The sequence below is a fragment of the Salmo trutta genome, chromosome 1, assembly GCF_901001165.1.
Source record: "Salmo trutta chromosome 1, fSalTru1.1, whole genome shotgun sequence".
Taxonomy (NCBI): domain Eukaryota; kingdom Metazoa; phylum Chordata; class Actinopteri; order Salmoniformes; family Salmonidae; genus Salmo; species Salmo trutta.
The window spans coordinates 42,486,067-42,556,327 of record NC_042957.1 but is presented as its reverse complement, the minus strand read 5'-3'; the positions used below and the strand labels follow the sequence as shown (position 1 = coordinate 42,556,327).

Below are 70,261 nucleotides of genomic sequence, written 5' to 3'. Positions count from 1 at the left end.
CTCCCTCTGCCATATGGATGCACTGTATGATACACCCACTGAGCTATAATGGATACACCGAGGGCAACTGGCAACAAAAGAGCTGAGCGCAGAACTCTGAGATACGCAGCAGGTAACTTCGATTGTAAACTACGTCGTACATGCCTGTTCGCAAAACTATGTGGAGATATGGGATCAGAGCATGACAATGTTCTATTTCACACCGAGGCTTGGTGGTTATCGAGGGGGAGTGTTGGAAAGATTTTTTGAATTGGAGAGGGACTGTTGTTATTCGCAATGGATGTAAAACACTTTGTTGACTTTCTGTGTGAAAATGTGTCTCCTTGCCTATGGAAATAGACATATTTGGGAAACTGAACGAACTGAACGCAAGCATGAAGGGGAAATACAAAACATTTATACAGATGAGTGAACAAATCAGCAAAATCCGTTTGACTGTGACCCTGGCTCAGCTGACATGCCCTTAAGTGAAATCAAACAGCTGATCGAGCTGTCATGTGACCGAATGCAGCAGATAAGGCATTCACAGGTCACTATGGAGGAGATTTGGTTCATGACTCAAAGGGAATACTGTCCCGTCTCCCTCCGAGCATTAAAACTCATGGCACCGTAAATTCTGGACTATAAGCCGCAACTTTTTTCCCAGGCTTTGAACCTCGCGGCTTAAACAATGTGGATAATATGTGGATATTTGTCTAGCTTTTTTTTAACCTTTATTTAACTGAAATGTAAACTGAGTACAAAAAAAAGCAAACCATAGGGCCATTTTATTGAGCTATTGACGGTCGTCTTCACCATAGACAATGTGGATAATATATGGCTAATATATGGATTTTTCCCGCTTTCAATTTTTTTGGAAAAAAAAACATTCTGTGACGTGCTCAGTTTTTTGGTGGCATGAAGCTTTCGTTAGACCAATGAAATTGCCTAACGGGTTAAGATCAAACAACTTTTTTGTTTACTGTTTAGATTAAATCGAGCGCTCTCAAACTTCCCATCATTCTGATTACGGTAGTCATTTTGTTACCCTCATCATGGCAAAGACACGGAGAAATGCATATAATGCAGCTTTCAAGTTGAAGGCGATTGATCTGGCTGTTGGAAAAGGAAATAGAGCTGCTGCACAGGAGCTTGGTCTTAATGAGTCGATGATAAGACGTTGGAAACAGCAGCGTGAGGAATTGACTCAGTGCAAAAAGACAACTACCGGTAAAGCTTACTGCTAATTTTTTATTTTTTGTTACAAGCCGTATTTCGTTAAAGCCTATTTATTTTTGTTACAAGCCGTGTTTCGTTAAAGCCTATTTATTTTTGTTACAAGCCGTGTTTCGTTAAAGCCTGTGTAAAGTTCATTTGTTTCAATGTACCGGTAGGCACCTGCGGCTTATAGACATGTGCGGCTTATTTATGTTCAAAGTAATATATATTTTTTAATTCAGTGGATGCGGCTTATATTCAGGTGCGGTTAATAGTTCGGACATTACGGTACTCTGATTCAGTGCTCTCGTCTGTATTAGAAAAAAAACAATATCGATCCAGGTTGGATGTGACAGGAAAGATGAGGTGCGCATTGTCGACCACATCCCCTGACTTTGAGAAGCTCCGACGCGACATGGATCAAGTATACCCATCTATTTAGTGGTGGTGAGATAAGAGACATTGTGTCAGACTAATTTGCAATTGACTGTCATAGCCCCACATTAAAAGTATATGATGATGATTTGAGAACACAATCAGAAATACTGTTAGAATGTTTTACAATGAACTGCCATGACCCCAAATAACAAAGTAAACATTGGCTGTTAATTACATGCATTTTTTTCACATGGTTGGGGTCACAATCATTTTCAGATATTAAAATGTGGTTGTGGGCCAAAAAAGTTTGCTATAGTGGTTTAATGAATATCCACATAAATAAGATGGGGAAAAAACATAATCTGAAATATCAGAGTCTCTGCTTAGCAACTGAATTATTACGTGTCCCATTGCTGTTCCAGGACAGTAGGAAAAAGAGTGGTTTTGGAGCCAGAGAAAACATACAGTATATTTGCATAGATGGGAGCAGGGAAGGTTTAGGAATGATGAACCCGAGCATTCAACACCATAGTGCCCTCAAAGCTCATCACTAAGCTCAGGATCCTGGGACTAAACACCTCCCTCTGCAACTGGATCCTGGACTTCCTGACGGGCCGCGCCCAGGTGGTGAGGGTAGGTAGCAACACATCTGCCACTCTGATCCTCAACACTGGACACAGGGGTGCATGCTCAGTCCCCTCCTGTACTCCCTGTTCACTCATGACTGCATGGCCAGGCACGACTCCAACACCATCATTAAGTTTGCAGATGACACAATAGTGGTAGGCCTGATCACCGACAACAATGAGGAAGCCTATAGGGAGGAGGTCAGAGACCTGGCCGGGTGGTGCCAGAATAACAACCTATCCCTCAACGTAATCAAGACAAAGGAGATGATTGTGGACTACAGGAAAAAGAGGACCAATCACGCCCCCATTCTCATCGACGGGGCTGCAGCGGAGCAGGTTGAGAGCTTCAAGTTCTTTGGTGTCCACATCCCCAACAAACTAGAATGGTCCAAACACACCAAGACAGTCGTGAAGAGGGCACGACAAAACCTATTCCCCCTCAAGAGACTGAAAAGATTTGGCATGGGTCCTCAGATCCTCAAAAGGTTCTACAGCTCCAACATCGAGAGCATCCTGACTAGTTGCATTACTGCCTGGTATGGCAACTGCTCGACCTCCGACCGCAAGGCACTACAGAGGCTAGTGCGTACAGCCCAATACATCACTGGGGCTATGCTGCCTGCCATCCAGGACGTCTACACCAGGTGATGTCAGAGGAAGGCCCAAAAAATTGTCAAAGACCCCAGCAACCCCAGTCATAGACTGTTCTCTCGGCTATGGCATGGCAAGCGGTACCAGAGTGCCAAGTCTAGGACCAAAAGGCTTCTCAACAGCTTTTACCCTAAGCCATAAGACTCCAGAACAGGTAATCAAATGGCTACCCGGACTTTATGCATTGTGTCCCGCCAACCCCCCAACCCCTCTTTTACGCTGTTGCTACTGTCTGTTTATCATCTATGCATAGTCACTTTAACTATACATTCACCTACATATTACCTCAATTAGCCCGACTAACCGGTGCCCCCGCACATTGGCTACCCGGACAATTTGCATTGTGTCCCGCCACCCCCCACCCGCCAACTGCTTATTTTACGTTGCTGCTACTTTCTGTTTATCATCTATGCATAGTCACTTTAACTTTACATTCACGTACATATTACCTCAATTAGCCTGACTGGCCGGTGCCCCCGCACATTGACTCTGTACCGGTACCACCTGTATATAGCCTCGCTACTGATATTTTCACTGTCATTTTACTGTTTTATTACCTAATACCTATTTTTTACTTAAAAATTGCACTGTTGGTTAGGGCTTGTAAGTAAGCATGTCACTGTAATAAATGTTGATTTAACTTTGATTTGATTTGAGCTAGCTATGAACTATCCATGAGACAGCAACCACTGTTGTTGTCTGTAGCTTCTATTCAAACCATGACCATCATTTATAATTTTCTATGATGCCAGCCCTATAGTCTCAGACAGACAGTCCAACACAGCTGTTATACTAAGGTGCCATTTTAGATCCATAGCTCATTGCAGTGACAGAACATAGTGCCAATGGTCCAATGAAAATCCACAGAAGAAACACTAGTGTGGCTCTCATCAACAAACCAAAAGTATAGCAATGCTATAGCTTCTTCCATAATGTCCCTGAAATAAATGGCCATGATCTGCAGACATCTGAGTGATCTTGATAGTCTTTTTCTGGGATTGTCAAATCAAATCAAAGTTGATTGTCATATGCACGGGATGCAGCATAGTACTCTGTACAATGACATGCTTAATCGCTGCAAAAAATGTGAACCATTTAAATTTGTGAAGTTTGAGTGAATATCCATACAGTACAGCAAAGCTGGCCTGCAGTCCTAGACCAAGGCGATGGTAACACAAGCATGGTTAATCAAGTTTGACTTTGGCGTGTAGTAGCAGTGACATGGTACCGTCTGGGTTTAAAGCTATATGATCTGGTGGTGTGCTAGACCAGAGAACATGCTAATAAAGCCATGTGGAATGCTGCGGTAGACTAATCTGCATTAGATAAATCATGTACATTAGCATTTCGGAGCAAGCTGCCCCATACGGAAAAGTAATATGGCCATATGTGGCCTTACATACACTACATGACCAAAAGCATGTGGACACTTGCTCGTCGAACATCTCATTCTAAAATTGTGGGCATTAATATGGTCCCCCCATTGCTGCTATAACAGCCTCCACTCATCTAGGAAGGCTTTCCACTAGATGTTGGAACATTGCTGCGGGGACTTGCTTCCATTCAGCCACAAGAGCATTAGTGAGGTCGGGCACTGATGTTGGGCGATTAGGCCTGGCTCGCAGTTAGCGTTCCAATTCATCCCAAAGGTGTTCGGTGGGGTTGAGGTCAGGGTTCTGTGCAGTCATGTCAAGTTCTTCAAAACACCAATCTCAACAAACCATTTCTGTATGGACCACGCTTTGTGCACGAGGGTATTGTCATGCTGATACAGGAAAGGGCCTTCCTCAAACTGTTGCCACAAAGTTCGAAGCACAGAATTGTCTAGAATGTCATTGTATGCTGTAGCGTTAAGATTTCCCTTCACTGGAACTTAGGGGCCTAACTAAGGGGCCTATTCCTCCTCTACCAAACTTTACAGTTGGCACTATGCATTGGGTTAGGAAGCGTTTTCCTGGCATCACTCCAGAAAACGCGTGTTCTTAGGCTTGTGTGCAGCTGCTCGGCCATGGAAACCCATTTCATGAAGCTCCTGACAAACGTTATTGTGCTGATGTTGCTTCCAGAGACAGTTTGGAACTCAGTAGTGAGTGTTACAACCGAGGACAGACGTTTTAAAAGCGCTACACGCTTCAGCACTCGGCGGTTCCGTTCTGTGAGCTTGTGTGGTCTTCAACTTCACGGCTGAGCCGTGGTTGCTCCTAGACGTCCCGCTTCACAATAACAGCACTTACAGTTGACCGGTGCAGCTCTAGCAGGACAGATTTTTGACTAAATGACTTGTTGGAAAGGTGGCATTCTACGACGGTGTCACGTTGGAAGTCACTGAGCTATGAAGATTGCATGACTGTGTGCTCAATTTTATACACCTGTTACAGGTGTGGCTGAAATAGCCGAAACCATTCATTTGAAGGGGTGTCCACATGTTTTTGTGTATATAGTGTATCTTATTTTCAGTAAATGTGAGTGTCACAATCACTTTCATTATGTGGCAGTTGTTTAAATGGCACAATATTCTCTACACTATACTTTCTTGTTTTGTCACATAAACTGAAATTATGCAAACTATTAGAATTTTTGCAAACAGGAAATGGCGATTTCTGCATAGTTCATTTTTAAAGGCTCAGTGTAGTCAAAAAAGTGATTTTCCTGTTTTAATATATAAGTCCACACTATGATGTTGGAATAATACTGTGAAATTTTGTTTGTCACTCACACTCAGATATCATATTAGCATGACATAAGTCATGGCAAAATATGTAGAATTTCATGGAATTCGCTTTAAAACTGCAAAAAAATTATCCCCAGCCCATGGCAAAACGTGTAGAATTGCAAGGAATTAGCTGTAAATGTCATGCTAATATGATATCTGACTGAGAGTGACAAACAAAATCAATGGGGGCCCAGTGTTACCTGTCGATAATTTGCCCTGATTACTACAAATTTAGATAGTCTAGCCAGCTAACTAGAATCTCAAACGCACACTCCTCGTGTCCTCTTTCCTTGCCTTCTTCTCGAAACCCATTGATTGAGAAAGCCAGAGATCCCTCCCCTCTGACCTTCTCCTCCAATGGGTTTTAAAAAAGGAGGCGAGGAGAGAGGACGCAAGGAGTATACAATTGAGATTCTCCCCTAGACTAATCCAAAAATGTTTTATGACATGGTTTAGTTGAGTGACTGTCAGTGAGTGACATATAGCAAGAGGAAAAGCGCTGATGCACAACTAAGTTTTGAAATTGCACCTTGTCTATTCTACTATTCCAACTCTCAAAGGTAATTTGAGATTGAGTTCCTAAAAAACATGTTTTTAATTACGGCCATGCCACTATGGTCATGTAGAGAGGCAGCCAACTATTGAAACAAGCTGCGGCTGCTGATATGCAACTTGGCCAGCTCTCTGGTGCTGCTCTATCCTCCTCTCTGCAAGTTCTGGCGACGCCCATCAGTGAGGCATTACATTTAATGTAGCCAAATAAAAGATGCGAGACTGCTTGATACGTGCACTCTTGGCATTGTGCAGAAGCTACAGCAGAATGACAGTTAATGTGATTGATAGTAAAGCAGGCTGTAACTTACCTCTCGTAGAAGTCTCTGCAAGTCGTGTCGATCAGCCGAGGAGAGAGATGAGAGAGAGGGGAGGGGAGGAGGAGAATCCTGAGTCAGCCTCTCTCTCTCTCTCTCTCTCTCTCTCTCTCTCTCTCTCTCTAAAATTCAAATTCAATATCGCCAAAGCAAAGTGATACACATAAAAACTATGAAAACAACATCGACAACAATAAGAATAGCTAGAAATACTAAATAAAAAACTGGTAAAAAGATCTTAATTTGAGCCAGTTTCAAAGTTGATAACTCATGAAAAATGACGGGAATGCTTAAGGGCTCTGACAATACAGAACAGATGGAATGTATAGGCTATGTCTGGAGGTTCTGTTTGAACACCCATTTATTACATTCTGTTAAAGAAATGAATTAGAACACACATAGGAACGTTTTAGTAATATCCCATAACCAATCAAACAGTGGACACACACACACGCTACCCTACACTACATTACACTACATCTGCATAATAGTTGCGGGAGGCTCAAGAGAAGCCATCCCATTGCCTTTGTAAGTACTGTCTGCCATCCTTCCAGTCCAGTCCTGTATTTCTGCTGTGGTGAATTCCTTCCCCCTGCTCTTTTTTTCTGCTGCTTCACATCTGTAAAAGCTCAAGCCACAAAGGAGAGGAGGAAGCAGATGTTAGTGTGGGAGTGTGGAGGGCCTGGAGGGGAGCTAGCACTCTGAGGAGAAATCGGGCACAGGGTTTTACACATGGAGTCAGGGACAGACAGGGTGGGGTAGTGTTATTGTTGGGGTGGAGACAGAAGGTGAGGGGCGGCAGAGGGGAGAGGTAGGCTAGCTTGAGGGAAGGAAAAGATTGGGAGGGAGGACCATCGCTGGGGAGGAATTGGTGGCAGAAACCTTGGGGAAGGGACAGTAACACACACATGCCCATGTGCAGGCACACAGGCAAGCACACACACGTGCGCACACGAGATCCACTTTTAGCAGAGACAATATATGTTTTACTATTTATTGGGCCCAATAGTTTTTGTTAATTAGAATAGACACAGATTCAGCACAACCATGTTGGCACAGCCGTCTACCTGCAGCAAACGAATGAACAGGCCTATTTTTATTTACCCTCTGCAAGTTTTTGGATGAGCTCTTATTGCCATTGCTGTGAGCCGAGAGCGGAAGTTGATTTCAGATTGGTGTACACGTGTAACACAAGCACATCTGGAGCGCGTTACCGCCTAGGGGTCCAGGATTGAAGGAGACTCCACAGACTGTTATGTAATTATGTCAGGCGTGTTCTTCTTCTTCTTTCATCTCCATGACATTAACAGACACATCTGACCCATATTTTATTGACTCTACTACGTTGACACTGACTGTCCTCCCTTGAACTTCCAGTGTCAATAGTACCGGTTTGTGTATATCTATGAAGGAAGGGAGGGAGGGAGGAAATAAGGATGGAAGGAAAGGAGGGGGGAAATAAGGAAGGAAGGCTATTTTTAAAACGTTATTTGTAGCTCTATATGCTTTCATTCAGACTATTGATTCACCTTTCAACTGCAAGCTACTCAACCATTATCTCTTTCTCTGTACCTTTCTTTTCCGCCAATGTCAACACTACTCCTAATCTTAAAAGAGAAAACTGCAAAACATCCAAAAACATTCAGCTGTGAGAACATAATTGTCCCACAAATGTAATGTGTTGAAGGAAGGGGAACTGATAAATCACATATCAAACCATGTTTTAAACTACATCAATATGCATTTTGTTTCATTGACTATCCTTCAATTTGAATAAATGAATGAACATGAATAAATAATACAAAAACACCAGATGTACAATAAATTATTTATATTTGGGGATATATTAATAGTGAGATTCCAAAATGAAATTCTTCAGCATGAGCCTCCTCAATCATATTGTTGACATGAGCTCTTGACCTGTGACCTTTCCTACAAGTGGTCACATGTTTATACAGTTTGTTCTGACACACCTAGGCCTTAACCACTGACCCCAAGATGACCTCTCATTTTCTCATCTCATTAAAACCTCTATAACCCTCTCTAGACTCGCTCCTTTTCTCTATTCAACTTAATTGCCCACCAATAACCAGAAGGTAGAGAGGCTGCATCCAAAATGTAGTGCACTATATATGGAATAGGGTGCCATTTGGGACATAGTCAGTGTTCCACCAGGCAGAACTCATTCCTTTTTATGAGGTGGCAAACATTATTTGACCTTGTGTCCGTGTGTTTGTTCTTTGGAGTGTCTACTGAAACATGGACACCAATGCAGTAGTTCATATGGTTGTGGCATTCAACAAACTTGGGTAAGATTTTTGCTGAGATATAAAGATTTGTTTCTGTTTCAAATCTAGGACAATGGATTATGAATGTATGTTTACCTACCAGTGGCATTCTCTTGTCCAAGATCCCCTGATATCCCAAAGTAATAACCTGTGGCTCATCCCCTCATCAATCATAAAATGATGTGCATGCAAAAAGCAAACAGGCTGCAGAAGATCTCACTACTGCAATGGTCCATGTTACAAAGTGGCTCAGTGACTCATGTTTTCATTTAAATGTGAAAAGAAACAACAGTCAGTATGTTCTTCACAAAGAGGGCAACTAATGTTACTCAGCCAGATGTCTGTGTCAGGGGAGAAGCTCCAGGTGGTATCTGTTTTTAAGTACCTTGGCATCATACTTGATTCCAACCTCTCTTTCAAAAATCAGGTGAAAGAGCCTCCAGAATGGCGCAGTGGTCTAAGGCACTGCATCGCAGTGCTAGAGGCGTCACTACAGATCCGGCGGAAGTCGTGACAGCGGCGCACAATTTGCCCAGCGTTGTCCAGGTTAGGGGAGGGTTTGGCCGGCTGGGATGTCCTTGCCCCGCTCTAGCGACTCCTTGTGGCTGCCAGGCGCATGCACGCTGACTGCGGTCGCCAGCTGTACGGTGTTTCCTCTGACACATTGGTGCTTCTGGGTTAAGTGAGCAGTGTGTCAAGAAGCAGTGCGACTTGGCGGGGTTGTGTTTCGGAGGACGCATGGCTCTCGACCTTTGCCTCTCCCGAGTCCGTACGGGAGTTGCAGCGATGGGACCAGTCTGTTACTACCATTTGGATATCACGAAAGTACCCCAAAAAAATTAAAGCAGGTGAAAAGGGTAACTCGAATATTCAAATTGAACCTAGCTAATTTCCAATACATATGACATTGTTTGACTACAGAGACAGCAAAACAGTACTTTAATTCTATGATACTCCCCTTACTCAACATACTGCTTGACTAGATGGGCAACATTAAAACCCATTCAGTCTGTCTACAAAACAGGCTCTCAACGTACTTGATATAAAGCCCAATTGCCATCATCACTGTTACATCCTCAGAAAGCATGAGCTGTTGAGTTCAGAAAATCTTGTGCAATAAACCGATGCATGTCTGGTATTCAAGATCCTAAATGGCCTGACCCCCACCCCCCTCCCCCCACTTAGCACTTTTGTCAAAGACAAAAGCCATGGCAGCAGATCCACAAGGTCTGCCATGAGAAGTGACTGTATAATTCCCTTAATCAAGGAAAAACACCTTTATTCAAACTGCTTTCTCTGTGCAGCACCTATCTCACCTTCACAAAATACATAAAGACATGTCTAAAGGACAATCAGACTTGTGAACATCATTGTTAGCAATGTACTGCCGCTTTCCATGTTATCTGTTGTTTCTTTATATGTTTTATTTAACCTTTATTTAACTAGGCAAGTCAGTTAAGAACAAATTCGTATTTACAATGACAGCCTACAAAAATATATATATATATATTTTGTCTGTAGCTTGCTTGTTGCTTTTATATATTTTGTTCTGTTTCTTTTTGTGCTATTGCTCTGTCTGTCTGTCTGTGTGCTAAGTGTTGCTTGTCATATGTTGCTCTGCATGTTCTCACTGCTCTTTGTTTCTTTGTTTGTCTGTATTGGTATTATAGTTGTTTTTAATAACCTGCCCAGGTACTGCAGGTACTGAAAATTAGCCGGCTGGCTAAAACTGAAACGTTGATTAATGTGCATTGTCCCTGTAAAAATAATCTCAGTAAAGTAAAAGTCTGTATATAATGCCAGGCATGATGAGAAAGTATATGAGAAACATCACATTTTGTATGGCTTTTATTTGAAGTCCACCACACCATCTGGAATGAATGGGAAATAAAGTGGATTTTTGGAACACGATCCACATTTGTCCCTGGTTATCCCTATTGCCTCAAATAGAAGTGCTTCCATATGCTCCCTCCCTCTAATTTAGGCTAGTCTGTATCTTGGTTACGATTACAGTGTCGTCGACACTTTCCTCCGGGCTCTGTTTCTAATCCACACAAATAAAGAGGACAGACACACTCGACTTGGCCCTACATCCTCAGATTCCAGGGTGGACCCGTTCCAAGACAAGCTCTGATTTTGTAGAATTACTGTATGCTAGTCATGATTTTTTATTTCCCTCCCTCTCCCTCTGTCTCTCTCTGTCATTGTAGCTTCATCCCCCAACACAAGCTGAGGAGGAGGGCGACAGACAAACAGGCAGGCAGGGGATCCTCAAACAGAGACTCACACGAGACAAAATAAAGCAGGCTCCCCATACTCTGTGCAGATGGAGGTACCAGAGTCTTATACAAGTGCAATGTTAGGACTTATGGCTGAGGAAAATATGTAAATATCAATGGCGAATTCAATGGAGAATTCTTCCTGAATTCATATAGTGTACAGATGGAAAACGATACAAATTCTACAGAAAAAAAGGTAGTAAGCCAAGTTCACAGTGACCTTCTGCTTTCGAGATTCATGTGGGAGTCTTTAGTTAGACTTTCAGTAGTCTTGTATCTCTATCAATTGAATCACTTGATACCACCTCGTCTTATCATTTCTCTTTGAATACACTCATTCTTCTTAGTTATAGAGAAGTTGTAGCATAATACACAGGAGTATGAAAACTCTTTGTGAGCAGCTGAAAATGTCAGGGAATCCCACTGTGGATTTACCAGCAGTGTGAACTCTTCGAAGATGTCATACTATATAGACTCTGTGAAGTTGGCTTGTCATAACAGCCTTACTGTTATCGTTATAAAACTATAGGGCTCCTCCCATTCTAGTCTTTGGAGTTTAAAGGGGCAATCTGCAGATCAAACAATAGCAAAGCGGTACACCCTGACACTGTTTATGTAAATAGCTGAGGGATGGAGAAGTGTAACCACTATAACATTCATAGACAGAGTTATGGATGCAAGGACTGACAATCCATGAGATCAAAATTATGGTTTTAACCATGTTCTGAAGCATACTCAGTGTTTCTTTACAATTAGATTGTTTACAAACATTGGAGAAGAACAAGCTTATATTTGGGGTTTGGTGGGGTAAGACAGTTGAACTAAGCTCATAACATATTTATAAGGTATATTCTTCAAGAATCAATGGGTATATATCATTAATCTAAAAGTAAAAAAATGTATGTAACAACTGCAGATTGCCCTTTTAAGGTAAGCCAATCAGTGTTTTAGGTCTGTTATTGTTTTCTTGGCTGTACATTACAAGGTAGAGGATTTATTCTGTGGTATTTGTTCTATTGCCATCTGGTGGTAAAAAGCTGACCCCACACTAAACTGTTTAAAGGCCCAATGCAGACAAAACAACTGACGAAACGAACACTGTAAAAGTGTGAAAAAAATGTATTAGTGTTATTTCCTGATAGTTGCTGGTTGAAAATACAATCCGCACAGGGCCTTCTAATCAGCAGGTTTGATGGGTGGGAGTTTTGGCTTTCCATGGTGATATCACCATGCAGTAAATTGGTTTGTAGAACACTAACAGACAGAGTTCCAAATGTCTCTGCCAATAACAGCTAGTTGTAAGTTTTCCACCCCTTACTCAGACCACTATCAGACAATGATAGCAAAATTATTGTCAGGAAATGCAGCTCTGACTCGGGTTCTGCTGTGGGGAAGTGGTTCGACAGCCTTTCCTCTACACGGAGCCTGGTTTTCCTGTGTCTAGCCTTCTCAATGGCAAGGCTGTGCTCACTGAGCCTGTACTTTGTTTTTGTAACCGTGGTTAAATAAAATTTGATTAGGATTTGATTTGAATAGTTTGCCATGGTGTACTGTCGATTTAGGGCCAGACAGCATTTACTTTGTGCTTCTGTTTGTGTTTCCCCATAAGTAATGTAGTTTAGGTTTGTCTGTAGTTGTAATTTGGTTTATTCTGACTAATTTGATATTCGGTTCCTGAGGATTCAGTGTGTTAGTAGAACAGGTTTGTGAACTCAGCCCCATGAGGGGACTTTTCGCTTGTGAACTCAGCCCCATGAGGGGACTTTTCACTGCCGTAAAGTGCAATTGGTTCAATGACAAATACGTGGTGTCACAGTTAAATGTCAGACCACATACTAATACATAAACTCATTCACACACCTGACAGGACATGTTTACACACACAAACAGACCTAATTTCGCATCCCAGCTTTCATAAGCCACAACCACCGGTTACACAATTACATTCTCAAATCAAACCACCTGTTACACAATTACATTCTCAAATCAAAACTCACAGGCCCACACACATGCACACACAAACACACACACCAGTGGAGGCTCCTCAGAGGAGGAAGGGGAGGATAAGGGAAAGGGGAAAGGGGGATAACTAGTCAGTTGTACAACTGAATGCATTCAACTGAAAAGTGTCTTCCGAATTTAACCCAATCCCTCTGAATCAGAGAGGACCCTCCTCCTCAGTGAATTTCATTTTTTTTAAATTGGTAAAACAATTCAAAGGCAATTTTTTTTATATAAAACTATACTAAATATATTCATGTCACCAAATAATTGATTTAAACACATTGTGTTGCAATGAAGGTCTACAATAGCCTCAACAGCACTCTGTAGGGTAGCACCATGGTGTAGCTGGAGGACAGCTAGCTTCCGTCCTCCTCTGGGTAACGGTAGCTAACTCTGTTCCATACAGATTTTGCATAACGCGGCATTCAAACAAGGCTGCGATGAAAACTAATAGGACTGTAGAGACTGTGTTGGCATCAAAATACGGGGTGTAAACTACCCTTCTATTCCAGCGTTGATTGACATAGTAATAGACCAATAGTATGCGAGAAAAGTTGAAAAAAACGCTGTACAATACATTGTGACATATCACTATGCAACACATTGTGTGCCGTACAGAGTCTTTCCACCAGGGGTAGCAGGAGGGACAGGGAAAGGGGCATACCTAGTCAATTGTACAACTGAATGCATTCATTTTTCGCATCATCTCTGCACGCCATCATGATTCTTAAAAGCCGCGAGACAGCCGCAGTTTACTTGAGAAGATAACTTTAGCGCCGCCCTAAAAACCCTAAAAAAAAACACCGCCCTAAAATAATGATACATTATATAAACTCTTTATAGTGTTTTAACATTTTTTGAGAAATCGGTTGAAAAAAGCAGTTTCCCCACACGACATCTCTTCCCCTTTCACTATTACTCAGTAGCCTTCTCTTCCCCACCACAATTTTTTTAAAGGCCATTGCATTCTTCAATCATGCAGAGATGGGCAGCATGACGGTCTGAAGGCTGATTGAAGGTTGATTTTGCTGGAAAGCGTAGAAATTGTGCTTTACAATGGTATTCATATTACAGTTGACCTGGAAGTATACATTTTTGGGGGCACTAAAGTCAAGTACGGAAGTTTGTTCGTTTTCGTTACATTGACTTACAATACAAAACCTAGGAGGCTCATGGTCCTCACCCCCTTCCATAGACTTACACAGTAATTATGACAATTTCCGGAGGATGTCCTCCAACCTATCAGAGCTCTTGCAGCATGAACTGACATGTTGTCCACCCAATCAAAGGATCAGAGAATGAATTTAGTACTGAAACCATAAGCTAGCTAGCTAGCACTGCAGTGGATAAAATGTGGTGAGTAGTTGACTTGAAGAGAGAAAAAGACAATATCTGAACAGTTTTGAACAAATTAATTTATTCCAAAATGAAGGAGAAGCAAGAGAGAAATAGAGAGAGTCATTATTTTTTCACTTTCAGTTTCACTTACTTAGCTAGCAGATGCAGCTAGCTAGTTTAGCCTACTCAAACACCCTGCTCAAACAGAGGGATGCTAGCTATGACTATCCAACACAACATTTGAACACTTCCGATTCAAGGTAAGCTTTTGGTTTTACAAATGTATTGCCACCGGGGCAAGTTCTAAACTGCTTACTAACTGTACACTGTAACGTTACTGCATGATTGTAGGGTTACTAACGTGTTAGCTAGTTCTATTAGTTATTACGTTACTTTAGCTAATATGGTGACAATGATGTAGACTGTGTGTAGCGGTTATGATATTGTTTGGCTTGGAAATGTTTTTTCACATGGTCACATACAGCTAATGTCAACACAAAAAAAAGTCCAAAAATGAAGGGAAAAGGTGAGAGGAGAGTGCATGGATGCGAGAAGGAATACAGCGTGACTGCTATGAAAGTGAACTGTGTTTTCATGTGATCAAGGGTGCTATTCATTCTACCAATTCTGTTTAAATGTTTCTTAAACGTAAGCGAATGGAACGAAACTGGGATAAAAATACCCAAATTTGTACAATAGAAACTCTCATTTGCAACTGTTGTACTAATGACTACACCCTAGATCAGCTAGATGCAGACAAGAGTGTGCAAGGCGGGATTGAATGTGTCGCTGTCTATCAATGTGTCACTGTCTGTAATCTTTAACTTCTCTCGACCTGTGTGTACCTACGTTGTAAACTTTCATTCTTAGGCTAGGTTGTAACAACCTCATGATGGGTATAGGGAAAATTTGAGTATCATGTAGTAGCCTAAACCTATTGATGTTACATTGAACTGGGTGAATGGAATATGAATGACAGTCATCCAACATGCTGTAATAGAAATAACACAATGCTCATAACATTTTTTTAAATGGTCCTCCCTCATCTTAAACAGAACCAACTGCCGCTGATACACGCACGCAAACACACCAACATGCATACACAAACACACATACAGCAGGACCACTTGCCCACTCTTTGCCACTTTAACTGCCCTACCAAGCAAAAATGCAGTAACTGCTCATAGCGTGGAACTGAGAAAAATTGCTTTTATTTACCTTGGTTTCACAGTAACCTTATGCAATTACTGCTAACATGACCCCCATTTTCTCCAAAACACAATACATTAGAGGCAGGATACTTGTCCACATGATTAAGCATGTATTTAATGTAGCAAAAATGCCTAACTCATTTTCGACCAAATTAGCTGTTACTGCCTTTTTGCTTGGTACTGTAGGGCAGACTACCTAAGCCCACAAACATAGGACGTTTAAGGCTGACCCACTTCTCTTCTGCCAGAGGTTTTATTCAGGTCTTCATACAAACAAGCTGTCAGTGAGCGCATTTAAAGACAAAAACAACTAGCAGCACTAACTTTCTGAGATAAAGTAACAACGCATTGGCAAACCAGCTGCCTCAATAGTAATACAAGTAATATACAAAATGTATATAAAATACAAATAAGCTACTAAGCTACAAAAAATTATTTTGTACCTGCATTATCTGAGCCTTGTGTCATAGTTTGCACGAAGAATAAGTTCAACAGCTTAAGTAAAATGTAAATTGAGTAAAAAATGGATTGTTCAAATAGACTTGTTGCTGTGGGTATTCTGCAGCTCATTAATGGTCAAATAGCCGCTACAACTGGGTTCCACTGTCATTGAGGAGGATCTGCCTAGAGCAGTCTCTACTGGCCAGGCATTGTAACTGCTGCTAGGCTCCATGGCAGAGTTAGACTCAGGATTATGAAGGGGGAGTTGAGGGAGACTCAGGGGATGGTGAGGGCCTGGAGGGATCCCAGCAGGCAGGGAGACTGGTAGGACAAGAGGGGGTGAATGATGGTCAACTGGAGCCACATCCCTTTCCTTCTTACCCTTTCCTTCCTCCTCCACCTGGTCCTTCCCATCTACGCTCTCTATGCCGAACCCAGAGTCTGGGCTCTGGGGCTCCCTCTGCAGCTGACCGAGAAGTTCCAAGAGCTCATAGGAGGAGCATGTGGTGGTGGCGTAGAGAGAGCTGTGCTCCCCCTGGTAGGTGAAGTAGACGGGACAAGACTCGATGCGGAGGCCGCTGGGGTAGAAGTAGCCGATGTTGGAGAAGCAGGAGGACTGGCCGCGGTGTTGGGTGTTGGGGTCAGAGTGTAGGAGGAAGGCAGCGGTGGTGGAGCTGGTGGAGTCGGTGATGTCCCAGACTTCTGTTCCAGACACCTCCACAGGGGAGATGTCCTCGCCGAGCTGGGCGGTGATGAAGCACTTTGGAGCAAACAAGGGGCTCAGCCATTTCTGCATGGGGAGGGCCAGAGACACACATCAGTATACGTAGCAATGTACAGTGTCAGTTATTGGTGAAATTTAAAGTTATGCTGATACTTAGGCAAAATGACAAAGATAAATATTTTACTGCATCTACACTGGCAAGTATCAAGTTTTGAAAGATACTGCAAGATCAGTGTGTGTCTGTGTGCTTGTTTGTAAGTCTAAAATGAGTGCATACGTGAGTTTATTGGTGTGTTAATGTGTGCGTGTGGTAGAGAGAGCGTGTCTATGTCTGCATCTAACTGTTACTGCAAGGAATTCAAACCAACAGAGAAACCACATCAAGGAGCCTATGCTCATGATTAATGTTTTCTTTGGGTTTTTACTGTGGCTGGGCACTTTCCTTTTACTGGCAACTAAAGAGACTGTTCCCAACTTGTAACGCCCTGGCCATAGAGAGGGTTTTTTGTTCTCTATTTTTGGTTAGGCCAGGGTGTGACATGGGTGGGCGTTCTATGTTCCGTTTTCTATGTTGGTGTATTACTTTGTTTCGGCCATGTATGGCTCTCAATCAGGAACAGCTGTAGATCGTTGTTGCTGATTGAGAGTCATACATAGGCAGCCTGTTTTTCCTTTGGGGTTTGTGGGTGAATGTTTTCTGTTTAGTTTTACAACCTGACAGAACTGTTGCTGGTCGTTTTTGGTTTATTTTGTAAGTGTTCATTTAGTCCATTAAAGTATTTCAAGATGAACACATCCTCCGCTGCACCTTGGTCTCATTTTGACGACGGCAGTTACCCAACTGTAAGCATCAAATGTAAGTAAGTAGTAAGTAAAGTTAAATAAGGACATAAATGCGGGCATTTCCACTCAACCAGGTTCAAGAATATTATATTAGGCTGTCCACTAGGTTTTCATATCAAGAAAACATTCACGCTAGTGAATAAAGCCACATACACAGAATTGTATTGGTTCAACAGTTTAAGTTTAGCAGGAAGTTGGAGTATTTTCCAGGTACCTGAAAGTTTCCACCATGGACAGAGTTAAGTGGCTGGAAGTACTTGGCGGGGTCAGGCACATACTGGTGTTTCCTGTAGAGCACCAAAACAACATGGATTTTAATAAACCATCTTGGGTCTGTCCCAGAATTAACTTGACACTACATACCCAAACAGTCCTGACAGCAAATTCTGCTTCATATTGGATTATGCAATCAATGGTAAAAATCAAGCCCCGTCATCAACATGGCACAAGACCAAATGAACTCACTGAGACAAAGGTTGTGGGTCCTCACTCCTGATCTGACCCAGCAATACGCATATAAATCCACCTTTACGCATAACTCACCTATTGTTAATATGTGTTTTGTAGAAGACTAGCAACATGACAACGATGAGAGTGAAAAACACACCACTCAACACCAGCCACAAAGTCAGGTCCGTGGACTCCACTGAAACACAGAATGGAAGCACGGTTGGAATATATGTCTCAGAAATGCATCTGGATGTATTTAACACGGGTCGTTAACACAATATTGTAGACAAGCAAATGAGTTTTATTCCTGTATGGGCCGCATGAACTTCACTATGCACCACCTGTCAGTTTCTCTGAATAGGATAGAGTCTTCTGCATGACCGAACATATAGTAGATGTAATGTTTAAGTTTGTGGCATGGCATGGCATCAAACGTAGCAAAGGTTGGTGAGACCTCACCCTCTGATGTCCAGGAGGCAGTGGGGCTCCACTCACTCCAGTGGCTAGAGGCGGGTTGGGTTGGCTTGACTCTCACCCTGATGTGATGAATCCCACTCTCCTCCACACCCAGCTCCATCCACGGTTCCTGCTTTGGTCTGGTCAAATTGTTGACCTCCTGACAGAGACAGACAGGTAGACAAAAATAAGCATAATCACTGCAAAGCTAGAAGACTGTCTCAAACTATTCAGGCTGAAATCCTGATTTGAGATGAGTGTGTGTAACTCAAATCGTACTACACCGGCTCTGACGCTCATCGGATGTGGCAGGGCTTGCAAACCATTACAGACTACAAAGGGAAGCACGGCCGAGAGCTGCCCAGTGACACGAGTCTACCAGACGAGCAAAACTACTTCTATGCTCGCTTCGAGGCAAATAACACTGAAACATGCATGAGAGCACCAGCTGTTCCGGAAGAATGTGTGATCACCGCTCTCCGCAGCCGATGTGAGTAAGACCTTTAAACAGGTCAACATTCACAAGGCCGCAGGGCCAGACGGATTACCAGGACGTGTACTGCGAGCATGCGCTGACAAACTGGCAAGTGTCTTCACTGACATTTTCAACCTCTCCCTGTCTGAGTCTGTAATACCAACATGTTTTAAGTAGACCACCATAGTGCCTGTGTCCAAGAACACTGAGGTAACCTGTCTAAATGACTACCGACCGTAGCACTCATGTCTGTAGCCATGAAGTGCTTTGAAAGGCTGGTCATGGCTCACATCAACACCATCATCCCAGAAAACCTATACCCACATTAATTTGCATACCGCCCCAACAGATCCACAGATGACGCAATCTCCATTGCACTCCACACTGCCCTTTCCCACCTGGACAAAAGGAACACCTATGTGAGAATGCTATTCATTGACTAAGGCTCAGTGTTCAATACCATAGTGCCCTCAAAGCTCATCAATAAGCTAAGGAACATGGGACTAAACACCTCTCTCTGCAACTGGATCCTGGACTTCCTGACGGGCCGCCCCCAGGTGGTGAGGGTAGGTAAAAACACATCCACCATGCTGATCCTCAACACAGAGGCCCCTCAGGGGTGTGTGCTCAGTGCCCTCCTGTACTCCCTGTTCACTCATGACTGCACGGCCAGGCAGACCAAAACCATCATTAAATTTGCCGATGAAACAACAGTGGTAGGCCTGATCACCGACAACGACGAGACAGCCTATAGGGAGGAGGTCAGAGACATTGCCATGTGCTGCCAGGACAACAACCTCTCCCTCAACGTGATCAAGACAAAGGAGATCATTGTGGACTACAGGAAAAAGAGGACCGAGCATGCCCCCATTCTCATCGACGGGGCTGCAGTGGAGCAGGTTGAGAGCTTCAAGTTCCTTGGTGTCCATATCACCAATAAACGAATATGGTCCAAGCACACCAAGACAGTCGTGAAGAGGGTATGACAAAACCTATTCACCCTCAGGAGACTGAAAAGATTTGGCATGGGTCCTCAGATCCTCAAAAGGTTCTACAGCTGCACCATCGAGAGCATCCAGACTGGTTGAATCACTCCCTGGTATGGCAACTGCTCGGCCTCCGACCGCAAGACACTACAGAGGGTCGTGCGAACAGCCCAGTACATTACTGGGGCCTAGCTTCCTGCCATCCAGGACCTCTATCCCAGGCGGTGTCAGAGGAAGGCCCTAACAATTGTCAAAGACTCCAGCCCCCCTAGTCATAGACTGTTCTCTCGGCTACTGCACAGCAAGCAGTACCGGAGTGCCAAGTCTAGGTCCAAGAGGCTTCTAAACAGCTTCCACCCCCAAGCCATAAGACTCCTGAACATCTAGTCAAATGGCTACCCAGACTATTTGCACCCCCCCCCCCCCTTTACACCACTGCTAGTCTCTGTTGTCATCAATGCATAGTCAGTTTAATAACTCTACCTACATGTACATACTACCTCATTTAACCGGTGCCCCGGCACATTGACTCTGTATCGGTGCCCCCCTGTATATAGTCTCGCTGTTGTTATTTTACTGCTGCTCTTTAATTACTTGTTACTTTTATCTCTTATTCTTATCCGTATTTTTTTTAAACTGCATTGTTGGTAAGTAAGCATTTCACTGTAAGGTCTACACCTGTTGTATTCGGCGCATGTGACTAATAACATTTGATTTTGATCATGCTTTGATGTCTACGGAAGTGAAGAATCAGCCAAAAATCACAGCTAAATACTCAGGCACCGGCATTATGCATGACTACCCACTAATCAGATTCACTATACCTCATTCAGCAGGAATACTGCATGTTCAGCCAATACCACACTTTCACACCCACCCACACAATGGTTTGTCTCACTCACCTCCCATAGCTGGTCTTCCCTCTTCACCTTCACCTGGAACTCATATGCAAAGATCTTCTTAGACAGCGGACTACCAGCACTCCAGGTGGCATTAATCCCATTGATGACCGGGATACCAGGAGGATGCATCTTAACTGTGAGGAAACAGAGGGAGATATCACAGTCATCTAATACCATGAAGTGGAAATATAGAGGAGGCGGTTTGGTGAACCAAGATCAGGTGATGAGTAACCTTGTCTGAGACCTGAAGACTTAATAATGTCATTTAGCAGATGCTTTCCAAAGCAACGTTTACATTGATAGTGGTACATACATTCAGTATTGAATATGGCCCATGCAAGAATCAAATTCTCAAATGAACCAGTGAAGAAGAACAGCTATTTAGTGAGAGGCTGCTCTCGCAGGTACACTAGACAAAAAAGATCACTGAAAAAGTAGACACTCACTGTGCTTGATAGGTGTGTATTTTATGAGGTTTCTCGCCTCAGACCCGTCACACTCCACCTTAATGCTGGGGAGGTTCTCGTTTGAACTGAAATACTGTAGAGAAACACAGTCAGAAAACAGATTGCATGTTTAATAAAGTAAGAACTCTTTGCATCTGTTCTACATTCATGGAGAATAATTCTAAGGATTCTAACTTTAATTCTCATTTTCACAAGTAGTTTTTATAAAATAAATTTCACATGATATATTTAGTTCACTTTTGAAAAATACAATAGGAATCGATATGTATTGAAAACAATGAAAATTATATGTAAAATAACATATATATGGAGAATAACATACTGTATATAATTCTGATATCAGGAAAAACTTACATGGCCCTTAAAGACAAAACTGCAGCCTCCTAAAGAATGACCTTCCAAGGGTTTGAGATCGCAACTACTATGGCTATACAAAACAAAATAAATAAAATATTACACAAGGATGCATTTATACCTCAAAACACAATGCAGTCATTTTCTGTATTGCAGTAGTAACAAAGACAGACAAAAAATATTCCTTACAAAAAATTGTTTTCATAGTCTTCTCTTGTACCGAGGAGCTGGCAGGCCACGTCTGGATCTATTCCCGAGCTGTTCCACACACAGGTGATGTTGTTGATGTAGTCATTCACACAAAACAGTCCTTGGAGGGAAAGACAGCAAAGACAAACCAAAAAGATTATTACTGTATAGTAACACTTATCATTTTAAAATCCACAAACTCACCAACTTCACAAATCTGACTTACATTTTATTTTTTATTTTTTTTGGGGGGGGGATAAATTCAATCAATAAATCGTGTTTCTCCACAAGGTGCAAGTACTGTTTGTTTTTCACAGATCTTATCTGAATGAGTAGGCTGAGAGTAACATGAAGTCACTAGTTACCTTGGTTGTTGTGAGTGAAGCCTGGTGGGACAGAGAGCAGGAACAGCAGGTGAAGCATGGACCACATCATTACCACCCCTGTCTAACTGGAAAACAAAAGATGACATAGATGAAGAAAAGAAGATGAAGAAACTGTCACTTACAGAGTCTTGGCCATTACCACCACTGTTTAAATGTAAAACAAAGATGATGAAAACTTAAGATGAAGAGTCTGTTATAACAAAGCACTGGAACACCAGAAACATTTAGACAGTAAAAATCCTGAGTAACAGTTGCATAGAACAGCAACAGACACGATACTGATAAGGGACATCCTGAATTGATTATATACGACATGAAAATCTTTCAGTCACAAGCCCAATACCATTATTACCCACTGTCATCACCTTTGACTGCAGTACATGAAGAGTTTTGGTAGGCACTTTGTCACGGTTGTCGTAGGAAGGAGCGGACCAAAGTGCAGCGTGTGTGTCGTTCCACATTTTATTTTCACTGTGAAACTATGCAATACATACACAATAAACTGAACGAACAAAAACAACAAACTGTGACGCAGAGTAGAAACATACACTAACTCAAAACCAATCTCCCACAAACCCAGGTGGGAAAAACATCTACTTAAGTATGATCTCCAATTAGAGACATCGATGACCAGCTGCCTCTAATTGGAGATCATCCCAAACAAAACCCAACATAGAAATACAAAACTAGAACATGACAACATAGAAAAACTAAACTAGAAAAAAAAACCTGTCACGCCCTGACCTACACTACCATAGAAAATAACAGCTTTCTATGGTCAGGACGTGACACACTTAAAGGCAGCAGCAGAAACTCCTCTAGAATCGATATCGATAAAGAATACACATTCATCCAGAGACTGCTGAATACTGCATGACTAAATGTTGAACTCTCAATGAAAACCTTTTGTACCCTTGTCTCCCCTTAATAGGCAGATGTTCAAGTTCGTTTGCACCAATAGACAGCTAAAAAACTAGACAGTCTAAACACTATCCTCTTGAGTGCTTGTTGGACAGATTCACCAGGTTGGCCTAGATGTAAAAAACATACATACATACATACATACATACATACATACATACATACATACATACATACATACATACATACATACATACATACATACATACATACATACATACATACAGTATGATGAATTGTCACATACACCGGATAGGTGCAGTGAAATGTGTTGTTTTACAGAGTCAGGCATAGTAATACTAAGCAAATTAGGGTTAAGTGTTTGCACAATGGCACGTCAACAGATTTTGCACCTTGTTGGCTCCGGTATTCAAACCAGCAACCTTCGTTGTGGCTCAACACTAACTGCTAGGCTACCTGCCGTCCTAAGGGTTAGTTTTAAATGACTACATTCGGTGATGCGGATGACACCTAGATTATAACAAGAACAATACAGGGATAGATACTCAATGATAACTTGGCTTTTTTTTATATAAAATGTAAATCTAAGTTGAATCTTACAGAAAGTAAGTGCTAATGCACATGTAAACAAATAGGTATTCAACCTCTTCAGACTTACCCTCTTAGTCAGTGTCGACGTGTCAGCACAGTCCTCATTCTGTTCTCCTACTTTCTTTGTTCTGTTTTGACTATTTGACTTGTGTAGATGCTTTCTCCTCTCTGTCTCCTTAGCCTCAGGTAGGTCTCTTTCTGTCTGTCTCTCCCTTTGTGACTGTCTCTCTCTCTCTGCCTCTAGCGCTCTCTCAATCTGACTTTCTGTCTCTATCATTCTCTCCTGCTCCTTAACGCTATCGCTCTCTTTCTCTCTCTCTCCCTCCCTCTCGATTGAAGTGCCCAATGACATATCATGGTGACACACGTAACCACAACCTCTCGCTAAGGCTGACATTTGCCTGTGTCTTGCAGGAAGCCACACAAAACACTGATGATTAAAAAAAGTATAATTACCATTCTCTACAACAGTGTTTATCACTGGGGACCCAAAGGGTTGCCCATTTTTGTTTTTGCCCTAGCAGTCACACACCTGATTCAAATTAAAGGCGTGATGATGAGTTGATTAGTTAAATTAAGTGCAATAGTGCTTGGTCCAAAACAAGGATGTTGTAGCCCTTCCTAGTACCAGGATTGAGAAACACTTATCTACAACACATACTCTACAAGCAAAGCCATTAGGCCCCTGAGCCCCTTTATGTGTTAAGGTATAAATAGTGAATACACCGCATCCTGTTCCAGTCGAACACCAGTAAAGTAGGCTAGAACAGAGACGCACGTTTACACTGACATTATGTTGCAGCGCGTTCTGCGCATTCTGTGTGCATACTGTTGGATTCCATTTATCAAATGTATGCCTCAAACTGTATGCGTAGACGGCAAAACAGAAATGGTAGCAGAAGGTGAATGTTGAACTTTTGTTGCACACATAACCAGATGATGCTGTGTACCATTTTGCGCAATGACACTGTCGGTGTGATCAAGGCATAAGGTGAATACACTACATTTAGACGTGTTAAAATAAATAATGTTTTTCCAATATACTGCATGAAAGCAAGTTAGGTCATAAAAATGTTTCAATCAAGTAGTAAATGGATAATGGAGTGAAAAGATCCTTGTGAAAGTCAATAAAATGCAGAAGTAGAAATGGCAATAGAAAGAGTTAGTATGACAAAGCAAAGGTCATCGAACAGCTCATTTTGTAGCCATGGAAAGACAGGCCTTTTTCTCATAGAAGGAGTATTGGTTTGTCTATGGTGTCATGCAGAAGGTCATGGCAGGCACCTTGTCACGACTTCCACCGAAGTTGGTGCCTCTCCTTGTTCGGGCGGCGTTCGGTGGTCGTTGTCACCGGCTTTCTAGCTGCCACCGATCCAGGTTTCTTTTTCCATTTGTTATGTCTTGATTGTACACAACTGGTTCCCATTACGTTATTATTATTTCCCTATTTAACCCTCTGGTTCTCATTATGTTTTGTGCGTGATTGTTTCCTGGTTTTGTGTTAGTCTTTTGTGTTAGGGTCTGTTATCCCTGTGTGGATTTATTTGGCTGATTATTTTTCTGAGTAAAGTATGTTATTTTACTCAGTTCTGTGTCCTGCGCCTGACTCCGTCCTCACCTCTGCACAACTGACACTTGACACACCTGACAGTGTCAGATCTCCAGCATGATACCCATTTCCTCCATTGTTGGATTTCTTTCACATACTTACATATTATGCGACTTACAAAACAACATAAGCAATAGGTAGATAGCTATTTTATGTCACGCAGTTACATGAAATGCTTTGTATCAATCAATGTACTGGAATGAATTTGTATTGAAAATGAAAATCATCCCTTCATCATAGAAACCAATCGAAACCTCTACTTGTCACAACATTACAAAATGCATGCTGTTGTAGATGCTCAGCACATTGAGATGAGCAGGTCCTGTGAAGTGTATCTGCACATCTTAACTCATGCTTTATCTTTTGGTACAGGAGGGCATTGTGAAACACTCTCTTTATGTGAACGGTGAGGAACAAAGCATTCAATAAACAAAGTGAAGTTCAGGCTTGTGTCGCAACAACTGCCTGTTTGTTCACAGAATGCGAGTGAATGCATTGGTTTGGCCATGATGGCACTTTGACACCATCAGACATATGGGCTCTAGCTGAGTACTTTTCACTCTGCAGCATGGGTTAGGGAGGTTTGCAGAAGAGTGGCGGGGGTGGGGTACGTGACACACACGAAACTTGTTGTATTGTCAGAGTCCGCTTTGTGGCGGGAAGTTGGTGAGAGGCCTCAGTGTTATGTGTAGTTTGTGTACAGAGGCAATAAGAAAAACAATCTCCATCTGTAGATCACAGGGGGGACAGGGGTACAGGGGCTGTGGTGTGTAAAGGGAGGAGGTGAGAACAATGTTTTGTAAAGAGAAGGTGTACTAATCATATCACAACACCTCTGAAGTTTGATAACTATAGGGCTTTTTGAGGTCTTGCTCAAAAAGTTGGGTGTGAAGGTGCAACGTGTCCTTTTTCAGACTGTTGTCCGCCCGGTAAAATGAAGCACATCATGCAAACTAATATTACCTCACAAACGCGATGGTGTTCTCCGTTTTGCTCTTGGGCGCCCACAATATAATGGAAGAAAATATGAAAGTAGTTTAATAGCCCCAAAAAAGGTTCAATATGGGCAAGAAAATATATGTAATAATTTCCTGTTCTTCTTATATCTCTCAGATATAGGACAGACACTTTACTTACTTTTGATTTATTTTTCAACTATGTGTTTGTCCATGTATGAATCTGTGAATCAATGCATTTCTATGGGCTAATAGCAGTAAAGCCAAATTCAATGTTTGATAAAATAATTTTTTTAAATCGATAAAAAGATACCTAAAGGGGTCATAAAATTCTAAATCAAATAGCTAAATGATCATTGGTATGACCATCTTAAAACAATTCCATATGTTAGCTTAGTGGAACGTTTTTTGTAATTACTCTAAGTGGGGCCCGGATTCTATCATTCTAATCAGATTGAAATCATATCCTAAGCTCCACAATGAGTAATTTGGTGTTCAAACATTTCATTTTAGAAATGATATAATTGTTTGACTAATTGGTTTCTATTCTTAGAATAGAGTGAAAAGTCACAGCTGGTCTAAAGCTTTTAATTCAAGGCCACATAATGAAAGTGCTTGTGACACCCACACCCACATTTGCTGAAAATAAGATACACAAAAGTATGTAGACACCTTTCAAATTAGTGGATTCGGCTATTTCAGCCACACCTGTTGCTGACAGGTGTAAAAAATCAAGCACACAGCCATGCAATCTCCATAGATAAACATTGACAGTAGAATAGCCTTACTGAAGAGCTCAGTGACTTTCAACGTGGCACCGTCATAGGATGCCACCTTTCCAACAAGTCAGTTTGTAAAATGTCTGCCCTGCTAGAGCTGCTCCGGTCAACTGTAAGTGTTGTTATTGTGAAGTGGAAACGTCTAGGCGCAACAACGGCTCAGCCGCGAAGTGGTAGTGTTACGTGGAGTGGTACAGGGGAACCCAAGAGCAGACTCAGACGTGGAGACTGGGATGAAGTAACCAAGGTATTTAATGGAACACAGGAGGAAGATGGAGTGCAGGTCAGGGGAAGCTCGGGCGGGTTGCTGGAAACCAGGTGCAGAGGCCGAGGCTGGAGCGAGAGGGGTTGAGACAGGGAAAGCAGGTCTGGAGGGGAATCCAATGGAGTAATAGAGTGGGGAATCCAGGACAGAGTAGCAGGATGACGAGACGTGGGGCTGGAGACAGGGACCAGAGTCAGAGCGGGCAGAACTGTTGCGGAGAGGAAAACAGCGTTTAGAGGTCAGGAGATGGGTTGTTTTTGTACTTTTGAGAGTTTGTGACAATGTTTGTGTGTATGCTTGTGCATGTGTCTGAATGTGAGGGTTTGTAAAAGGTTTGCATGTAGATATATGTGTTAAAAGAGATGTGAATAATGTGGTGGGTGCATGGGCGCTGCGGTGAGGGTGTGAAATGGCCACTGCACCATGGCCTCATTTAGACTCCTTGTTCTCCCATTGCCTTTAGCGCCTTGTTCAACTTCTGGTTCACAATGTTTCTTTCTGTCCATTTCACTATGGAAGAAGAAATAAAATGAGGAAGAATGAAAACAGGGTTTGAGTATAAGTGGATGTAGCAAGGATAGAGCTAGTTGTCATTTCATTGGTAGTAGTAATCAAATAAGTGGTGTTTATTATTAGCTTATTAGCTTATTATCAAGCTATTATCTAGCTTTTGATCAAAGCATATTATGAATAATGTAACACTATTTGTATTCATAGTACTACTAGGAGTGGTAGTAGTAGTGGTAGTAATAGTTGCTGATATAGCAATAAGTGGCATTAGCAGCAGGTCACCCACCCATGTCATCAGTCCTGCGGCCATACCAACGCTGGGCGTCTGTAGGAGGGGCGGACAAGGGGTGACCGATGTAGGAGTATTTTATCAGGGACTTCCACACCAGAGGAGCTCCTGGGAAGAATAGAATAGTTACATGGACAGGAAAAGAACATGACCATTAGACAGAGGAACAGTACTCCTTGACTGTATATGTCACTGCCTGTGCTGATAATTCACTTCTCATACTGAATCAGGGATGCCCAACAATGACCTGGTGCAACACTGACCTGGAAAGATGTTGGTGTGCAGACAGTGTCCCAGGCTGTGGTAGGAGCAATGGGGAGGGACAAAGGCTGACTCTTTGTCAGTATAGTGAGGCAGCACGAGAGGAGGAACCTCCGGGCATGCTAAAACTCTCACCTCCAACACACACACTCACAGACACACACAGTTGCAAAAACAAAAATATAAGTCTCCAGCTTCAGCGATTTTATTTTTAATTTTATTTATAAAAAAAAAAGTAAAAACTGTGTGCATAGGTTATGGTGGAATACCACGTTTTGGGATATAAACTGAATTATACCATCCCTCTCCAACACTACTGACCTGCGGCTTGTCTCCAACTGTTGTCTCCGGCTGGCCAGTGAAGGTCATTGCCTTGACTAACAAACAAAAGGCGACGAGGATTCTAGGTCATGTAAGGAGAGAACAGAACTAAAGAATGCACTGCCTGACCACAAGTATTCTTGTTGTTGGTAGAGTCCTGAATGTTTCCCATGTCAACATTCACTGTCCAGTGTTCCATCAAAAGATGCAGCATTATAAGCTCCTTCATAATAAATCTAATGATGCACAAACATTTGGGCAACCATGAGCCATAACAAATCAACATATGCTAATGTTTAAATAGAGATAACACTTTCCTCGATTTATAGTAACTGTATTGGCTTTCAATGGGACTATTAGGCACTGAAAAGGTTAGTGTGAACCTAACAGAGAATTATACGGTGCTGCCCTCCCGCGAATAAGATTACTTTTGCAGTTGACAAGTGCGTCTACTTTCAAAATCGCTAATTTTCAGAAACACTGGGACGCTGAAGGTCTAGGCCTATTTATTATTTTACACAAGTGTCCGCATCAGCGTTCAAATTAAATATTATTTTTCAAATATAATCTTACCCTCATTAGGACATAGCCTAAACCAAACCTCAAGCTGTACCAAACCGGAAAAATGTGACAACCTTATTTTCCTGACATGAATTCGTTGTAGCTGGGTCAGTTGGGCTACAATAACCATCGTTGGCACGTTTAATTATCACATGTAAGGTGCATTGCATAGAATGTCCGTACGTGAGAAATTACATTTGGTATTATTTTGTGGGAAAAGTACAACCTAAATATACTTGCATCTGTGCTTCGATTCAGAGCCTCAGTCACTGTGTATTTTTACCATCCTGTGGCTAATCTTACCTCAAATTATTTTTTTCTCAACCCCACGCATCGTCCAATCAGCGTGAAGAGTAACACATTAACTGGATAATGATATCATAGTTATCCTAGAAGGTAGTCGCGCGAAGGGGGCTCTGATACAGTGTAGAGCGCATTACCTGACATTTGAACTCCATATTCAGAGCTAAAGATCATTCAGTTATCCAATATAACGCCACCACAGGAAAATAAAGTTTATACCTTAATCCCCCATAAAAGGTCAAACTACCCTACTAAATACTCATACGTGTACATTTACCACACACAGAGAATTACAAATTCAACTATCAGCAAAGAAAGTAAAAGGAGAAAGGACACCGTTTAGTATTTTCCATTCAATTAACTTTATTTCACAATTCTTACATTATGTGTTTATTACTTTTAATACCACACACACAAATATCAACTTGCTAAAACAATAGAAAAGAACATAAGATCCATATGGACCTACATATTTATATTATGTACATACACTCAAGTCTTTGGAGGTAAACCTCTTCAGCTCTCTATGCAGCACACTCTCAGCTCTGACATCCATCTTATTAAAGGGGCATCCCAATAAAAATCTACAATTAAATTCAATGTGACCAGACATTCAGAAAAATAAGGCTCACTTAACTTACGGGGGTAATTTATTTAAGTACAGATTCAGTTACAAAATGATGTATCAGACACTGCAATTTGAAATGATTTGTTATTAAACCTTATGACTATTTGATAAGACTAAATATAAGGCAAAGTAGCATCCTGATTTATAGATCACAAATCCAAATGCAATCTTATTAAATTATAAGAAAGTGTTTTAAACATGTTTTAGAAGTGAAATAGGCAACAACAAAAAATGTGGACAAATGATTTTTTTGTTTTGTTTTAAAATGGCTCTCATGTAGGCTACATGATACTTTTCTCATGTAAAGAAGAACATTTCAAATTGTAGATTGATCATTGGATTGGTCCTCTAAGTGCTGCTTGCTGTTCAGTACCCAGGTGTTGTATCAGGCTTCTCAGGTAGATATTCAGCTGAGCTTTATGTGGGGGCAAACTTCTTGGCCTGCGCCCTCACCCTCTTCTCATAGTCCATTCTGTTCTGACTAAAAGAGGCAACAAAGGGGGATTAATCCACTATGAAATTCAGTATCACCCAACTAGGCTATTATTTTCAGTTTAGCGAAGTGAGATTGTGTATGTTTGCAAGTGTCTTAAACCACACTAAGAGCCCCTTTACCTGTATCAATTATACAGTAGAACATTCAAAAATATAAAAAAGTATCTCTCAACTGAAACTTACCAGTAAATTGTGTAGGCTTCTGCTTGTGCTGGGTCTTGGATGTTGGGTTCATTGAGAAGCTCTTGGATACCCAACAGGATCTGTGAACACAAAACAGATTAAGTCAGCTTTTAGAATGGATTGAAATACAAAACAATGCAGATCAGAAAACAATCACTCGACCAGAGAGTACCATGCTTTGATCCACAAAAAAAATACAGTAATTTGATACCCGTTGAGCCAATGTCGTGCATTCCTCCAAACCGGTGAAAGCACTGATGCCTCTCCCACTCTTTATGTGTGTGTGTGTGTGTGTGTGTGTTTGTGTGCCTGTTTGATGGTGATGGCTGGCCTCCAGTCCTTCTCCTCCTCCAGAATGGAAAGACACACCGTGCCAGATGGGTAGACATTGGGGTGGAAAATGGGTGGCTCAAACTTGCCTGAGAGGATATAGAATAGATGATTAAAAAGCATTTCTGTTGACTTCCTTATCATCGATATAAAAAATGACTAGGAACAAAACACTGCACATCAGGGGTGTTAAAATGTTAATTAAATTGGAATTGTTAAAGTTAAGAAAAAATCCTTAACCGTTTTGTTTTTCACAAAATTAAAATCAAAGTGCAGTAATCACAAAACGACCAATTATAGGTCCTGATCGTCCTCATATAGAGGATTAAAGAAATATTATAGAACTACCTAATGCAACAATGGTGTAACAATTTACGCTACTTTATTAACCGGAGCTATAATCAATGACTGTATATACAGTATGAGAGTTGCAGCTCAAGCAGGCAGAGGCGAGGGGCCATGCGATGTGAGTGACAAGGGGAACAGGAAGGGGAGAGAGATAGCAACCAAGTCAACTCGCGCTGGTAAACTAACTTATTGCTAGTCATTTATCATCTGATTACATAGTACCCATCTTGAGCTAACGTTAGCTTGGCTAATTAAGACTATATAACTGTGCTTTCTCCTCTTCAACTTAAGAAGCAGCCTACCTGCTGGCTCTTGGTGCTGTAGCCTGCTCTTCTCATTTAACTTTAGTTCTGTCATTTTAATTTCATCTTAATTGATTAGCCTAGATATCTTCTAATAACTTGCCACGTGGAGGCTCTAGCTCTATTACTAAGCCTAATGCTGGTTTGATGACTTGTGAATGGTCGATAACAACAAGCTGCAGGTTTACTCACATTTTGGCGGCGAGGAAGGATAGTCATCTTTGAACAGCATTCGGAGTTTGTATTGGCCTCCCTCCCACAGCGTCTTAGAGAATTGAAGAACATAGTTATTACATCCATTAATTGTTCCAGCTCACGAGGGAGTGCTTACACACTATATAAAATAGTTTTAAATGAGAACACATCAGTTTGCATTTGTACTTGTGTTGGCCATTTTTTTATGTTACTATAAGAAACACTATGATATCTGTTTACTCATTCTGACAGACTGGTAGTGGATGTTGGATCTTGTTAGAATAAAAACGACAGAAAGTAAAAGTTGACATACCCCCTTCTTCCCTGGAATGGCACATTCCCAGTTCATGAGATTCATAGTGCCATCAGGATTTTTGGTAGGCACAGCGACAAAACCCTGAGAGAGGGAGGGAATAAGGTTTGAGGAACAAGCTTGCCTTCTACAAATCATCAGAACAACTTTATTATTTTCATTGTTTGTATGGTAGCTCCTCACAAATGGGTGGTCTTTCCTCCATGCTTTGCGCTCCTGTGACAGTCTGCTAAGAGCGATACCAGACATGTCTACTCATTAACACAGTCCTGTGGGAAGACATAAAAACACTTAATTAACATGGCTAGATAGCAAAACCACTAGAGAACAAGGATATGTAGCTAACTAACATTTTTATTAGAAATGTCCATGATATACTATAGTTGGATTAAGGGTTGGGGAGTAACTGATAACATGTAATCAGTTACATGTAAAATGATTACAAAAAACCCTCACTGTAATCAGCTACATTACAAGCCAAAAATATTGTAATCAGATTAGAGATATTTTTAAAAACTAGATGGATTACTTTTCAAGTTTATTCCACCTGAACGAGTCTGACCACAAGTCAGAGACCACTATGATGACACACCAAATGTGTTTGATGGATACTTTGTCTTCTAATATCTCTTAAGGGGAGCGTAATCCAAAAGAAACAAAGTAATCAGATTACATCACTGAGTCTGGGTAATCCAAAAGTTACATTACTGATTACAATTTGGGACAGGAAACTATTGCCCTGCCCAGCAGTGGTTAAGAGCCTTGGAACAGCCTAGTGGTTAAGAGCCTTGGAACAGTAACCAAAAGGTTGCTGGTTCTAATCCCTGAGCCGACTAGGTGAAAAATATTTTGACGTGCTGCCCTTGAGCAAGGCACTTAACACCAATTTCTTGTGTAAATCGCTCTGGATAAGAGTGTCTGAAAATGACAAAAATCTAAGTGTAAAATGTTGACTTGCCATATTACTCATGAAAAATTCTTATGACATGAAGTTAACTTGAAAGCTAATTAACCTCTTCACTAGCTAGCTATGAAGATTTAACCTCATTAATTTTGGATAGCAATGATGTGGATGGTGCATTGGTCATATACCACAAACCCCCGAGGTGCCTTATTGCTATTATAAACTGGTTACCAACGTAATTAGACCACTAAATAGTAATTTGTCATACCTATTGTATACAGTCTGATATATCACGTCTTTCAGCCAATCAACATTCAGGGCTTGAACCACCCAGCTTATAACTACATTTATACAATGGCATTGTTGAATACTCGTTTCTGATTGGTTTGAATGTTATTCTAGAGCGTGCAATATTTCCCTAAATTGCATGGTAGAATTAAATGGCTATTTGAGTTAACTTTTGAAATCAAAAGTCGAATTGAAAACATTATTGGCATTGTTGAATTCGATTTTCATATTAGCAAGCTAGGACTAATGGTTAGGTTAGCTAAACTACAAATCGGTGATTACCAAGGCAACTACTGTAGTTATGTAGTAGATTTGCTATCTACTTCAGTGGTGTTGAACACATTTCTACCTGCGAATGAACACATTTCTAGCAGCTAATGTGTTAATTTATAGCCATGGTATAAAAGGGTTTCAACTAGGTGCTCTATGTGTTTTCTGGAAAATAATGCAACTCAGTGGAAGGTTACTTCCATTCCGCAACAAACATTCCAAGTTGTTCATTATTTTCCATAGTACACATAACGTTAGCCCCTAGTGATTATCCCTTACATATGGCTCTGGTTATTGATATTGCCCGTAGCTAGCTGGCTAGCTACCCAGCTAGCAGTCTAATTAGTAACAAATCATCAAACTAGCCAACCAACATACATCCACCCACCTGTAAGCCTAGTTAGCTAATACATTGAAGTTCGTGTACAGGTCATTGGTTACTAGTAGTTGCTTACCTTATAATTCAATTGATACTGGCTAGATGGCGTTCGCTTGTTGGTGTTTGTCAACGCTAACGTTAGCTAGCTAAAAACAATGAGCTGGGTCGCCTATTTTTTTTTACTATCAAAACTAGCTAAAGCTGCTTAGTAATGACGATACTTTCGTGCTAATAATTCGACCAAGTTAGTTCTCCTGACATATATCAACTGATTGAGAGATTTCCTTATCTGTTACCGCATATCTGAATACCTGAACGACAGCATTCAGCTAGTTTGCTCGCTGAAGTCAAGAAAGAGGACCTAAATTTGTTTATCTCGACATAACCGACAGGCACTTCGCAGGGCACCTTTCATGGTCTTTCTTTTCGGCCATCTTTGGTGTGGCGTCGTGTTTGGCTTCATCTGGTGTTCGACTATTTTTTTGGGATATATTATATATCGAAGCTTTTTATCAATTAAAGATCACTTTGAGTCAAAATGCAAGCCGAGGTCTACAGCGCAGATAAAAAAACGAATAAACATTACTTAAACGTAAGCCAATGCAACGTTAACCAATTAAAAACAGTTCTGTAGCAATGAGGTTTGTGCAGTAGGCTATATGCCTAATACATTATCACAGCGTATTGGCTATACTTGAATTGCCCTGCCAATGTTGTTCTTATCAGACCGTTTAGGTATATGATCACACTGGTAATTGATCATTTGTTGTATTACATGTGAGGCACTAAGTGCCTAAGTGAGCATAACAATTGGCTTTTTTTTCTGGACTGATGGCCTGCAAGGAGGGAGCAACGGTGAGGCTGCCTCATCCGATTCACCATCCCTCCGCCCCCCTGCTGAGAAAAGGCGACATTCTTCCAGCTGATGGCGAAACACAAGTCACATTTTGCCTCATATTTTGCCTCATTCACCAATTAATGTTGTTACTCCGATGACGAGAGAAAGTTAAATATTCCTAGATATTAAAAAATACACTTTATAGGACACATCACCGCACTCTATACTCTTCTGTAAACTGGTAATCTCTGTATACCCGTCGCAAGACCCATGCTTATTTATAAAAACCCTCTTAGGCCTCACTCCCTACTGTCTGAGATATCTCCTGCAGCCTTCATCCTCCACATACAACACCCGTTCTGCCAGTCACATTCTGTTAAAGGTCTCCAAAGCACACACATCCCTGGGGCACTTATCTTTTCAGTTCGTTGCAGCTAGCGACTCGAATGAGCTGCAACCAAGACTCAAACTGGACATTTTTATCTCAATCTCTTCATTCAAAGACTCAATCATGGACACTTACTGACAGTTGTAGCTTCTTTGCGTGATGTGTTGTTGTCTCTACCTTCTTGCCCTTTGTGCTGTTGTCTGTGCCCAATAATGTTTGTACCCTGTTTTGTGCTGCTACCATGTTGTGCTTCTGCCATGTTGTGTTGCTACCATGTTGTCATGTTGTGTTGCTGCCATGCTATGTTGTTGTCTTAGGTCTCTCTTTATGTAGTGTTATGTTGGCTCTCTTGTCATGACGTGTGTTTTGTCCTGTATTTTTTATTTAATTTATTTGTATATTTAATCCCAGCACCCGTCTCTGCAGGAGGCCTTTTGAAAGGCCGCCATTGTAAATAAGACCTTTTTCTTAACTGACTTGCCTAGTTAAATAAAAAGAATGTCCATTGCTTGTGTTTTTTGGCCCAATCAAGTGTCTTCTTCTTATTGTGTCCTTTAGTAGTGGTTTCTTTCCAGCGATTCGACCATGAAGGCCTGATTCACGCAGTCTCCTCTGAACAGTTGATGTTGAGATGTGTCTGTTACTTGAACACTGTGAAGCATTTATTTGGGCTGCAATTTCTGAGGCTGGTAACTAATAAACGTATCCTCTGCAGCAGAGGTAACCCTGGGTCTTTCTTTCTTGTGGCGGCCCTCATGAGAGCCAGTTTCATCATCGCGCTTGATGGTTTTTGCGACTGCACTTTAAGAAACTTGACTGACCTTCATGTCTTAAAGTAATGATGGACTGTCGTTTCTCTTTGCTTGTTTGAGCTGTTCTTGCCATAATATGGACTTGGTCTTTTACCAAATAGGGCTATCTTCTGTATACCACCCCTACCTTGTCACAACACAACTGATTGGCTCAAACGCATTAAGGAAAACGTTTCTACAAATTAACCTTTAATAAGGCATACCTGTTAATTGAAATGCATTCCAGGTGACTACCTCATGAAGCTGGTTGACAGAATGCCAAGAGTGTGCAAAGCTGTCATTGAGGCAAAGGGTGGCTACTTTGAAGAATCTAAAATATATTTTGATTTGTTTAACACTTTTTTGGTTACTATATGATTCCATATGTGTTATTTCATAGTTTTAATGTCTTCACTATTATTCTAATGTAGAAAATAGTAAAAATAAAGGGAAGAATGTAGACAATTAGCATGGCAAAATGTATTCCGAGTAGTAATCCTTCCGGAAGACCAGTCAATCTGTGGGTTGTGTAGCTTTAACCATGGATGGCCCAGAACCAGAGGTGGGTGAGAACAGTCGATTATATGGAAACTGATCTTTTCCTGGTGATTACCAGAGAGATGCAGGATAACAGGAACAGTTCTCTCCAAAACACGGAAGAGTAGTTTTCCATTGAGAGCGTTGGCTTCCAGAGGTGAATCGAGCAAAACAATGTCCAGGCCCAACTGCTTAACAACCCCTCGGTCTAGAAAACTCTCCTCGGCGCCCGAATCGACGAGAGCAGGCAGAGGAAAAGCCTGGCTCTGCCAGGCCTCAAGCAGGGGTCTGGGAGATGATGGGCAGGCGATTTGGCTCAACAGTATATCCCCCACTACTGCTGAGCCCTCTCTTTTACTGGACACAGTGTACAAGTGGAGACCAGGTGACCAACCTGGCCACAATACAGACAGCTCCTAGTACTGATACGCTGCTGCTTCTCCTCTGGAGCTAGACGGGTCCGGCCGAGCTGCATGGGTTCATGATTGGGATCTGCCTGGTGATGTGATGCAGTCGGAGAAATTGAGCAAGGCACAGAAGCAGACGTCATGGGACATGCAACCCTACCTCCCCTCTCCCTCCGACGCTCACGGAGACGGTTGTCAATGAGGATAGTGAGAGAAATTAGTTTGTCAAGTCCATCAGGCTCCTCTCTGGTCACCAACTCGTCCTTGAGGGTCTCAGTAAGTGTGTTCCGGAATGCTCCCTGAAGGGCCTCGTCATTCCAGCCGCTCTCTGTGGCGAGGGTGTGGAACTCACATGCCATCTCAGCCACACTCTGAGAACCTTTACGAAGGGACAGAAGTCATTTGGCAGCATCCTTTCCACAGACCGGGTGGTCAAAGACCTTTCTTAGCTCATCTATGAATCCACTGTAGGAGAAGCAGGTAGATGACTGTCTCTCCCAAACCGCAGTGGCCCAGGAGAGCACTGCTCCCCGAAGGCAGCCAATCCCCAAAAAATGTGGCTCGTTCACTAGCATAAGAGTAGGGCTGTTGCTCAAACACTAGTGAACATTGTACAAGAAAGGCTCTGCAAACCCCAAGATTGCCATCATAGAGCTCAGGAGTCGGAACAAAAGGCTCCCGGGGAGGAGAAGAGGAACTGGAGACAGGTTGTGAATGCTGGACGGAGGTTCAGATCTGTAGGTCAGACAGGCTCTGTGAAAACTCCTTGATGTTCTCCAGCAGGGTTTCAGGGCTTAGTCATGTTGATCAAGAAGAGTGCCTTGCCCCACAAGAATTTGGTGAAGAGTAGTAGAGTCTGCTGGGTTCATTTCTTGGCCAGGTCGTACTGTTACGCGGAGCGAAAACAGGGGAACCCAAGAGCGGACTCAGATGCGGAAGCAGGGATGAATGAACCAAAATGTTTATTGTACACAGAGAGATGTGGAGTGCAGAACCGGGGTAGCTCAGATGAGTTACAGAAAACCAGAAGTGTAGAGTGAGGTTGGAGTTGACTGAGTTGAACAGGGTAAACAGGTCCTGAGGGGAATCCAAGGCAGTGGTGGGGAGTGAAGTCCAGAGCAAGGTGGTTGGATGGTGAGCTGTAGTACAGGAGCCAGAGACAGCGCAATAATGAGCAGAGATTATGATCTGGCAGAGTGGAAGTGGCAGGAATGAGTTTATGTAGAGGTCTTGATTTATGGGACGATTTGCAACTGGTTGGGATCTGCTCTGACTCCAGCACATCTGTCTCCAACCACACAATCACACCAAGAGAGAGAGAGAGAGAGACTACAGGGGGAGAATTGCAGGTTAAGACGCCACCGGATGAACACCAGAGGGCGTAGTGGGAGCAGATGTGACAGTAACATGCTGATTGCTCTGCTGTTTGGACCATTAAAGGGTGCTCTGCTACTCTTGGGTAGTGGAATGACCTTTACTTCCTCCATGTCTGAGGGCACACATTGTTTTCTAGGCTTAAATTGGAGATGTGGCAAACAGGAGTCACAATATATTCCACTACCAACCTCAGCAATTTACCATCCACGTTGTCGGTAACATGTGGTATTGTCTTTATTTTTATTTATTTTTTATTTTATTTTATTTCACCTTTATTTAACCAGGTAGGCAAGTTGAGAACAAGTTCTCATTTACAATTGCAACCTGGCCAAGATAAAGCAAAGCAGTTCGACACATACAACAAAACAGAGTTACACATGGAGTAAAACAAACATACAGTCAATAATACAGTAGAAAAATAAGTCTATATACAATGTGAGCAAATGAGGTGAAATAAGGGAGGTAAAGGCAAAAAAAGGCCATGGTGGCAAAGTAAATACAATATAGCAAGTAAAACACTGGAATGGTAGATTTGTAGTGGAAGAAAGTGCAAAGTAGAAATAGAAATAATGGGGTGCAAAGGAGCAAAATAAATAAATACAGTAGGGGAAGAGGTAGTTGTTTAGGCTAAATTATAGATGGGCTATATTTATAGATAGCAATAAAAATGTACCTCTTCATCACCCACTTTGTGGAACTCAAAACTACAGTGCTTGTATTTCATTATTTCGGCCATTATGCATGAATATGAAGGCCCAGCATTTGCTGTTTGCATGTCATACCTAAGTTTGCTAATCTTGTCAACAAATAAGTTATTAAAGTGGTTGGAAATATCAAAGGGTTTTGTTATGAACAAGCCATTTGCCTCAATGAAGGATGAAGCCGAGTTTTCTTTTTTGCCTAGAATTTAATTTGAAGTACTCCAGAGCTTTTTACTATAATTCTTTATATCATTTATCTTTCTTCCATAGTATAGTTTTTTTCTTCTTTTTGTTTAGTTTAGTTAAGTGATTTCTCAATTTACTGTATGTTTACCAGTATGCTGCCTTGTCAGACTTATTTTCTATTCCCTTTGCCTCATCCCTCTCAGCCATACAGTTTTTCAATGTATCATCTATCCATGGGGATTTGGCAGTTCTAACAGTCAGTTTCTTGATGGATGCATGCCTATCAGTAACTGGAAGAAGCAGTTTCATAAATGCTTCAAGTGCAGCGTCCGAATGTTCCTCATTACACAAATCAGACCAACAAATATTATTCACATCTTTGACATAGGAATCATTGCGAAACCTCTTGTATGAACATTTATACACAATTTTAGGTCCAGTCTTTGGAACTTTGGTCATAGAAGTAGCGTAGATCTATCAGTGGGGAGTACAGTATCAACAAATAACCAAACTCCAGGGTGTTAGTAAAAATCAGTTTGCTCTTATTGATACCCTATTACCAGTGGTGTAAAGTACTTAAGTAAAAATACTTTAAAGTACTACTTAAGTAGTTTTTTAGGTATCAGTACTTTACTTTACTATTTGTATTTTTGACAAGTTTTACTATTACTCCACTACATTCCTAAAGAAAATAATGTACTTTTTACTCCATACATTTTCCCTGACACCCAAAAGTACTTGTTACATTTTCTATGCTTAGCAGGACAGGAAAATGATCCAATTCACTCACTTATCAAGAGAACATCACTGGTCAAATCAAATCAAATGTTATTTGTCACATGTGCCGAATACAACAGGTGTAGACCTTACAGTGAAATACTTCCTTACAAGCCCTTAACCTCTTTGGACAAGCCCTTAATATAACCAACAATGCAGTTTTAAGAAAAATAAGTGTTAAGTAAAAAATAGATAAGTAAAAAATGTCAAATAAAAGTAACAAGTAATTAAAGAGCAGCAGTAAAATAACAATAGCGTGGCTATATACAATGGGTACCGGTACAGAGTCAATGTGCGGGGACAACAGTTAGTCGAGGTAATTGAGGTAATATGTACTTGTAGGTAGAGTTAAAGTGACTATGGATAGATAATAAACAGAGAGTAGCAGCAGCGTAAAAGGGGGGGGGGGCAATGCAATAGTCTGGATAGCCATTTAATTAGCTGTTCAGGAGTCTTATGGCTTGGGGTAGAAGCTGTTAACAAGCCTTTTGGATCTAGACTTGGCGCTCTGGTACTGCTTGCCGTGTGGCAGCAGAGAGAACAGTCTATGACTAGGGTGGCTGGAGTCTTTGACAATTTTTAGGGCCTTCCTCTGACACTGCCTGGTATGAGGTCCTGGATGGCAGGAAGCTAGGCCCCAGTGATGTACTGGGCCGTTCACACTACCCTCTGTAGTGCCTTGCGGTCGGAGGCCGAGCAGTTGCCATACTAGGCAGTGATGCAACCAGTCAGGATGCTCTCAATGGTGCAGATGTAGAACTTTTTGAGGATCTAAAGACCCATGCCAAATCTTTTCAGTCTCTTGAGGGAGAATAGGCTTTGTCGTGCCCTCTTCACAACTTTCTTGGTGTGTTTGTACCATGATAGTTTGTTGGTTATGTGGACACCAAGGAACTTAAAGCTCTCAACCTGCTCCACAACAGCCCCGTCGATGAGAATGTGGGCATGATCGATCCTCCTTTTCCTGTAGTCCACAATCATCTCCTTTGTCTTGATCATGATGAGGGAGAGGTTGTTGCCCTGGCACCACACGGCCAGGTCTCTGACCTCCTCCCTATAGGCTGTCTCATCGCTGTCTGTGATCGTCGGCAAACTTAATGATGGTGTTGGAGTCGTGCCTGGCCATGCAGTCATGAGTGAACAGGGAGTACAGGAGGGGACTGAGCACGTCTGCATGTCAGCCCTGCTGCCTCTGATCTGGAGGACTCACTAAACACAAAGGCTTTGTTTGTAAATGACGTCTGTGTGTTGTAGTGTGCCCCTGGCAATCTGTAAAAAATCTGACTGATGTGCTTATTATAAGTAATTTGGAGAAGAAAAAAATAACTTTTACTTTTGATACTTACTCAATTAGTATTTTTCTGGGTGACTTTCGCTTTTACTTGAGTCATTTTTTGTTAAGGTATCTTTACTTTTACTCAAGTATGATAATTGGGTGCCTTTTCCACCACTACCTACTACAACTCTTGTTGAACTGTACAGTATGTAGTTAGACCAGGAATGTGTTGAGCAATGGATATGTGCCATTGAGCATGATCATGCCATCATCCGATGTACCCATGTGAGAGATAGATACACTGTCCTGTTCTCTCTGTGTGTTTCCTTGTGCCCATCCTGCCTTGGTCAAAGTCTGCAGAGAGGCGATGTTGTGCTGCCTGCCCTGTGGGAGATAGTGTCAGCTGTGGGAACGTGTGCTTTGTCATGGGGCTCTGATTACATGCTCAATGCCTGGCTTGTGCGTTGCTCATCGACTGGACAATTGAAAGAAATGACAAACCTGATCCCTGGCCTGCCTCTATTTGTTCAATTCTATTTGATAAACTCCTGCTTATTTGACAACTTGAGGAATTTTTGTGATTTGCTGATTTCCGAGGCCTTTACCTCGACTAACCCTTTGATTAGCAATTAACTTAAATGTTATCTCAGTGTTTAAGTTCATTAAGTCTACAAACCTGCACACAATCTTTCAAAAGTGCAAGACTACTCTCTCTGTGTTTCGGGTGTCACGAGAAACTTCTGTGTTGTTGTGAAGTTGTTGCTTCGCTTGTGATCTTGTGCATTTTCAGGCAAAAGTATTTTGCCTCAAAGTGTAAGGTTCTGTATTTATTTTCTTAAGTCAACCTTGTGTTCTGTTTTGTTGTGTTCTGGAACGTAGCCCTGTTTCTTTGTGTTTTTGAACATAGCCCTGTCTTTCATTTTTGTTCGTTTTCACCTGTGTTAGTTACTCACCTGGTCTCATCAGCTCCTTATTTAGTTCAGTTCATACTGTTTGTGCCTTTGTGAGGTATTGTTCGTTTTGACTCTACTAAGCCTTTTCCTAGCTTGTTTGTGAGAACCAGTTATAGCCTTCAGTCCTAGTTTTGATTCACCTGCCTGTTTGTCTACCTGTGTATGACCATTGCCTGCCTGTGACCACGATTCCTGCCTTCTGCAATGGCGAAATAAACACCTGCTGCCCTCTGCGTGTGAATCTACATCTTTTTCTCCCTGAGTATTCATTACACAGAGAGACTCTTGGTGATGGAAGAGATTTAGGAGAGTGTTGTTTTGGGAGATCCGCTTGTTACAAACCATTTCTACTGCTGTTTTTCTATTTAGGCCATACTCAAACATTCCAGGAGTAAGAATAAGGCAAAAATATGATCCAGCAACAATTTAATTTGAATGTTAAAAATACCAAAGTACAAGAGATTTACATTGTTTGATGGCAGATGAAGACAGCGTTTATTAATGCCTTGGTAATATAGGAAACAATTGAAAGGATCATACATATAAAAAAAACAATTCACCTCATAATAAATATTTGAAAATTCACACAAGTATGGTATTCTCAAGTGTTTTTATAATCATACGCCAAACATGAATTTTCTTAAATACGGCAGAGAAGTGCCAACTTGACCAATGTGTTATGTTAGCAAATATCTTCTCTCACTTGTTTAGACAGTTGACATGCCTGTGAACAGTAATTATTTTGTGTGAATTGAACCAAGTTATTCCTCATTTAACCAGATATTTTGTAACAAGGATAGAGAATGATTAAGGGTTTTACATAGAAGGATTTACAGACAGACCGATGTTTCTACATGTAACAAAATCTTGCTTTATAAAAAAAATATTATTTGGTACAATTGGCTTGTCTATACAGTACCAGTGAAAAGTTTGGACACACCTACTCATTCAAGGGTTTTTAATTTTACTATTTTCTACATCGTAGAATAATAGTGATAACAAACTATGTGATAACCAAAAAAGTGTTAAACAAATGAAAATATATTTTGATTTCAAAGTAGCCACCTTTTGCCTTGATGACAGCTTTGCACACTCTTGGCATTCTCTCAACCAGCTTCACCTGGAATGCTTTTCTAAACAGTCTTGAAGGAGTTCCCACATGTGCTGAGCACTTGTTGGCTGCTTTTCCTTACCTCTGCAGTCCAACTGATCCCAAACCATCTCAATTGGGTTGAGGTCGGGTGATTGTTGAGGCCAGGTCATCTGATGCAGCATTCCATCACTCTCCTTCTTGATCAAATAGCCCTTACACAGTCTGGAGGTGCGTTGGGTCATTGTCCTTTTGAAAAACAAATTATCGTCCCACTAAGCGCAAACCAGATGGGATGCCGTATTGCTGCATAATGCTGTGATAGCCATGCTGGTTAAGTGTGCCTTGAATTCTAAATACATCACAGACAGTGTTACCAGCAAAGCACCCCCACAACTCCTCCTCTATGCTTCACGGTGGGAACCACACATGCAGAGGTCTTTCGTTCACCAACTATGCGTCTCACAAAGACACGGTGATTGGAACCAAAAATCTCCAATTTGGACTCATCAGACCAAGGACAGATTTCCACCGGTCTAATGTCCATTGCTTGTGTTTCTTGGCCCAAGCAAGTCTCTTCTTCTTATTGGTGTCCTTTAGTAGTAGTTTCTTTGCAGCAATTCAACCATGAAGGCCTGGTTCACACATTCTCTTCTGAACAGTTGATGTTGAGATGTGTCTGTTACTTGAACACTGAAGCATTTATCTGGGATGACATTTCTGAGGCTGGTAACTCTAATGAACTTGTTATTTAATCCAATAGGGTAAGGCAAGAGAATGGTTGTGGACAGGCAAAAAGGTCAAAACCAGTTCAGAGTCCAAAAGGTACCGAAGGGCAGGCAGGATCAAGGGCAGGTAGGATCAAGGGCAGGCAGAATCAAGGGCAGGCAGAATCAAGGGCAGGCAGAATCAAGGGCAGGCAGAATCAAGGGCAGGCAGGAAAAACATGCTGGTTGACTTGACTAACATACAAGACGAACTGGCACAGAGAGACAGGAAACACAGGGATAAATACACAGGGAAAATAAGCGACACCTGGAGGGGGTGGAGTCAATCACAGGAACAGGTGAAACAGATCAGGGAGTGACAAACTCTGGGTCTTAATTTCCTGTGGCGGTCCTCATGAGAGCCAGTTTCATCATAGCGCTTGATGGTTTTTGCGACTGCACTTGAAGAAACTTTCAAAGTTCTTGAAATGTTCCTTATTGACTGACCTTCATGTCTTAAAGTAATGATGGAATGTCGTTTTTCTTTGCTTATTTGAGCTATTCTTGCCATAATATTGACTTGGTCTTTTACCAAATAGGGCTATCTTCTGTATACCACTCCTATCTTGTCACAACACAACTGATTGTCTCAAACGCATTAAGAAGGAAAGAAATTCCACAAATGTACTTTTAACAAGGCACACCTGTTATTGAAATGCATTCCAAGTGACTACCTCATGAAGCTGGCTGAGAGAATGCCAAGAGTGTGCAAAGCTGTCATCAAGGCAAAGGGTGGCTACTTTGAAGAATCTCAAATATAAAACATATTTTAATTTGTTTAACACGTCAATTAAATTTCAAGATGAACACACATCCTCCGCTTCACCCTGGTTTCATTACTACGACGTCCGTTACAGAATCACCCACCAAGAAACGGACCAAGCAGCGGAGGAAGGAGAAGCACCAGGAGAGGGGCAGTATGGACTCGTGGAGATGGGAGGAATTACTGGACGGTAAAGGACCATGGGCTCAAGCTGGGGAGTATCGCCGCCCGCAGTGGGAGATCGAGGCGGCGATAGCTGAGAGGCCCTGGTATGAGGCAAGGGAGCGCAACAGGCATGAGAGGCAGCCCCCCAAAAAATGTTTTTGGGGGGGCACACGGGGAGTGTGGCAGAGTCAGGTTGGAGACCTGAGCCAACTCCCCGTGCTTACAGGAGGCAGCACAGTACTGGTCAGGCACCGTGTTATGCAGTAAAGCGCACGATGTCCCCAGTACGCGTTGATAGCCCGGAGCGCTACATGCCAGCCCCCCGCAAGTGCGTTGCGAGAGTGGGCATCGAGCCAGGTCGGAGTGTTCCAGCTCAGCGCATCTGGTCTCCGGTGCGCTGTCTCGGTCCTGGCTATCCTGCACCGGTGCTGCGTACTGTGTCTCCGGGGTGCTGGGAGGGCTCAGTTCGGCCTATGCCTGCGCTCCGCCCGTGCCGGGCAAAGGTGGGCATTCAGCCTGGAGTTTGGGTGGCAAGCCTACGCACCAGAACTCCAGTACTCCCCCACAGCCCGGTTTATCCTGTGCCTCCTCCTCGGACCAGGCCTCCAGTGGGTCTCTCCAGCCTGGTCTATCCTGTGCCTCCTCCCAGGACCAGGCCTCCAGTGGGTCTCTCCAGCCTGGTCTATCCTGTGCCTCCTCCCAGGACCAGGCCTCCTGTGGGTCTCCCTAGCCTGGTGAGTCCTGTGCCTGCGCCCAAAGCCAGGCCTCCTGCATGTCTCCCCAGCCTGGTGAATCCAGGGCCAGAGCCGCCAGAGCCACCCGAGCCGCCCGCCAGTCCGGAGCCGCCAGGGCCGCCCGCCTTTCCGGAGCAGCCAGGGCCGCCCGCCTGTCCGGAGCCGCCAGGGCCGCCCGCCTGTCCGGAGCCGCCAGGGCCGCCCGCCTGTCCGGAGCCTCCAGGGCCGCCCGCCTGTCCGGAACCTCCAGGGCCGCCCGCCTGTCCGGAGCCGCCAGGGTCGCCCGCCAGCCGGTCGCAGCCAGGGTCGCCCGCCAGCCGGGCGCAGCCAGGGTCGCCCGCCAGCCGGGCGCAGCCAGGGTCGCCCGCAAGTCCTCCGGCGCAGCTAGGGGTGCCACCTAAGTGGGCTAAGCCAAGGGTGGAGCGGGGTCCACGTCCCGCACCAGAGCCGCCGCCGTAGGAGGGCCCACCCAGACCCTCCCCTTCAGAGTCAGGTTTTGCGGCCGGAGTCCGCACCTTTGGGGGGGGCACTGTAGAGGGTTTTTTTGTTATCTATTTTGGTTAGGCCAGGGTGTTACATGGGTGGGCGTTCTATGTTTATTTTTCTATGTTGGTTTGTTTCTTTGGTTGGCCGTGTGTGGCTCCCAATCAGGAACAGCTGTAGTTCGTTGTGCTGATTGGGAGTCATACACAGGCAGCCTGTTTTTCCTTTGGGGTTTGTGGGTGATTGTTTTCTGTGTAGAGTTAATCCTGACAGGACTGTTTTGCTGTCGTCTTTTGTTTATTTTTGTAGTGTTCTCTTTTTCAATTAAATTTCAAGATGAACACACATCCTCCGCTGCACCTTGGTTTCATTACTACAACGGCCGTTACACACGTTTGGTTACTACATGATTCCATATGTGTTATTTCATAGTTTTAATGTCTTCACTATTATTCTACAATGTAGAAAATAGTAAAAATAAAGAAAAAACGTTGAATGAGTAGGTGTGTCCAAACTTTTGACTGGTTCTGTATATGAAAATATACAAAGGTATATGATAGGAAATACCTCCTATTTGTTGCCGTTCCTCATCTACACAATCAGCACATTTTCAACACACAATCACTGCTCTCTCATAACTGCAACTCATCTCTTGTTCCTAATGTTATAGTATACTTTCAGAGTTTTATAGATATGTTGTCTCGCTTTCTATGCATCCCTTAGGACATTCAATGAAAGAGCTGACAGTTAGGGGGACTTTTTCATCAGTCTTTGAGTAACTAATGGGTTAGGGATATTTCAAGGCATGTATTTCCTGGCCTTCATACGGGGTATAATATGTAGGTCTCTGATGTCATTATGCTGAAGCAGCCAACACAAATAGCGCTCTGTGCCCATGCCCCACCCACTGGTGAGTAGAGGAATGACCTGCCGCATGTTGATGTACCACTTGTAGGATTCCTCTGGGACAGCATGATGTCTGAGGGCTTCTTGCACCATCTCGGGGTTGGAGTGACGCTCCCCAAGACCCAGAGTCTCTCCCAATCCCAAGAGGAGGTCAGATGCTTTTGCCTTGCGTCTGCCAGAGCCCTCCACATATGCTTGGTAGAAAGCCACTCCCAGGTGGTCCATCTCTGTCAGCCAAACAGCGCCTCCGTACTTCTCAATCAAAACCTTTTCTCCTTTGCGGGTTAACTTCCTGCCAAACTGAGGCTGGCCATCCTGTACCCACTCCAAGCAGTCTGGCGTGGGCATCATAGGGATGGCCTTGTCCAGAGTGACTCTTGGGAGAGCGGTTCCTCCTTCCAACTTCTCCAGTAAGTCCTGGACATGTGAAAGGGTCCCAGCAGAGTTCAGGATGATTTTGGAGTGTTTTTTCAGCATTGTATTGCTGAGATGAGCCACATATCCCTCAGCTATGTGCATGGCAGTATCCATGTTGCCCAGGAGCTCACACTCAACATGGTAGAACTGGTTAAGATGTGTGGCATCTGGATCTTCTCCCCGAAAACTTGGCGATATATAGTATGCCCCCGACAAGTTCTCTTGGAATCGCAAGAAATACTCCAGCACAAATTGCATGGAGTCAGCCAAGTACACATCCTGCCCCAGCAAATTGACGTAAACGGGCTCGGAGTCTGATCCCAGGCCCATCGGAGAGGAGATTGTGTCAGTGGTGAGAGGAGTCAGGGCGTACGCGTACTGACAGGTGTTGTTGAAGTACTCCACTGTGCTGTGGAAGAGAGTACTTTGAATCTGAAAGAGATTGCGGTACCACTGGCTCTTGATGGCTAACATGGAGTGGCTCTGTGGGTCCTCCCAGGAACGAGGAGGCCTGCAAAGTGTGATTTTGGTGTGGATTTCCTTTAGAGATTCAGGGCTGGCGGGAGGGCCATCGGCAGATGAGACATACCCGGGGTAGCTTTGGAAGTACTCTGGGAACACCTCAGCAGGCTTGTCACCACGTGGAGGGACCAGAGGTATCAGCTTGACATGGGCATAATCAATCTCAAAGCCTTCAAAGATGAGTGCAACACCTCGAGCATGCATTCCTTCCTCCAGCAGTCCAGCTACCTTACGAGTGGCCAGGACCAGTGATGTGTAATCAGTCTCTTCAAGACAGAAAATGTTGCTTGACAGTGGTTTACGTGGCACTAGAACTGTGAGTCCAGGTGTATTAGGGTAGGGAGTGAGGAAAGCCACGTGATTACTGTCCTCCCACACCCGCCACTGTTGCTCCTCCCCACGGACGATACGGCAGAACAGTCCATTGTGGGAGGGATTTCCTAAGAAGTCATAACACGATGGTGCATTAGGCGTTGGCAGCTTGTCCCGAATCTTGGCCTGAACCTGGTCCAGATCTGCATCTTCCCAGCGTGGGCCACTCTTTGAGCTGCAGTAACCTGGGTCATAGGGCTGAAAGTCCTCCTCCCCGGTCAGATGGGGGCACCAGTTGGTTTCCAGGCCATGAAGTGGTAGCACTCGGATATGGGCCGGGGTCTCGGGATGTGGGTTAAATACTAGGGCGCAACGCTGTACCCCCAGTCGTTCGCATAGCAGGTTTGAAACAGCCCGTGCTCCTTGTAACAGTTCTAAGAAATCTGGTACAGCCAACTGAAAGATGCTGCTCGGTCCACTCAGAGTCTTTTGGGTAAGGATGGTGGCACCTGGTGTCCAAGGGTTTGAGTGTAGGTGAGCAACTAGTTTGTCAGTCTCCCAGATCACATTGGAATAACTCTTCATGGGTCTCAGGACTTCGACACGTGCAATGCCACCAACCATGGATGCTACAAACAACACCCCAGCATTGGTTTCAACAACAGCATCGCCTTTGGCGTCTACAGCAATGATTCCAGCACAGCTGCCCTTCAAGTTCTCAGTCATGACTTCTCGACATGCTGCCCTAAGGCTGTAGCCTTTATGATGGTAGAGACTGGCAACTTTTTGTGCAACTGTGTGCCTTAGAAACACATCTCCATCACCAGAGCAGGTTACTGCAAGCTTGTCATCAGCAAATATACCTGCTCCCACTACTGCTGTGTCCCCAACTCGACCCTTCCATTTTCCCACCAACCCACCTGTGGACGTTGCAGCAGCTAACCTACACCATCGATCCAAAGCAACAGCTCCCACTGTCTGTGGATGGTTGTTCTTGGAGGCATTGCCAGCACTGAGTTTTGCTATCAGCTCTCTGCGACGGACATCAGTTTGGAAGTACTCCGCCTTCATAGGCTTCTCACTCTCTTCTAAGCCTTGCAAAAACTCTTCTGCACCTTCCCCTACTAAGAGTGAGTGTGCACTCTTCTCCATGACCTGTCTTGCTGCTTTCACTGGGTTCTTCACACTCTGCACACAAGCCACCGACCCAGAGGTCATCCCATTTCCATCTACTATGGTCGCCTCCATCTCATTTTTCCCATCTTTGTTGAAAACCGATCCCTTCCCGGCGTTGAACAGAAAACAGTCCTCAAGAGCTTGCACACTCCGCTGCACTGCGTCAAGACTACTGCCTCCTTGTTGTAGCACTTGTGCTCCGAGGGTCAGGGCTGTCTGCAGAGCAAATTCAATGACGTCTACCACCTTTGTATTTAGCATCATCTCCTCCCCAGCTCCACCATGGATCACCAGAGTAAAGTCTGGACTCATGTTGGAGGCAGAGTCAGAGGGAAGTGTTGACTTGGACATTGTCTTGCCTTGTTTTTGGCCTGCTGGACTGCTACTTTTGTGAATTTCCCCTTGGGTGGATCCATTCCTTCTTCCTACTTGTCCTTCTTGCAGCAGACACTCCATTGCTCCCATTTGTCCGGCTACGGCATATCTGACAGCGAGAAGCATCACCAGCTTCAGGTTTACTTTCAGGCTATCTTGAAGCTTCTCCAACACTATGGCAAATGTGCCTTTCCCATTGAGCACCATACGGACCCGGTCTCTCCTCCCCAAGTAGGTTACAGCCAGTTGGTCTTTAGCGTACACATTCCCTACAGCAAGCTCCACTCCCTCCATTAAATCCTTGCCAGTAAGGTAAACGGAGGGGCACGCAAAGGGGTCAAGAAACTTCTTGAGAGGGTTGTCTGGAGACATGGACCAGCGTAGGGCTGCGAGGTGAGGGCCCACACCATGTCCACTTTTAGTGGCTTTGATCAGGTTCTTGTGCTCCAGGAAAGCCACATGGAACAGACGGAGCAGTTCCTTCGTGTATCGAGGATTGTTATCTGGTCCGATGCAGGATTCCAAAGCACTAATGAGCTGGCAGGATTGCATGGTGAGGGAGTATGTCGGATCGCAGCGGCCATGCTTGTAGTGACGCATATGGGTAGGGGTTACAAGAATGTGGCTGGCAGCAGATTCCCCAAGAGTCTGCCTTAGGGAGAGCTGCAAGGAAAAGTTGATCCAGGCATCGTACAGGCCCCTGTGACCCCGGAGGGTAGCAAAGACATCTGGGTAAGAGGGAACCTCAAACGTGATTATGGGATTAATTGCTTTAGGGGAGGACTTTGGGGGGTCTGTTTTAGTTATACCCTGTAGTGGGAATGCTAGGGGGCTTGGGGAGGAGGAATCAGCCTTGTTAAGATAGGTTGACCCATTGCTTCCTGTGTTGGCCTGGACTAGGTCCACATTAAGAGACTCAGAGAGATACCACACAGTATCAGCCACTAACCCAGCCACCATTCCATCCAGTGCACTGTGCTCGAACACCATCCCCGCTGTGCTGTCTTTGAATACCACCAGGTTCACCACCTGTAGAAAAAGTATAGAAAAATCATTTTTATTTTACTTGTGATACTTGGGATGTTTGCTAGTGATGTTGAGCTAAAGAGGAACCTATGTTTTCAAGTCTTGTGTCAGTGAGATAATAAACTGAAGTTTTTTGGGTGCAATTATGTATGGCTAATGTGCAGTAAAGATCCACATATAATTTGATTCAATATAGAAAAATGTATTTAATTCCATTATCTAGCGTATATTTTTGTCAACACATAAAATCATGTTCCAGGTTTTAAATGAGATGTATAATTTAAGACCATATCCTCATCCGGTAACCCGATGAATCCAGTTGATTCACTACAGCACCACTGTACTGTACTGTATTGTAAGGACAGACGCTGGGAGACAAGAAGCAAGTACAGGGAGCGAATATTTAATGAATAAACAGACAGGAAACAAAACACGAACAGTGTCGACAAGGCACACATAACGACATTAATACTGACTCAGGAAAGAAACAGAGGAAGTGATAGATATAGGGGAGGTAATTAATAACGTGATGGAGTCCAGGTGAGTCCGATGAAGCGCAGATGCGCGTAACGATGGTGACAGGTGTGCGTAATGATGAGCAGCCTGGCGGCCTCGAGCACCAGAGATGGGGAGTGGAAACAGACGTGACACTGTATTGTAGTAGTTGTCATCCACAATTACAGAACCACAAGCATCCCATACTGTACCTTGTCATAGTATCTCAGACAGGGCCCATCTCCTCCTCCCAGTCTGACAGCGTTGAGGGTGTCTGCCAGATCAGCTGGTGGATTGCAGTCTTCCAGGGAGAGAGCCACCACAGCACTCTCCATCAACCCCAGTGAGGCGGCCGCTGCCCCAGCTGCTCTAAGGATCTCCTCCCTCACTGCACTCCAGGCTTGCCGCTGCAGGGCAGAGAGGCCGCAGATGGCAGAGGGCTCATTGTTCTTGGCAGCTCTTTGTTGGCTCATCACATGAGCCACTTGGCTGTAGATGTCAGGGAACGGTAAAGGGGACATAGGCCCGCCTGGGCTGAGAAGCTGCAGTATGTTGACTGAAAATACCTCTCCAGCACAGATTACGATGGCATGGAGGCAGTCTGGGTATACCTGTAATACAAATAGCACATTAAGAAGTAGGAGATAATCACATTAGATGAAAATAAGACAAGGGAGTATGATGAACTGTTATCATTATCATCAGAGATGGTGTATGAAAACACAAAACAACATTGAGTCAAAGTACTCTATTTTTTTCCTAAAGCTTACTTTAATCTCATCTTGGGTCTTCCCAGGAATGCGGCTGGCAGCAAACACCTCTGATTGCTGTGTGCGCTCAGTTTGCCCCTCGCCCTCTACCAGCGAAGGCTCACTATACATCTTGGCCACAGCCCAGAGCAGAGCGGCAGCCCTCTCAAGTTGGGCACACTCCTTCTTGGCTCTGGAGGGGGGCAGGACAGCGGGGATGGCTGTCGAGGTGGGCAGTGGGTCAGTGCATGAGAGCAGCCGGCTCTTGAATTGCTCTGTCACCCAGTTCTCTCGGCCAGAGGCGGCAGCCGCCAAGCCGTTTTGGGCCTCCTGCAGGACCTCCCTCTGTTGGCTAAGGGTGTTTTTGAATTGAAGGTAGAGCTCGGGGCTCAGGGTGAGCTGGAGCACACGGCTTGCCTCTTGTAAGGTGACATCTAGCGCTGGAATAGGGTAATCGAGAAGTGCCATCCTGTCCTGTTGATAGGGGGAACCTAATGCAATGAGAGAGCGAGGATGCACAATCAATTGAGTTACTGTAAAGACACTCAGGTAATTTGCCCCAATATTCCCTCTCAACCATAGTATGCAAAAACGTGACATATTAACCTGCATGAGTAGTAAAGGCTGTAATTCAATCAGGCTATTCATATTATCTAGGAGAAGAGCTCATGAGATACACAGGGGACTCTTTATGGATTAATTTGGCTGATGTGAATACAATACCTCCTGTAAGGTCAATGTATCCTTCGGCGATACATTGTGACTTCTCCTTTATCACACTGTGTGTGAGAGTGGCTACTCTACATTACCCTCATCCCTTAATAATAAGAATAGCATGGTGTTTGTATTGCCAGTTGTCATGGGAATATGTCTCATGCTGCATGACCATGTTGGGGTAATTAGATTCGTGCTGATTCGCCTAGTTAGTCTCTCTTTACAATGCTGCCTGTTTTTCATTCTTCTAAGCCCAATTCAAGTTCAGCTATGCCTCTGACCTTGTGATTACCAGGAAGTTACTAGTTATTATAACTAAATTAAGTTACAATCGATAGGTTTTATGTAATACCACCTTCATAAATGGTATAGGTAATATATAAATTCCGAAATAAACTGTAGGATTAAACTGTAGGATTTAAGTACCAAATTGTAAAATTTACCATAAAAATAAACTAATAACACAGTTCTGTCACTTTTGTGAAAATGGAGTTTAATTAAAACCAGTTATCAGCAAACTAAACCAGCTTATTAGATGTCAACATCATGTCATAGAATACATTTTTGGTTATTTTGAATTTTTTCTCTTGTACTTTGAAATGAAATGTTTACAATTAACTTTTGAATGTAATATCAGCTCTCTTCAAGAGATCTGTTTACAATCTCAGGGCAACACAACCACAACACAACCAAATATAGGGTGTGTAAGGGTTACAATGTGTAAGTTCCTCAAATGTGATTGTGACAACCCCACTGACAACCAATGCTATTATATTTTACATGCCTAAAATACATGTAAAATAACAACACAGCTATTATATATTTTTTTTAATCCCTCTGCCTAAGGCAACTTTTTGTCATCAAAGTTGCTAAGATCAATTGCAATGATTTAGACTATAAATAGGAGAGTAAATCATTTAAGTTGACATACATTGTCAGGGATATGTCCTGAAGTCCATACACCTCTCAACAGTATTAGCAAGGAGGCTGCCCTCCACTAAAGAATGTATCATACCACTATGACTCATTCAAGCGTGACTAACTTTAAAACATGCATTTCAAGATAGACCAGCATACACATCTGGCTCAGCTTTGTAAGTGAGAAACAATGCAAATTGTAGGTACACAAAATATCACTATGATCAACAACACAAGCATTCACAGATACATGGCTCTTACATTACACTCTGTAATTACAAATTAGTAGATAAAGTTGTGTTATTCCTACAGCCATTGTTTGTATGTGTATAAGCTCATAAAATGTAATTCATAAAAGTAGAAACTAGTTTACCTCAATACCGAATACACTTCAAGATATGCACGCTCCGTAAGATGCAGCGAAGTCAGTGAACAGCAAGTTTTGTTGTACCAAACAAACAAGGGATGGCTATAATATGTACCTAGTGATTCCAATTAAGGAATTCCATTTCCTGTCTCTCAATAGACACTGGGTGAATCTGAGGCAGCCTCTCACTGCAAATACTCTCCTTAATGGAATGGCCAATGTCAATGTTCAACAAACGTTGGAACTCTTTTTAAAGTTTTTCATGTACATCATTAGTTTCATGCTCTATGCTCTATTTCACCCAAACAGTCATTGACAGACAGTTTTCCACATGACCTTTTAACCCCTGTGACTGAACATTAAATGCACTAACTGGTTTCGAAAATGTCTCCTGGTACATGACTCCTGGTCTCCATAATTAGATTTGTAGCTACACTGGAATTAGAAGCACAAGGCTGAATTAGTAATGACTGTCTCTCGCAATGGCTTATGCCATCTCCAGTTACAATAGTCTTAACGATTTAACACAATTTAGACCATATTCGAAAACACTTTTACAAATATCACTGCTGCCAGTGCCTTGGTTCCTTGTGAAGTTCAGTTAGGTAGACTAACATTATCTGACTCACAAACATCATCCTTATGGCCATAGGGCAAAATGTAATATGAGAATTCTGTGGTTTATTTTTTAATACCGACCACCATACATTCAATCATGTGACGTAACTACACAAGTATTTCCTTGGTATTCTTGATTATGATCAATAGTATCCCGTTCTGAAATATTGGAATAGCTCAGTGAATATTTTAGTTATCTTATCCCGAGGGCTCCCGAGTGGCGCAGCGGTCTAAGGCACTGCATCTCAGTGCTAGAGGTGTCACTACAGACCCTTGATTCCAGGCTGTATCACAACTGACCATGATTGGGAGTCCCATTGGGAGGCACACAATTGGCCCATCGTCGTTAGGGTTTGGCCGGGGTAGGCTGTCTTTGTAAGTAAGAATTTGTTCTTAACTGACTTGCCTAGTTAAATAAAAATCCCTATTTCAGTAAATTAGCAAATTGCCAAAAAATGTCCATACCTCCAGTCAAAGTGTCAAAGATGTGTGATGAGCCTCCTGAGGTTTCACACCTATATTTATACTCTGATGCATGTTTTTTCTTATTGTGTACATAGTAAAACCCATGCCTTGTTTCCCTTTCCCCCCTTAGTGGGAACTGTTCTTAACATATGGGTCTGGCCAATGTAGTTTCACTTTCAAAACTGGTGCTTTTCCCAAAACTCACTGACCACAACTACCTGAAGCCCCCTGAACTCAGCTGCCCGAAACCCCCCTGACCTCTGACCTCAGTTGCCCAAGACTCCCTGACCGAAGTAGGCCTCACCAGCCTTAGACAGACACACCTTAGACAGAACTGTGCTGTACATTTTTATTGTAAATCAAATATAATTCTTAGCCATTTTTTAAACCTTTTTTTACTTTAGACATATAGTATTCAACATTACTCCTTTTGTCAGTCTTTCTATGTGGAGTTGTGCTCTTCACAAAGGCACCTGGGGCATTGGCTTCTGTTTCTGTTTGTTTAAGATTATGATTTTTTTAAAGAATATAATTAATTGTAAGCTTTTGGATAAGATTGCTGACACCGCAGATTATTGGGCCTCATTTTCACTAAGGGTAATTTAGCAGACAAAGTACTCAGACATTCTTAATGGAGACACACAGTATGTGATTGTTTGCGAGCTGCTTAGGTAAGTTAGTTGTGAGATTTCACCACTTAATGGCGTTTGGTTCCCCAATCCCAGAAACAACTTTGATTAGTTATGTGTAATTCCTAAGTAGCTGTTTGTTCAATTACACAACAATAAGAATGTAGATATTTATGATAACAATAAAAACAACATTTTATATTGTGTTATTAGTTATATTATTTGATATTGAATATTGCACTGTTGGGTAGGGCAAGGGCAAGTTAAGCATTTCAGTGTACTTGGGCATGTGACAAATAAAACTTGAAACCACCAGCAACATGGTGCCCAGCCCGTATAGGCATATAAGACATGATATCAAGTGTCACGTATATGTGCACAAAACACAAAACAAAATGTTACATTAAACAAATGGAATGCATTTAACACTTAAATGCATAATTAGCAATCATAACAAAGTACAGTTTTCACCTTGTCTCTCTACACAAACAATACACTTCTCCTTCTCTACCCCAGGAAAATAAATTGTGCAATTTGTGAAGAGCCTGTGTTCATCCTGTAGTCAAACACTTCATGAGTGAGCACCAACAATTTTACCAAATAGAACATGTCTCAAGTCATCATACAGAGGGCAATTAAACACAAAATGGGCTTCACTTTCTATTAACCCAAGATCACATAATACACACATTTTTCTTCTTCGGGTACTCTGTTGAATGCTCTCTGGTGCCAGAGAGATTGTGCAGTATTTTAGCTGCTCACAAACTGACCAATACATATTAATATGAGTTGGTTTTATTATATGTGTTACATTTATCCTAGTCATGGTCCTTGTAATCAGTGATAATGTTAGAGGTAATAAAACAATTTCCCAAGTTGGGATCAATAAAGTAATACTCCACTCTCCTCTAGCCTACTCTGGTCTACTCTACTCATATAGTCCTATTATTACTTTGGCTTATGATCTTATTCACATATGTTTCTAATACGACTTCTTTATAAAAATGCTTTATTCCATCATAGAAATGTGTAGGTTTGTAGGCTAAATAAGATTGAGTGCTGTAATCGCTCTGGATAAGAGCGTCTGCTAAATGACGTAAATGTAAAAATGTAAATGTAATGTCACATTTCTCAACCATAAAAATACTTCAAACCGGATGTAGTAACTCCAGTGCAAAAATAAGTAGCCAATACTTTCCTGTTTGTCATTCTGACCCCGGCATGAGGGGGAACTGTGTCTGTTGTACTTTTAAGGATACATCTTTGAAATACTTTCTCAAACGTAAGTTCAGCGTTCTCTCTTGACAATGTAAAATGTTGTTCTGTCAATATCCTATATTTTTATTCAATTGATTGTGAGTATCAGTTCCTCAATGTGTAAAGTCAGCGACGTTCAGCTTTGTTCCCTTTGATTGGCTAATAGTAAAAAAAAAGCAGTTAAGGTTAGTTGTAAAAAGCTAACGTGATTTTTTTTTAAATGTTACGTTTACTATTAGCCAATCAAAGGGAACAATGCTTATGCTACTGGTTTTGCTATTCTAGTAACGTTATCTAGCTAATTGTTAGCTAATTTATCGTACTGTCTATACGGATAACGGGGCAAAAGCAACTAACGTTTGCTAGCTAAATTGTTAACGTGTGTTCTGCTGGGCGAGTGCTATCGTAAACTAGATAGCTAGCTAATGTTAGATGAAAGGGGTTAGCTAGCTAGTTCAGTATCTTTGGTGTATTTTATGTGTTGCTCTGGTCTGACACGGCTGCATAGCTGACTAAACTCATCTCACGACCTCAAGTTGAGTGTAATCGGCTGGGCTGCATGCAGACTAGACAGGCGTAACATAGCTAATGTTAGCTAGTTTGCAAATTAACTTGATGACTTGCTGCTAGCTAGTAGTACCGATAATCGGTATAACGACCACCGAATCTACAGCAGCAAATGACCAGTTTCATCTCTTACCTCATCATTCACAATGGTTATCTAGCAAAATTTGCCCAATGCTATCAAATTGTATTGGTCACACACACATGGTTAGCAGATGTTATTGCGAGTGTAGCGAAATGCTTATGATTGTAGACCCGACAGTGCAGCAGTATCTAACAGTTAACGTTAATATCTAACAATTCCACAATAAAACCTAACACACACAATCTAGTAAAGGAATGGGATGAGAATAACAATATATGGATGAGCTGTGACAGAGCGGCTAAGATGCACTAGATAGTGAAGGATGCAGTATATACATATGAGATGAGTAATGCGAGATATGTAGACATTATTAAAGTGGCATTATTAAAGTGATTAGTGTTCCATTTCTTAAAGTGGCCAATGATATAAAGTCTGTAGGTAGGCGCCACTGTGCTAGTGGTGGCTGTTTATCAATCTGATGGCCTTGAGATAAAAGCTGTTTTTCAGTCTCTGTCCCAGCTTTGATGCACTTGTACTGACCTCGCCTTCTGGATGATAGCTGGGTGAACAGGTAGTGGCTCGGGTGGTTATTTTCCTTGATTATCTTTTTTTGCCTTCCTGTGACATTGGGTGTTGTAGATGTCCTGGAGGGCAAGTAGTTTGCCCCCGGTGATGCGTTGTGCAGACCGCACCACCCTCTGGCAAGCTCTGCAGTTGTGGGCGGTGCAGTTGCCATACCAGACGGTGATACAGCCAGACAGGATGCTCTCAATTGTGCACCTGTAAAAGTTAAGGGTTTTCGGTGACAAGCCAAAACAATGTCAGCCTCCTGAGGTTGAAGAGGCGTTGTTGCCATCTTCACCACACTGTCTGGGTGCATGGACCATTTCAGTTTGTTGGTTATATGTACACCGAGGAACATAAAACGTTCCACCTCCACCTTAATGATGAGTTTGGAGGGTACTGTGGTGTTAAATGCTGAGCTGTATTCAATTAACAGCATTCTTACATAGGTACTCTTCTTGTCCAGATGGGATAGGGCGGTGTGATGGCGATTGCATCGTCTGTGGACCTATTGGGGCGGTAAGCAAATTTGAGTGGGTCTTGGGTAACAGGTAGGGTGGAGGTGATATGATCCTTGACTAGCCTCTCAAAGCACTTCATGATGACAGAAGTGAGTGCTATGGGGTGATAGTCTTTTCAGTTACCTTGGCTTTCTTGGGAACAGGAACAATGGTGGCCATCTTGAAGCATGTGGGGACAGTAGACTGGGGTAGGGATTGATTGAATATGTCCATAAACACACCAGCCAGCTGGTCTGCGCATACTTTGAGGACGCGGCTAGGGATGCCGTCTGGCGAGGGTTAACACGTTTTAAATGTTTTACTCACGTCGGTCACGGAGAAGGAGAGCCCACAGTCTTTGGTAGCAGGCTGTGTCGGTGGCACTGTATTGTCCACAAAGCGTGCAAAGAAGTTGTTTTAATTTGTTTGGGAGCAAGACGTCTGCGTCTGGTTTTCTTTTTGTAGTCAGTGATTATCTTTAGACCCTGCCACATACGTCTCATGTTTGTGCCATTGAATTGCGACTCCACTTTGTCTCTATATTGACGCTTTGCTTGTTTGATTGCCTTACGGAGGAAATAACTACACTGTTTGTATTCAGTCATATTTCCAGTTGCCTTGCCATGATTAAATGCGGTGGTACGCGCTTTCAGTTTTGCGAGAATGCTGCCATCAATCCATGGTTTCTGGTTAGGGAAGGTTTTATTAGTCACAGTGGGTACAACATCTCCTACACACTTCCTTATAAACTTGCTCACCGAGTCAGCGTATACGTCAATGTTGTTGCCTGAGGCTACCCGGAACATATCTCAGTCCACGTGATCGAAGCAATCTTGAAGCGTGGAATCCGATTGGTCAGACCAGTGTTGGATAGACCTAAGCATGGGCGCTTCCTGTTTTCGTTTTTGCCTATAGGAGGGGAGCAACAAGATGGAGTCATGGTCAGATTTGCCAAAATGAAGGCGGGGGAGGGCCTTGTATGCATCGCAGAAGTTAGAGTAGCAGTTGTAGAGTGTGTTACTTGTTCGTGTACTGCAATCAATATGCTGATAGAATTTAGGTAGCCTTGTTCTCTGATTAGCTTTAAAATCCCCAGCTACAATAAATGCAACCTCAGGATACATGGTTTCCAGTTTACGTGAAGTTCCTTGATGGACGTCTTGGTATCCGCTTGCGGGGGATATGTACGGCTGTGACGATAACCGAGGAGAGTTCCCTTGGGAGATAATACGGTCGGCATTTGATTGTGAGGAATTCTAGGTTAGGTGAACAAAAGGACTTGAGTTCTTGTATGTTGTTACAATTACACCATGAGTCGTTAATCATGAAACATACACCCCGCCCTTCTTACCAGAGAGCTATTTGCTTCTGTTGGCGCTTTGCACTGAAAATCCCGTTGGCTGTACGGACTCCGACAGCAAGTCCCCAGCTAGCCATGTCTCCGTGAAACAGAGTATGTTACAATCCCTGATATCTCTTTGGAATACAACTCTTGCCCTAAGTTCGTCTACTTTGTTAACTAGGGACTGAACATTAGCGAGTAATATACTCGGAAGCAGTGGGTGGTGTGCACGCATCCAAAGCCTCACTAGAAGACTGCTCCGGCTCCCTCTCCTCCGACAGCATTGTTTTGGGTCGGCCTCTGGAATCAGTTGAAATGCCCAGGGAGGTGCAGACAAAGGATCCGCTTTGGGAAAGTCATATTCCTAGTCGTAGTGCTGGTAAGTCTATCCAATAGTTCTTCCCGGCTGTATGTAGTAACGCTTGAAGTTTTCTGGGCTAACAATGTAAGAAATGATACATAAAAAAACGAAATACTGCACAGTTTCCTAAGGACTTGAAGCGAAGCTGTCATCTCTATCGGCACCATCTTGCCACCAAGTAGTTGAAGTTACTGTTCAGGATTAGTATAGCCTAACTTGGTCCATGTTGTCCCTCTGCTTCACCAGTAGCAGATGCCTAGGCGACAGTGTTCGAAAATCAAAGTGAATACTACCCTTGCATAATGATGATGACCTATTCTATTGAAATAAATAAATGTCCTACTGTCTCTCTCTCCTCACAGGAGTCCTCCCCTCTCCATGTGCATCCCTAATGGGCGGCTGGTCTCGTATTGCGGTGCTGGATCTGTACCGAGCACTGCTCCGTGCAGGGCGCCACCTTCACTACACAGACCGCAACTGCTACCAGCGCGCCGTGGCCGGGGAGTTCCGCCGCTGCCAGGCCCTGACCGTGCTGAGCGACAAGGAGGACGCACTGAAGAGGGGCCAGTTCTTCCTCAGCAGTAGACTGGGGGGGCTAATGTAGGTGGGGGTCAACCATCCAACCACACCTTTAGCAAGACGTGCTTGTGTCAGACCACTAACAGGTAAACTATTCAGATACTTAACTGACCACCTATCCTATCGCTCTCATAAGTTAATAATACATATTTTAATAATAAAAGTTACACAGTCCTTGAGTTATGGTAATAGAACGCAAGACTCTTTACATCTGAATAAGTTCTTTCTTTGTTCTTCTCTCATAGCTTTTCCCTTCTAACTCTACATTCACAAAGACAGAATGGCGGGAGTGAACGGTGACCGTAAAGGAAAGAAGGATGACAACGGGATGGGCACGGCCGTTGACTTTTTGCTCTCTAATGCCAAGCTTGTGCTTGGGGTCGGAGGAGCTGCCATGCTTGGCATTGCAACACTAGCTGTCAAAAGAGTAAGTGGGACATTCTCTAAGCAATTATTTTCTTGTAAATGTTATTATGTACGTTATTTGTCCCTTGTGCCAGTTCAGCTGTAGGCTAAATGGGATCACTTCTCACTATTTGGCATCTGATTTCTACATCAGTAATTTTACTGTTTTTAAAACCACGAGTGGAAGACATGTCCATTTTATGAAACATTCTAATGGACAATAAAGCTTTTCAATTCAATCTCCTTTCAGATGTATGACCGTGCCATAAGTACTCCGACCAGCCCTACTAAGATGGAACCACCAGGGAAAAGGAGCTGGGAGGAGCCCAGCTGGATGGGCTCGTCACAACGGGTACTTAACCATGATATGAAGTCAACAGTGAGCAGGTCACTGCAGACTCTACCCACCTCCTCCAACTCCTTTGAACCAGGTAAGGTACGCTAATGTATTTAGGGTGTCACACACAATAATGTTATTCCGCATTACAACAATCAACATTGCTCATATAACAGTTACAATCGTGCCGTTAGCTCACCCCACAGTGTGAAACGTTGCCGATGGCGCTACCAAATTGGTACTTTTTCAGTGGTGCGACTGGTTGTACTCATTGTCAAGCAGGATGGTTATGTGTGTTGGCAAGGCAGATGATGTGAAATCAAGTACCGGTAAGGATTGGTGAGCGAGGAATCTATACTGCTAAGCAGCACAGGACGCCTGTTACACTCACACTTGCTCACACTCGTACACATTGCCTATCTGTGTTCAGAGAGGCCTGAACGGTAACACCTGGGATTGATGTAGTAGCAGGTGGTCACAGTGGGTTAGTAGTGTGTTTTCAGATGGTTTGACCTCATCTCTGTGCAGTGTTTTCTAATCCTTGGCTGTGTCTATTGATGACAGGATGGCTGATGGCAGGATGGCTGTACTTCCTGTATTGTGGGTGACGCTACTGACTCTCAGTGCTTGTTGTAGGAAGCTATAGGGTCGTTCCATTTGATTTCAATCAGTTTTTGACCGCACCTCTTTTGATTTGAACTGAACTTTCCATACATATTTGGCCATGTTTGAAGTGATCAGAAAATTACTTTTTGGACCTGAATACTAAAACATGCAGGAGAGGTGCTCGAAGTTGACCCATTTTTACATACCATACCATGAGACGTCCATGTATTCATCACTTGAAAAGATTAACGGTTAAGTTTGATATAATTTAAAAGCTTGAAAACAGGGTTGCCAAACTAACTAAATATTTTTTCTGAAATGTATAATATAATCTAAAAACATGTCAACTCAGATTTATTTAAAATGTTTCATATGTTGACGCTTAGACCCTGATGTATGTCATCTCAGATGTACTGTATGTGTTGTGCCTGCCATTGGTTGAGACACAGCACACTCTTGAATACTGGGTGGGTGTCATTTTAATCATAGAAATATAATTCATAGAATGGACCCATCCCTTCAGACAGCTGCAATTTAGCTGTTACACCTTTACAAAATTCAAAAAGGCACTCGCACATCTGAGCAATCTTGTTGCAGGTGCATGGCAACAGTTGAAACAGGATGAAGGAAAAAAGGAAACCGCACACTGTTCTTGATAGTATCACTGATATTTAATAAGCTTACGTATCGGCCTCACGGCCTTCGTCAGAGCTTTTGTGAATTTTCTAAAACAGCACCTCTATGTAGACCTAGCCCCACCCACATCCGTTCCACGTATGGAAAGGAGTTGGAGGCAAAGGAAAAATAAATAAGTGCTACCAAACATAAGATGTATTTCACAAATATAACAAAAGTGTATAGACAAGACGCACCGAACACGTCCATAAAATCACAACAAGGACATAGCAAGTTTTCATTAATCATTGGGTACATCATGCGAAAAAACAAAGTGATCTTAAATAGGAGCATATTTTAATTCACAACATAACATGCATAGGCATTTCATCATTAAGTCCTTTAGGAAATAATGTCTGGAGGGTGAAAATCCAAAAACATTCTCTTTTGCTGAGAGTATTATTAATATCACCTCCCCTGTCTGATATCTTGATTTTCTCTATACCACAAAATCTAAAGGTAGAAATGTCATGCTTTAGGTCATTAAAGTGTACTGCGACTGGATAATCCCTGTCGTTTCTCCTGATTGAACTTTTATGTTCACTAATTCTCTGTTTGAGAGAGCGGGAGGTTTTACCGACATAGCATGGACCCATCCCTTCAGACAGCTGCAATTTAGCTGTTACACCTTTGAAATTAATTGAATTGAAATTTGACGTTCCAATTACTACCGCAAAGATGGCCACCGGTCCACCCACCGTCGAACGTCAATTTAAATGGAATGTCTATTCTATTATCTATATTTATGTGATTTCAATAGGTTTCTAATGGAAGATTGTCATTTTAAGACAACTGATATTCCCATTCAAGTCAATATTTTCTGTGTGGACCTCTGTTAGCAGTTGATGTTACTCTTCAATAACACAGACCCCAAAGCAAATCAGGGGGAGGAAAATGGGTTTATTCTTATTCAAAGAGGACGAATTATGCAGGGAGGTAGATGGTAGATGTTCATGCTCCCCTGTCCTCAGTGATTCTCCCCAATGATTCTCTCCACAGAACAAAGGGACAGGATGTCGTTTTTTTAACCCAGCCCTAGCCTGTGGTTGACCAATTAGAATTCCTTGCGATAAAACTGGCCCAATGGCCAAATAACAAGTATTCAGGTTGGACCAATGAGAACGTGCCACACGTAGCTATAAGTTCAGGACTGACATTCCTAACAGATGTTGAACTGAAACCAACTATTTCCATTGATAATTCCCTATTGACCGTTCATACTCTATTGACTTTCAGTACTTTTGACCTCTCGTCCTCTGCGTTGTGTATTTATCTTCGACATATTCATACACCTCCAATCATCTTTGTGGTTCAATTGGAAAGTTGAAATGTCAATGTCATTCCCATTTTAGTGCATTCATCAGCCAAAACATTACACCCACTCTGTATTCAAGTGCATGCTGTGTCTCAACCGATGGTGGTCTCAACATAAACCTCAGATGTAAAATAGGATCGAAGCTACAACATATGTGAAAATCTGAGTTAACACATTTTTAGATAATTGACGTTAAAGGTTAAAAAAAAAAAAGGCAATTTTTATTTCCTTTTTTGTTTTAATGAAATGACCAAATAGTTTGACAATCCTATTTGTAAGCTTTTAAATGATATCAAACTGAGCCATTTTATCTTTTCAAGAGATAAAGACATACAGTGGATGTCCCATGGTATGGTGGGGTATGCAACATGAATCACATTTTGGGCACCTCTCTCCTGAATGTTTTGCCATTCAGGTCCAAAAATGTCCTTTCTGACCACTTCTACCCTTGGGCAAACATGTATGGAAAGTTATGTTCAAATTAAAAGGGGGGAAGTCAAAGCTATTGAAATTTAATGGAACGACCCTATAGTTTTGTTAGTAGAAGCCCCACTAAATAGACTGATGGCTAGTTTCTATTGAACTCCATTAGATTACAAAAAATACCTCAGTCTTTTGGATGGTTCTCTTATGCCGGGTGTACACTACACAACTTACACAACTTTCAAAATCCTAACATTGCTGACTGAGCCTCTCACATTTAACGACTGTCTTTCGTGTCGTTTCTTTGTCTTCCCAACATATTGGTGCTCACACTAAACAATGTGGCACAAACCAGGGGGGGGGGGGGGGGGGGGGGTCACGCACTACAAGATTCTCAATACGGTCTGATCTCAACTAAAAACATTGTGTAGTGTATGCCCGGCTTTAGTAGTAGGTTACTCTCTGTAGGAGAGGATCGTTTGTAAAACCAATGGTAAAGCAGCCTCTCTCATGTTAGTTGGGTTTGATTTCCTGTTGTCACCCAATATCCTTTCTTTTGTTCTTATTTACCTCCCATGCCCTTTCAACATATTTGATTTATTTATTTCATTATTAAAGTGTCTGGCATCATCAGAATGTCCAGCCCACATGGGCTTATATGCACTGTATATGCCATTATTATTATTATTATTATTATTATTATTATTTTACCCATACCTGCACATTCCTAACCTCTGCCTGTCATGGCTGTATCCCCCTCAGACTGCATGCGGAGGGCGACGGGGCGGGGACGTAGCGCTGCAGGGGAGACCGACCTCCTCCGGGCCAGGATGCGCCTCTCCTTACAGGAGAAACTGTGGGAGTTCTACCAGGAGCGAGTGGCCATCCCCGCTGAGGAGCAGGCCACAGCCCGCCGGGCTGCCCTGGACATCTGCGCTGAGCTGAGGATCTTCCTGCACGGCAAGCTGCCCGACATGCCCCTCCGAGAGATGTACCTCAGCGGCAGTCTCTACGATGACCTGCAGGTAATAAGAGGGTAGACGTAGGACAATTGTATTATCCCTCCGGGGGATAAAGGATAAAGATCTCACTTCACAGGCTTAGGAGTGTTGTGACCACAAACAATGCTTTTTATCTCCGTGCCCGTCTCTGGGTTTGAAATGTTGTGGTTTACAAGAATAACATTTTTGCTCTCTCTGACTGTCTTTCTCTCCCACTCTTTCTCAGGTGGTGACAGCGGATCACGCTCAGCTCATGGTCCCTCTGACCCTGGAGAAGAACCTGTGGTCGTCAGTGCCCGGTGAGGACACCATTATGAATGTTCCGGGCTTCTGGCTGATTCGCAGGGAGAACCTGGAATACTTCCCCCGAGGCAGCAGCTACTGGGACCGCTGCATGGTAGGAGGCTACCTCTCCCCCAAGTCTGTCCTGGAGGTGTTCGAGAAGCTGGTGGCGGGCTCCATCAACTGGCCGGCCATCGGCAGCGTTCTGGACTACGTGATCCGGCCAGTGGTTCCCTCGGAGACGCTCACCCTGGAGGTCCAGTACAAGCCAGACCGCCATCTTTATGTGGACTTCCTGCCTTTGCTGGTGATGGACGACGGCGCCTCGCTGATCGCCAAACCACACAGGCTGGCCGCCGAGCGCCACGAAAACCTTTGGCGGCAGAGTTTCCGCGTGGCGGAGACTGCGCGCCTGCGGGCGCTGGACCAGGAGGACGGTGGCTGCCGCTGCACCTGCCTCAAGGTGACTAAAGCTGTGTGCAAGCTGAACCCCGCCCTGGCGCGCCTGTCGGCCAGTCAGCTCACCAGCGCCATACTGCTGCTGAGCGAGAAGGAGGGCGACTGGACCCAGGAGGCGCTGGCTGACCGCTTCCTGCAATTGCTCCGCTCGCTAGTGGGACACCTAGAGGCCGGGAGGCTCCCCTGTGCCCTGATCCCCAAGGTCAACCTGTTCTGTGAGCTGACGCCAATGGAAGTGGATGAGCTAGGATATACCCTCTACTGTTCCCTCTCTGACCCAGAGGGACTCCTAAAGACTCCTCATTCTGACTGAGTCTGGTCATGGGTTCCAGGGTTTAGGACAGATGGTATATAATTCTAACTAAGATTCCATACTGCAGAAAAGGATATGATATGTAATTCATATGTGCTTCACACATGGACCATGTCCCCTGTGACCACGTTGCTGTGTGGTTGATTCAACATCACGTCTCTGGAGTCACTGTTTCATCAATCAATATGTTTCTCTTGTACTTTTTTTATTTTTGTGTAATTATGTTTGTGATAAAGTAGAAATGCAAAATCAACCACTTTTTAGTAAGGGGGTTTAACAACGTTTTTTTGACATGCAAGCCATATCTGCTAAATTCAAATGCAGGATCATCCAAATACCAGTTAAACCTCAGATGATGAAACCAGTCTCTTCACAATGGTGCACGTAATCCGTTTATAAATAGTACTGTTCAGAGGGGTATACTACAAAGCATGATCAAGAGTTAGCCAGCCAACTTGCCTAGATATCCTAAAATTACTTTAAAAAAATGTAGAAAGATAATCTTCAAATGGGCTTGGTCTAAGTTAAGCTTTCTTAATGAAGCAAAAAAAATGGACAGTTATTTCTGGTTGTTTATCAAAGTTGAACCTGCTTCGTAGTATACCCCTTGGGTTAGGACTCAGTGTTTGTTGAACTGGGGATTGCGTCATTGCCTAATATTATGTTACCATAATATTATGTAACCAATTTGGAATGAATGGTGTCGGAAAAATATTATATTTATTAATTATAATTTATGTGGGAATGGAAATTGGGGTCTATTTGAAAGATATTTTGTTAGCTCCATCCTCAGATTGCAGGTCTTTCAAACGGTGAGATTATGATGGGTAACATTAGTCTAATGCTAGTTAATAACATGTCTGAACAGGGGCATGAAAGATCTCAGTCAAATGAACAAGCCTCAATAATCGGCTCTAGCATTATTGGTCTCTACATACACTACCGGTCAAAAGCTTTAGAACACCTACTCATTCAAGGGTTTTTCTTTTATTTTTACTATTTTCTACGTTTTAGAATATTAGTGACGACCTCAAAACTATGAAATAGCACATATGGAATCATGTAGTAACCAAAAAATTGTTAAACAAATCAAAATGTATTTTGTATTTGAGATTCTTCAAATAACTACCCTTTGCCTTGATGACAGCTTTGCACGCTCTTGGCATTCTCTCAACCAGCTTCACCTGGAATGCTTTTCCAACAGTCTTGAAAAAGTTCCTACATATGCTGAGCACTTGTTGGCTGATTTTCCTTCACTCTGCGGTCCGACTCATCCCAAACCATCTCAATTGGGTTGAGGTGATTGTGGAGGCCAGGTCATCTGATGCAGCACTCCATCACTCTCCTTCTTGGTAAAATAACCCTTAAACACCCTGGAGGTGTGTTGGGTCATTGTTCTGTTGAAAAACAAATGATAGTCCCACTAAGCCCAAACCAGATGGGATGGCGTATCGCTGCAGAATACTGTGGTAGCCACACTGGTTAATTGTGCCTTGATTTCTAAATAAATCACAGACATTGTCAACAGCAAAGCACCCCCACACCATAACACCACCTCCTCCATGCTTTACGGTGGGAAATACACATGCGGAGATTATCCGTTCACCCACACCCCGTCTCACAAAGACACGGCGGTAGGAACCAAAAATCTCCAATTTGGACTCCAGACCAAAGGACAAATTTCCACCGGTCTAATGTCCATTGCTCGTGTTTCTTGGCCCAGGCCAGTCTCTTCTTCTTATTGGTGTCCTTTAGTAGTGGTTTCTTTGCAGAAATTTGACCACGAAGGCCTGATTTCACACAGTCTCCTCTGAACAGTTGATGTTGAGATGTGCCTGTTACTTGAACTCTGTGAATTTATTTGGGCTGCAATTTCTGAGGCTGATAACTCTAATGAACTTATCCTCTTCAGCAGAGTTAACTGGGTCTTCCATTTATCTGGCGGTCCTCAATGAGAGCCAGTTTCATCATAGCGCTTTATGGTTTTTGCGACTGCACTCGAAGAAACTTTCAAAGTTCTTGGAATTTTCCTTATTGACTGACCTTCATGTCTTAAAGTAATGGACTGTAATTTCTTTTTGCTTATTTGAGCTATTCTTGCCATAATATGGGCTTGGTTTTTTACCAAGTAGGGCTATCTTCTGTATACCACCTCTACCTTGTCACAACACAACTGATTGGCTCAAACGCATTAAGAAATAAATAAATTCCACAAATTAACTTTTAATCAAGTGTGTGCAAAGCTGTCATCAAAGCAAATGGTGGCTATTTGAAGAATCTGAACTATATCAAATATATTTTGATTTGGTGTAACACTTTTTTTTGGTTACTGCATGATTCCATGTGTTATTTCATAGTTTTGATGTCTTCACTAATGTTCTACAATGTAGAAAATAGCAAAAATAAAGAAAAACCCTTGAATGAGTAGACGCTATAAAACGTTTGACCGTAAGTGTATATAGCTTACTATTTAGCTGAGACTTGGAGGCAGGGTGCTTATTACACTCTGACATGAGATGCCAGTTCAGATGGACAGATAGTTTGGTGACACTGTCAGTACTGCCACCCCTAACAAGGTAAATTGTCTTAAGCACTGTTGTGGTCCACGAGAAAACAAGACCAGTGAGTGGGACATGGCAGAGGTTGTTCTTCTACTGCAGGGCACTTATAGTACTGTAGAATGGTATCGTAAAATTTGCGCTGTAGCCAACTGTTCTCGTCATGCATGGCAAGGCTAGAAGAGTTGCACTGCATACAGTATGGGACCAGGTAACACTTAAAGTAGGCTACCACTGTGTAAATGGATAGAATGTAATATTGACCATGTGAGCTGCCCCTAAAGCAAATAAATGATTGTGGTACGACTGAAATCTTGACATTCTTGAGTTAAAAAAGAACATGTTCCCCCACTTTTTCTTTTCTTTTTTTTGGCGAGTTCTTGAAGTGAGTTTTTTTTTTGTTGGTTCAATTCAACTTGCAGTTATATTTCTGAAAATCAGTGGAGGCTGCTGAGGGGAGGACAGCTCAATAATGGCCGGAATGGAGTGAATGGTATCAAACACATTAAGCAGTCTCCACT

At 42.8% G+C, this 70,261-nt stretch overlaps 5 protein-coding genes and 1 long non-coding RNA gene across 12 annotated transcripts in view; 1 reads left to right on the top strand and 5 right to left on the bottom strand.

Moving 5' to 3' along the window:
• Positions 1–6,511, bottom strand: part of LOC115202701 (complement C1q tumor necrosis factor-related protein 1-like) — an 8,693-nt gene extending 2,182 nt beyond the window's left edge. Inside the window, exon 1 of the mRNA XM_029766790.1 lies at positions 6,432–6,511. The gene's annotated coding sequence lies outside the window, so the exon portion shown is untranslated. The remainder of the gene's footprint in view (positions 1–6,431) is intronic.
• A 9,276-nt stretch (positions 6,512–15,787) lies between these two features.
• Positions 15,788–23,962, bottom strand: LOC115196369 (interleukin-2 receptor subunit beta). 4 transcript variants are annotated; one of them, XM_029757137.1, is made up of 11 exons: positions 23,771–23,962; positions 22,596–22,709; positions 22,210–22,291; positions 21,845–21,965; positions 21,656–21,728; positions 21,281–21,374; positions 20,835–20,968; positions 18,475–18,631; positions 18,109–18,211; positions 17,780–17,852; positions 15,788–16,788 (listed from the first exon to the last, which is right to left on the bottom strand). In XM_029757137.1, exons 2-11 carry the CDS (start codon positions 22,689–22,691, stop codon positions 16,090–16,092), a joined length of 1,632 nt encoding a protein of 543 aa, XP_029612997.1. In that variant the 5' UTR covers positions 22,692–22,709; positions 23,771–23,962; the 3' UTR covers positions 15,788–16,089. The 4 variants fall into 4 exon arrangements, with proteins under 4 accessions (XP_029612997.1, XP_029613006.1, XP_029613015.1 ...); XM_029757146.1 differs by lacking the exon at positions 22,596–22,709 and having other exon boundaries at positions 22,210–22,295; XM_029757155.1 differs by lacking the exon at positions 22,596–22,709.
• A 3,375-nt stretch (positions 23,963–27,337) lies between these two features.
• On the bottom strand, positions 27,338–28,723 carry LOC115196360 (uncharacterized). Of its 2 annotated transcripts, XR_003878844.1 has the most exons (5): positions 28,694–28,723; positions 28,375–28,521; positions 28,109–28,219; positions 27,735–27,822; positions 27,338–27,520 (listed from the first exon to the last, which is right to left on the bottom strand). It is a non-coding gene; the product is annotated as an uncharacterized LOC115196360 (long non-coding RNA). The 2 variants fall into 2 exon arrangements; XR_003878839.1 differs by lacking the exon at positions 28,694–28,723 and having other exon boundaries at positions 28,375–28,554.
• Positions 28,724–29,895: 1,172 nt separating this feature from the next.
• LOC115196352 (SUMO-conjugating enzyme UBC9) lies at positions 29,896–34,569 on the bottom strand. Its single transcript, XM_029757119.1, has 7 exons — positions 34,269–34,569; positions 32,535–32,620; positions 32,352–32,435; positions 32,036–32,108; positions 31,173–31,282; positions 30,864–30,943; positions 29,896–30,666 (listed from the first exon to the last, which is right to left on the bottom strand). Exons 2-7 carry the CDS (start codon positions 32,598–32,600, stop codon positions 30,603–30,605), a joined length of 477 nt encoding a protein of 158 aa, XP_029612979.1. The 5' UTR covers positions 32,601–32,620; positions 34,269–34,569; the 3' UTR covers positions 29,896–30,602.
• A 12,153-nt stretch (positions 34,570–46,722) lies between these two features.
• On the bottom strand, positions 46,723–54,460 carry LOC115196345 (uncharacterized). Its single transcript, XM_029757106.1, has 4 exons — positions 54,409–54,460; positions 52,425–52,894; positions 51,867–52,265; positions 46,723–51,162 (listed from the first exon to the last, which is right to left on the bottom strand). The coding sequence occupies exons 2-4, from the start codon at positions 52,869–52,871 to the stop codon at positions 47,224–47,226; spliced, it is 4,785 nt and encodes a 1,594-aa protein (XP_029612966.1). The 5' UTR covers positions 52,872–52,894; positions 54,409–54,460; the 3' UTR covers positions 46,723–47,223.
• Positions 54,461–57,288: 2,828 nt separating this feature from the next.
• LOC115196334 (mitochondrial dynamics protein MID51-like) lies at positions 57,289–67,894 on the top strand. 3 transcript variants are annotated; one of them, XM_029757092.1, is made up of 6 exons: positions 57,289–57,396; positions 61,150–61,452; positions 61,646–61,793; positions 62,022–62,202; positions 65,890–66,152; positions 66,355–67,894. In XM_029757092.1, exons 3-6 carry the CDS (start codon positions 61,647–61,649, stop codon positions 67,180–67,182), a joined length of 1,419 nt encoding a protein of 472 aa, XP_029612952.1. In that variant the 5' UTR covers positions 57,289–57,396; positions 61,150–61,452; position 61,646; the 3' UTR covers positions 67,183–67,894. The 3 variants fall into 3 exon arrangements, with proteins under 3 accessions (XP_029612952.1, XP_029612943.1, XP_029612934.1); XM_029757083.1 differs by having other exon boundaries at positions 61,642–61,793; XM_029757074.1 differs by having other exon boundaries at positions 57,291–57,396; positions 61,612–61,793.
• Positions 67,895–70,261: the final 2,367 nt, after the last annotated feature.

Excerpts from the sequence above, each read along its gene's own strand:
- LOC115196334 (XM_029757092.1), top strand. The coding sequence starts at position 61,647 with ATGGCGGGAGTGAACGGTGACCGTAAAGGAAAGAAGGATGACAACGGG. Across the intron at positions 62,203-65,889 it reads CTCCAACTCCTTTGAACCAG|ACTGCATGCGGAGGGCGACG; the intron begins GTAAGGTACGCT and ends TATCCCCCTCAG. Across the intron at positions 66,153-66,354 it reads GTCTCTACGATGACCTGCAG|GTGGTGACAGCGGATCACGC; the intron begins GTAATAAGAGGG and ends ACTCTTTCTCAG.
- LOC115196352 (XM_029757119.1), bottom strand. The coding sequence starts at position 32,600 with ATGTCTGGTATCGCTCTTAGCAGACTGTCACAGGAGCGCAAAGCATGG. Across the intron at positions 32,436-32,534 it reads GGAGGAAAGACCACCCATTT|GGTTTTGTCGCTGTGCCTAC; the intron begins GTGAGGAGCTAC and ends TCCCTCTCTCAG. Across the intron at positions 30,667-30,863 it reads GAAGCCTACACAATTTACTG|TCAGAACAGAATGGACTATG; the intron begins GTAAGTTTCAGT and ends TGCCTCTTTTAG.
- LOC115196369 (XM_029757137.1), bottom strand. The coding sequence starts at position 22,691 with ATGTGGAACGACACACACGCTGCACTTTGGTCCGCTCCTTCCTACGAC. Across the intron at positions 21,375-21,655 it reads GTTTTGTCTTTAAGGGCCAT|TATTTCAGTTCAAACGAGAA; the intron begins GTAAGTTTTTCC and ends GTTTCTCTACAG. Across the intron at positions 16,789-17,779 it reads TCCATGGTGGAAACTTTCAG|AAATGGCTGAGCCCCTTGTT; the intron begins GTACCTGGAAAA and ends CTCCCCATGCAG.
- LOC115196345 (XM_029757106.1), bottom strand. The coding sequence starts at position 52,871 with ATGGCACTTCTCGATTACCCTATTCCAGCGCTAGATGTCACCTTACAA. Across the intron at positions 52,266-52,424 it reads AGACCCAAGATGAGATTAAA|GTATACCCAGACTGCCTCCA; the intron begins GTAAGCTTTAGG and ends TTTGTATTACAG. Across the intron at positions 51,163-51,866 it reads GTCTGAGATACTATGACAAG|GTGGTGAACCTGGTGGTATT; the intron begins GTACAGTATGGG and ends CTTTTTCTACAG.